The following is a 65080-nucleotide window of genomic DNA, read 5'->3' as shown; positions in this document are numbered from 1 at the left end:
CTACATGTCTCCCGTTAAGACTTCCTTTTGACTTGGGATCCGTCGAATAAGTATTATAATCCTTTTTTATAATAAAGAACATGGCCTTACCCCATTTTATATTTAGTGATTTTCAAAGATTATTATTACTTTAGAAAATTTTACTAATTAAGGATTTTTTCTGTAATTAATTATTGGCTATGACCACACATATGAAGATGGTATTTTCGTCAGTTGGGATTACCTGGTCTGCAAAATTTCCCGCCTGTTGCGAGTTGGTGAGAGAACTCCACGAAAGTCTGAGCCACCTCACCAAACCAAAATCGTTCATATGTGTATGAATTTACTAAATACCCTTAAAGTTAGAAGTAAACCACGATACTGCCATTCGAGAAAGACAACCATGTGAGATGAGTCTATACGTCAATGCCGAATCTGTTGGGGGGTATCCTTGAAGAGGGCCACCATATTCACATCAGCAATGCCATTTCCATCCTGAGGTCATTATGGTAATTCCAGTCCCTGTCGGGGAAATTTATAGGAATGAATTATTATCTCTTTTGTCTAATTTATTACTGCATGCCGAAAGAAGAGAGAGAAAGAGAGAAAAGGAGAGGAACTGAGGAAGAAAATAGAGAGAGAAAGAGAGAGAGCTGTATTCCACATGGCCTCGTTACCGCTGGGGCTTCATCCACCAGAGAGTGAAGGAGTGAAGATTGCGCCTCGTCGGCCGGAGATGGGAGACGATAAGGTATCTTTCCGGCGAGATTCCATGTTTTCCGTCCAGTTTTGCAGAATCGGCACGCTGGAGTTCGGTTCTGCACTTCTGCGACGATTTCTTCCTTTGCTGTTTTGTGTTGTTGTTCTCTAGCATTTGTTGTTGTTGTGTTGTCTTTTTATCATCTCTGCTGAAGTTCTTTGTTGGAGATCAAACGGAGATTTTGCGGAAATGATCTGTGAGGAAAGTTTCCCGGTGAGATTTTAGCAGGGGATGGACATTCTCGATTATTTGTTGGTAAAACTTTCGGTTTTTTTGGATCTTTGATCTTAGGATTTCTTCATGTTTTAGGTATACGAAGCCGTTCCGTTTTCTGCTTTGCTGTTAAATAATTTTGTGGTGGTCGTAGAAAGCTAACGGAAATTTTTAAAATTTGGCGTTATTTTTCGTTCTCCTCGGCTGCATTGGCCTCTCCACAGGCGTCCGTCCCCTCTCTCTAGGTGTTTTTATCAGTTCTCTCCCTTTCTTTTCTTTTTAAAATTTTTATTTTAAGCTTTTATCGCATGCTACTTCTTGTTTGAGAAGAATTTCGTTGTGATGTTGAGGTTGAGCTTTGTTATTATTTGTTTCCTTGTTATTTCTAATGTGCTTTACTTCTTCTAGGGTTGTTGTCCACTCGTCCTTTTGCTTTTCTCTCTCCTTACCCGATCTGCTGTTCTGTTTACCTCTTGTCAATTCTGTCTTGAGATCTTGCGATGGATTGAGATTCTACTTTACTTTTTTTCGGTATTATGTGGAAGTTCTATTAGATCTTCAAATAGTTTTTTTTAAAGGTTTTAGTATGATTTGGGCTTCCCTGGTACTGTACTTGGTATCTTGTGACAAGGTTTAACTTTTTCCTATTTCCAGTTTGATTTCTTATGTCATTACTCTGCCTTTTTCCTTTGTATATTCCTGCAATCTTTTCTGGTTTACTTCATACGGTCGTTGGCGTTGATTCTTCCTCCGATTGTTCTCTGTTTGATCTGCAAGCTTTAAGGCATTTGATACTTTCTTGAAAGGCATAACGCTTCTAATCTGCTTCTCTTTAACGCATCTTTCTGGGTCCTTCGTATTCGGAATTCCTTATATTCCTCTCTCTTTCTCACTCCTCGTTCTCTGGTGCATGATATTTGGTCACTTCAATTGTGCTGCCTGGTTGCGTATGTGATATTTTCCTTTCCGGTGGATTATTACTGTTGTTGATTTTCCTCTGAAACTTGCGCTTGATTTCTAAGTGGCTTTAGTCATTGTTTCACTTCATATGTGTAACAGGAAATGCTCCCTGCCGTTGTTGAGGGGAATGATCCGGTAACTGGTCATATCATTTCAACCACCATTGGAGGCAAAAATGGTGAAGCCAAGCGGGTTAGAATTGCAACTTGCTGACAATCTGTGCTTGTGGCTGTGACTTTCCTTAGATATTTCACATCTCTTGCAATTTCTTGAAGCGTTGTAATAATTCTTGTAGAAAATTTTAAATATGATTAAACTATCTTTTTCTAGAAAATTTATGGTTAGCCAGCATGACATTGCCTTTGTGTTTCTCTGAGATGCAAGACAGCAATAACTTTCAGCTTTGAAAGGTTGAATTTAAGGAGGATTATAAGGAGTACTTTTTCTTGACACTCTCAGTCCATATTTTGAATCCTTATGCATTTTATCTTATAACTTACAGACCATCAGTTACATGGCAGAGCGTGTTGTGGGGAATGGGTCATTTGGAGTAGTCTTTCAGGTATTGGCATGGTGATTCTGCTTCAACTGTGTTCGTCTATCTGTTTAACTTCTGATTTCATGTTCTACTTTTACTCCCAGGCAAAATGCTTGGAGACTGGTGAGACGGTTGCTATAAAGAAGGTCTTGCAGGACAGGCGGTATAAAAATCGTGAACTGCAGCTCATGCGCTCTATGGATCACCCGAATGTGGTTTCTTTGAAGCACTGCTTTTTTTCTACAACCAGTAAAAATGAGCTGTTTCTCAACCTGGTCATGGAATATGTCCCAGAGACTGTGTATCGTGTTTTGAAACACTACAGCAATGCAAACCAAAGGATGCCACTTATCTATGTGAAACTGTACACTTACCAAGTACATATCAAGCTTCTGTTTTGTTAGGTTTGCATAATTTTTTGTCTCTCTTGTTGCTGTTAACTGGTGGTCATATTCAGATTTTTAGGGGGCTGGCTTATATTCACACTGTTCCTGGAGTTTGCCATAGAGACGTGAAGCCTCAAAATCTTCTGGTATGTTCTTTCTAACAGTGCTATCTACCAGTGGTGATTATGGCATGTTTTGCTGAATCCACTGAAATATTTAACAGGTTGATCCCCTTACTCATCAAGTCAAGCTTTGTGATTTTGGAAGTGCAAAAGTTCTGGTATGTGCATCCAATTGTTCTCACTTACCATGTGGTCTGCTTTCATTGAAGTAACTGGAATATCTTGGATGACTGACAAACACATTGCTAGCATCCATGTGTTTACCTGAAATGATAGTGTGTGTATCCCATAACTTGGAAAAAGATTATGCTACTTTATTGAATTCTTGATTTAGACTCGGGTGAAATACCCTTTGTTAGTACCTCACCTCCATTCTTTTATTTTCTTTTGTCTGCATCCACACATTAAGCTCCCAGTCACCTCTGTTTGTGGCAAATCTAACAGGGCTTTTGCTAGCTGATATTTGGTCCTTCCTGTGGTATTTGATTGTGGAGTTGATTGCTTTGTCTCCCATAACATGGACCAAATTGTAATGATAATACAGTTTTGAAATTTAACATAATTTAAAAATAAATACATTTTCAGGGAAAATTTTAATGCTGTGGCCTGTGGGCATATACTGCAAAAGTTTTTTCATATGTATATTTTCCCATTCATTTCTTTTTCCCTGAAAATTAAACTGCCTTCAGATCAAGGGCGAAGCGAATATATCATACATTTGCTCTCGATACTACAGAGCTCCAGAACTCATATTTGGTGCAACAGAATATACGACGTCAATTGATATCTGGTCAGCTGGTTGTGTTCTGGCTGAGCTTCTTCTAGGACAGGTTTGCAACTGTAAACTTTTTAAGCCCTGAACTTTCTGAACAATTTGTCTATGCCATGTTGTTATGATCATTTCTTCTTGACTTGTATCAATTTTGGGATGTCCCAGCCGCTGTTTCCGGGAGACACTGCGGTGGATCAACTTGTAGAGATCATCAAGGTTCAGCTCCGTAATCTATTTCAAGTCAATGGGGGATGTGCAACTCAACCACTGGATTGCTCACTTCTGAAATGCCTTTTTGCAGGTTCTTGGAACTCCAACTCGGGAAGAGATTCGATGTATGAATCCAAATTATACCGAGTTTAGGTTTCCACAGATAAAGGCTCACCCTTGGCACAAGGTATGCATTTCATATGTGCTCTCTATTTTTTTTTTTGGAAGAGAAACTATTAATGGATTTTTAACAATATATTTGTGAACTAGAGAACTGATAATTGGCATTCATTGGATATGAAAGTGCTCTAGAACACTTTTACTATGCATGCAACTGTTTCTGCTTGGAGGTCTAGTGACTGTAGGAGTTGAGTCTGTTATGTCAATTTTAATAAAGATAATTATTTTGCTACCATGCTTATGGAGGATTACTTTACACTTCTATAACAGCTTAAATTGTTTGGCCACATCAAACCCAAGTATTTAAATTTTAACATTGTACGAAATGTAGTCAACCCTTTTGTTTGTTCCTTTGGTCCATTTTTGGGTTTTTGGTATCCCCTACTTCTCACCATGGGTGCCCCTAGTGTTGTATTCTAATATTAGATGCTTCTTTGTGAGATAGGTTCCTAAACCTCAAGTTTAATAGTCAATTGTTTTATTCAGAAATAGCTTGTTTGGGTAATTAATTTCCCATGTGCATGCTAGAGTGCCAAATGGTGTATTACCTTCAAATTCCTTTGGTTCAGGTATTCCACAAGAGGATGCCTCCAGAAGCAATTGATCTTGCGTCAAGGCTTCTACAATATTCACCTAGTCTTCGCTGCACTTCTGTGAGTATGATTTCATTGTATTTTTATTTTGGTTGAAGGGAAGTTCCAAAAGCTATTTTATGGTCCTCATGGCTCTATATTCAGTCAACAACTGCATATTACATTCTTACTGTCTGCTTGGTTCCAAAGTGATCCTTTCCTCATGATTTGAAGGTTGTATCCCTTGGTGGATTGTAGAGGTGCTAAACTGCTACTTTGTTGAAGTTAGTAGTGTTGAGGGAAGGGGATGTCAATATGTTTCATGGTGTAAGAGAATTCTATTAGGAGGATGGTCTTTGGCGGAGCTTCTCAGTTGTATTTCTGAATTTTCTACTTCCATCCACTAAGGTGTATAGGATTTGGAGGTCGGGGCCGAATGACATGACCAAACGTAATCTTTGTTCCAATAATCCAATCTGAACCTCTGGGAGGCTTACTATATAACCATATTCATTGTACCCAATCTGCTTTCTTGTTTTGGACTCTGTTTTGACTAGATTTAATGCATTATAAGTTGATCAGATGGAACAGGACTCTGGTACATTGCTTTGTCCTTTTCCAAGAGGTTGGGATGCTCCCCAATTTCTGTATATGCATGGAACTAACTAGTTGTATTTATGTCAGTATTTTAGGTCACTGTTCATTGATCTTTAATGGTGAAATTGGTCCATTGGAGGTCTTTATCTCACTTTCATGTGTAATTTAAGCATGCTCGTAGTTATTTTTTCCCCATTTAGATACCTTTTATGCTTCAGATTTCTATGGTAATTCAGAGGTTTTCTCTGGAGTCCCTGATTCTGTTATGTTACTATATGGTCAGTTCTTCGTATATGTTCTATTCTATGGCTGTCCTACACGAGGGTTTTGCTCTTTCAATAGTAATGAAATTTTTTTTCCTTAATGAATAAATCTCATATTCTTCCAAGTAAATACACAAAATATTGATCTAACAATCGACATGTAAACCACATCATAGTTGTCACGGCAACTAGGTGACCCAGGGTGTTGGAGAGGGGGCCTGGACGCAAGGTGACACCAAGTCACCAACAAGGCGACCAATGCGACCAAGGCACCTGGATGCCTAGGCGATGCCTTGACAACTATGAACTACATGACAAGGATCTAAACCAACTTCTTTGGAAAGGAAAATCCAACAAGTAACAAAATTTATTTTCTACACTGAGATGGATTGCTTTATTGACATCTCTTTTTTTGTTATTTTTTTGGTCTCTGCAGCTAGAAGCATGTGCTCATCCTTTTTTTGATGAGCTCAGGGAACCCAATGCCCGCCTCCCTAATGGTCGGCCTCTACCCCCTCTATTCAACTTCAAACAAGAAGTATGCCTCTGAACTTTTGAGAGTCTTTACTATGTCCTAACTTCTAAGCATATCCCTGGAAATATGTTATGTGCAAGAGAAGTTGTTAAGACATTAAGATACCGTGTTTTCTGATATAAAGTGAAGGAACTGTATATAATGAATATGAACTGTGTCAGAACTGATATCGACATATATTGCATGTTAGGATGTCCACATAATTGACCAACAGCTGCCTAGTGCAGTTGGTGAGCCGTGGGGCGCTTCATGCCCATGCTCACCAGGAGGTCTGGAGTTCGAGTCTCCTGGCTGGTACCTTCCCCCCTCCCTAATCCCCCACCCCCCAAAAAGTAATTAAAAAAAAAGATGTCCACATAATGGATATGTTAAAAGATTGTTAAGAATCAAAAAGGGAAAAAAGATGTAGAATCTTTTTCTTTTGGGTAGTTATCCATGTAACAATTGAAGGCGATGTTTCCAAAAATCACAAGATAAATCTGAACCATTCATTTTTACATTTTTAAAATCTAAATCATTTGTTCCCACTCAGAGTGCACAGTAATGTATAGAGTATTGGTACACATGCATGGAGATACATAGGATGTCTGCCAATATAAAAGAGGGTATTTGATTGATGAGACTGACACATGGCTAATCTAGACCATGTCCTCTCTATCCAATGGTCGGAATGGGTATATCATCTTTCCACGTGGTGGAATAAATGCTTTGTGACAATTTGGAAAAAAAGACAAGACATTTGCTATAATAATAATTCGCCTTTTTTTTTTTTCCTTTTTAGGCCAAGGCGATGTTAAAAGATTTATTTGGATACATTTTTCAAAACCGATGTACTAACCGATCACCACCTACCCAACTGACCAAATAAATAAACATACCTGAATTCAATATGGTATCTAGTTAATTGAATCCAAATTCGGATCAGGTCCATCTCAGTTGCGCTTAGCATTGGGGTTTTAGATAGCAGGCTTCAGATAGCAAAATCCTAATCCATAATGAGCTTTTGAAGTAAAAGGCATTTGCAATTGAGAACTTGATAGGTTTCTTTAATTTTCAACTTTTTTGTGGATGTCTTTGTTTAATATACGTATGAACTCATGTGTAGTTATCAGATCATTGGAAAAAATGGCGATTATGATATTTTTTTTTTTTACCTTATTATCGATTCCTCAACTACTGCTAAACTGGCACTGACCCTGTTTCTCACTCCCTGGTTACAGTTATCTGGAGCTCCACCAGAGCTCATAAACAGGTTGATACCAGAGCATATGAGGCGACAATCTGGTCTAAATCACTTGCACCCAGCAGGCACATAAGCAAATGAACCTGGAGCCAGACTTTTGGTACTTCATGGATGCAAAGCAAAAGTTGCAAGCTTTGTGGTTAAATCAGCATACATACAGGCCCAAGAAGTGGAATTTCTAGCTCCACAATGCTCTGACATGTGTGGCGGTTGGCTGGGCCTTCTGAAATTTGGTGAATTTATCTACTACATTTTTTGCTTTTCGCTTTTGGCCTAAATGTCTCATGCTTCTGTATATTGTCACATGATAAAGAATCCAAGTTGGGCTGATCAAAGTAGCTGTGAGTAGAAGAAAGATTGTGCAAAGCGCTTCCTTTAGGCAGAGGGGCACAAATAGGTTGGCAAGAGCAAGCAAAGGTAGTGGTGGTGGGTTGTTGGGATAAGTTTAATTACGTGTTGTTGTTTCTACTTATGTTTATGGCCGGCTTGTGGTCGCGGACTCGCAATTGAAAAGGCAAGTGTTCTGTGTACCCTTTTTGTCATGTTTACATCTGCAGTTCATATGATAGTAAAAGTTTTTGAATACTGTTGTTTCTTTTTGTATATTTTGGCTCCTAATCTGATGGGGAAGTTGGGTTATGTTCACTGTCTTCTGTTCACAATCTTCCAAAGTGCACAAAATATGTTAGGCTGAGCCAAGGTTCCATAGTTTAATCATAGCTATTTCCCTTTTCTGACATAAGTGGTAAAAACTGGTTTATGACTTGGCAGGATTGCTATGGGCTGAATGATTTTGATTGTTTTATTTATTGGTGAAAACAAAAGGTAAATTACGAAAATATGAAAATGGACTACTTAAAGCGCCTATTATGACATGGAAACTTGGTTTAGGCTTATAGTTTTGTTGTAGTTCTTTTGAAGGCCCTCCGCATAGGATTCTCAATCTCATTATTATTTCCATTTCCTAATAGGCGCTTTATGTTAAAGCTAAATGTGACTACTTTAACTGAAAATTTTTTTTTTGGTCGAAACTTTAACTGAATGTTAAATTGACTATTATATACCTTTTCAGGGAGTTTTGGTTACTACACAGCCAACGCATGGTAGGAACTTGTGGTACACTACATATACAGTTTTTTATTTTTTTGGGTAGGAGTACATATACAGTTTAAATGCCAATAACTGCCGCTGGGAATTGATCAAATTTTGTGGAGAATGTATGGCAATGGTCATACATTGGATACATACCAATAAATAGGATGGTATTTTGATTGAATTAGATTTTGAAATTTGACTGAGTGACTGTTACAGACTTTGATCTCTTTATCTAACGGTCACAATAGTTACATCGATTACACATGGCAAAAGAATAGTGGATATGTGAGAATGAATATCTTTTTTAGTATACGTTGGGATGGATTCATACTAGGAGTGCAAGTTTAAACTTGACGTCCCTGGCCTGCCTTGAGCCCTAACAGGGTCTAGGTTGAGATACCCTGACCTTGAGGGTAGGTGAGGGTTGAGAATTTTCGGCTGAGTCAGGGCCTGGTTAGGGTTGGGGTTTAGGGTTGAGTTTGGCCTGGTTGACCCTAAGTGCGGGTTAGGGTTGGATTTTTCTGATCCTGAGTCAGGGCCGGACCTGGGCCCAAGTAAAGGGGGGACTCAGGGTTGGGATGGGGTTTTAAAAGGCCCGGTCCAACCCAACCCTGTTGTAGTCTACATATGGGAATCATTTTCACGCTCCTTATTCTCTTAGTCTAAGATTATGTTTTGGAAGTCAATAAAAGGAAAAAAAATAAATCATGAGACAAACTCTGATGATATAGTGATTTATTTGTGTATCTATCTTCTGAACATAGTTCAAGTGAAGTTTAAGACAAAGGATGAAGAACCTGAGGTATGACTCCCAAGCAGGGATTGAGGTTTCAGTATTGGGTCTCTGCCAATATCGATCTGGATTGGCTCTGATCGCTCAGAATTTATCCCTATTTTTCATTAAGAAATGGGTTTTTTTCCCACTTTACCTTGGATCCAAATCATCCAATACTAATATCCGATCTAGGAATCATCCAATACTAATATCCGATCTAGGACTGAGGCCGATCCAGCCGATACAATACGGATACCTCATTCCACGCTCCCAAGACGCAACGACTACGTCCCTGAAGGATTGCTTCTCTGTAAGTCTGTAACCTGTTGAACCAAGGCATGGGGATGAGAAACGAACCAATTTGCGGTGGAGATAAATCGATTGAACTGCTACTCTTCAATTCTTTTAACACCAAACTGCCTATTGTCGTGGAAAATTATCACTTTCTGCTTACCGGCCCAGTTCCTCTAATAGGGGGATGATGGACCCCATCCGGGCAGAGTGTTTGGACATGGATAGAGAGATCATTTCAACTCATCTTTGTTAGAGGAACTGGAAAACTGAACCGGGCAGCCAACTGGAGATGATAAAAAAACTACCTATTGGCCCACTTGTATACAGGGCCCGAGAAAGGAAGATAAATGCATCAGTAATCAAGTCCAAAAAGGGCGAGAGATCTGAGTGCTTGTGCAAGGTCTGGCACCACATTAAATCAGGTGCTGATGAGCATAAATTCCAATCACCAACAAATTGACAAAGGTTTGACCATTGGGAAGCCCTCACAAGAGTGTTAGAACTCTATGAACTATAGTAAGAAACCAAGGATGGACGTCTTGTGAGGAAGAAACTGCCACATGAAAACACCTGCTACTGCGACAATGATGTCCATCTGAAAAGAACTACCGAAAAGGAGAAAAGGCAGGAGATCGCTGTCTAGTCTGTGTAGTCCTTGCACCAACATATGTGCCAAAGAGAGCTCGAGCAAGGGCATCAATATGGATGTGTTTTTTGATTTCATAGGGGGTGAGACGATAAATTTGCATGCTCCTGTGTCTAAGCATAGGAACCACACGGCTGGGTAGGGTTCTTTTTCCCCAAAAAAAAATAAAATTATAAACCACTAAACATAGCTCTTGTCTTGCCAAAGTGATCGAAGTGAAGTTGACGACTGAGACATAGAAAGTAGAAGACTAAGTCTCAAAAAGAACAAAAAGTTCGATTGATGGTCAAAGATCCTGTCAATCCGGGCAGCGTGCAGCAGTGTGCAACACCCAGGATTGACAGGGCGCTTTGACCGCCTTACCCCCTGCCCAACGCCCTGCCGCTGCCCGGATTGACAAGATCCAAGTCCATTGAACATAGCTCATGTCTTGCCGAATGTTGACCAATCCCTCGGCATTTGAGGATAAGGTAATCATGACTCCATGGGTGTTTGATCCAGGCCAGCCACCAATGGCTCTAAAGGTAATTGTTGGGTGGTGGACCTTGTTGAGTCTAGCCCCATGTGGAGTTTGATCGGTGTTGCATCATGTTGGGTCTATAAGTGCAATATGAGTTAGCAAGCATTACCTTGGTTTAATGGTCTTTGTAATCTTACGAAGAACCACTTGGGAAGTGTTTGTAATGGGTTTTTTCTATGGAGAGAGAAAATAACAAGATTAGAGAAGAGGAATAGCTTAGCTTGGTTGAGAAATTAAAGAGGAAACTATTCTTGGAGCTCTTGGAGAAGAAGAAATGAAGAATTTCTGTAGGAGGCTTACTCTCACGGTTGGTCATTCTTGAAGCTATTTGTATGTTATTGTCTAAGCTCTTATTCAGCCGGTTGACCAAAACTACAATTTGTACGTTTGATTAATTTCTTCAAGCCTTGAAGATATATTTTCTGAGGACAATTAAGCGGTAAATGAGTAGCATTTTGTTGATGTGTGAGATAACCTTGTAAAATCTTCAAGCGTTTCTTGTGGTTTTTCAATCTTGTTGTGAATCTCAAGTTTTGGGCATAAACTTGAGAGGTGAAACATTATAATCCGTATTTGATTTTTAGTGGATTGCTCTTGGAATTGCCCAACGGTTTTCCTTTCATATTGAAGGGTTTTCCACGTTAAATTTAGTGTTCTTTTGATTTTGTGTTTGCTTGTTCTATTTGCAAGTTGTGTTGCATATGATTTCGTGAGCAACATACATTTTGGGATTGTCATTTTAGTTTTCATTTCTCGAGTTGGCTCAGGTGGTTAGTTTAGTAGCGAAGAGAATAGGTTCGTCGAGCCGAATAAACCAAGAGCACAAGCAAGCCTGTCTCTATTTTAGATCTTAGGGTAAACAAAAGTAGGTGTTTCCAAAAAAACACTGTTGATTCCAACAAAACTCTCAGTGCAATAGCTTTTGAGCACGGTCTTCTATTAGGTCCTCAACGAACTAGAAAGCATCTTGGCTATACTCTATAGTCTGCCTTAGACGGTTCTTCCCTTTTAGCTCAGTGGAGCTGGTGGTTGGGCTACCAACCTACTCTGACCCAAGTGTGCAACCATTTTTCAGACCTTTTTGTAATATGCCCTATCTTGCAATACCTAAGGCTACCCTTGATATGTGCCACTTTCCTAATCAAAAGATAGGAGAGCACCCCTTCTCTTAAAGTTACAGGGTCGTTTTGTCGAGTTCCTTCGACATGGTTCTCTCATGCACAATTGTAGTTTCGAGCCCTATTAAGCCTACCACCCCTAAAGTACAGTCGAATTCCTTGCCACCCTGCAGATCTCAATGAAGCAACAACACTTGGAACCATACTACTACCGTTGACCTTCTTGCATCCACAAGAAGGCACTGAAGAGTTTAGAAGTGATGAATTTCCTGTATGTTTTAAGTGTAAAGGGGATTCATGGCTATAAAGGAATTCCGTCAAGCTACAACCAATGCCTGCCTAAAAATATGATAATTGGGCAACTTTTGAAAATGGATTTGCCTACCTCCCGTTCCTTCAGAAATGGCAAGATCTTTGGAGCAAGAAGAAGAGATTGATCTGTATCATTTTGACTTGGTTTTGCTTTCTCTCTGTTTTTTTAATAATTCGGAGTCAAGTTCTTCTCCTATCTGTATCAAATAGAACATGCTGAGCCAAATCTTCTTCATATAAAATCTGTTCGATTTAAATAAGAAAAATCGAACAGATTTTATGAAAGCATTGCATTCCAGGCGTCACGTTTTTTTGCTATAGATTTCGTTACATTAGAAGAACCCCTTAGCGAATTAACTTTTGTTTCGGGCTACTACATATAGTCAAGTCACCCTCCACCGGGTTGCTGGTTTTGGAGTGAATTCCCTATTAGTGCGTGCTAATGTAAATTGTGACTGAACACAACAACATTTAGAGAAGGAATTTGTCCATTTTTTGAGGTCTCAAAAGGGGCGTGGAAACACATAAGTAAAGAACTTTTGAAATTGTGTTTTCAAAACATTTGAACCGGTCAAAACCAAACCCCCTTATCGGGCCAATTACGAACTCACCCATTTGCAGTTCAAACCCGGTTCATCCCCGATTGAAACCGGACCCACCAACAGTTTGACAGCTGTAACCGATACCGTGAACTAATAAATCCGACAAGGATACATTATGTGTCATTTCCACTTCCCAGATCTCCAAAAGGCAAGCTTTCCCGCTTTCAGAACTCCCCGAAGTTTCTGTTTCTTCATTGCTCCCGAGGACGTTTTGTTTGTTTGTTTGTGTGGGGGAATAGGGTTTCTGAAGAGCTTCCCTAGGAGGTTTGGTTGACCAGATTTCCAACCCATAGAAATAGAAGCTTAAAGACATCAATGGGCGATCTGATCACACTCCCTACTTCAATTCTAATTCCTTCTCTACTTCCGAGTTGCAGCTGCTTCTCTTTCTCAAACATCCGAAGTTGTCAGGTCAACGCTTTAAGAGTTAAAACGGTCCCCTCAAACCCTAAAGCCCCAATCAATTTGCGGAAATTGCGACTTTTCCGCTTTGCCGTTTTCCGTTTCTTTCTAGTTCCTCCATGGAATGTGTGATGCTTTGGCTGCTGCTGTTCTTCTGCTTCCCTCTGGTTCAAGCCTCCGACAGCTTACTTTCTCCCAAGGGCGTTAACTATGAAGGTGGGCTTATCAAATAAGACGACCCTTACTATTCTCTCTTTGTTTTTCTCTTGCTATATATGGGCTCTACTCTTAAGTCTGAAGTTGTTTTGTTTTGAATACCAGTGACTGCTTTGATGTCTATAAAGAGCAAGTTGAAAGATACTCTTCATGTTCTTGATGGATGGGATATTAACTCGGTCGATCCCTGCACTTGGAACATGGTTGGGTGCTCACCGGTTGGTTTCGTCATTTCACTGTGAGTTCCCATTCCTTTCTAGGGGGATATAAGTTGAACTTTTCTTGTTGGTTGTGTGACTTGTGTCCATGACTCCATGTGAATCATTTGTACTGCGCTTTTTCATTTTATTGCTTTCTCATCACTTATACTAGATTTTTTTAAATGAACTTTACTGATTGAAGTTTCCTTATTGTTATGTTTTGGTATTGGTGCAGTGAAATGCCTAGCATGGGTTTAATGGGTACGCTATCTCCTAGCATTGGGAATTTGAGTCACCTTCAAACAATGTGAGTCATGGTGGAGAGAAATGTATTTACTAGAACAAATATCTCCGACTATTACTAGTAGAGGGCTGGCCATAATTTATCTGTGTCATTAGACGGTATAATGGCTTGGTTTCAAGATCTTCACTTGTGGTCTTGGTCAAGTTTTTTCTTTGAAAGCTAGAATCTAATAAGCTCTTACTCAGGTATGAAAGGCAAATCTTATCATAAAGAAACTTGTAGGATGAATGTGTTGATTGCAGGGGTAATCTAAGCTTTAAAAGGGTTATCCATTGCAATTGTACAATTGGGTTTGAAGCATGACCACATTGCAATTGTACAATTGGGTTTGGAGCATGACCACTTTCACTTTATGTCAAGCCCAAAACAACCTCATGATCCGTGATAAATGAGATTTGACCTCAAACAGACAAATGCTTCATCATGTTATTCACTGTATTATGCTTACATTATGTGGGAATACTTGGATTTGTTCATGTGATTATTGAAATTTGAATAAGTTTACTAGATTCTTTCCTTCTTTGTCACAAAATTCAAGCCTTTTTTGATAATGGGAAATGTCCATCTTTCACTCATAGTTCGAGAACTCGCGAGATTTCGTCGAGTTTCTCGGTTTTTTTAAGACCCGAGAAGAGATTGGAGGCGAGTTTCAAAAGTGCAAAATCTTGCCGATATCTCGCCGAGATATCGGATCTCGGTTTCGGTCCATATTTTTACCCATCTACCACTTAAATACCCCACCTAACTTGACAGAACTCGCCATATCTCGGCGAGTTCTGTCCAAAACCCCCCAAAATTCTCTCTTCTTCCCAAAACCGAGACCTCTTCTTCCCAAAACTACTTTGTTACTTCATTTTTTGGATGGATTTCAAGCCTTGAACTGTGTTTCAGCCGCACATTTGAAGATTCAACTCCACTTTTACTTATTTAAGTTGTTTAGCTATTAATTGAATGTTTTGCTTGCTTTCTATTACTAAATTATGTGCAGAGTAGGGTATTTTAGTACGTCATCGCCTACCAACCTATGGTCCGAATTGAAACTCGTATTTGGATTTTATTTTTATAAAATCTGATAGTGCCATTGTGTTTAAATGGCCTAAAATAGGCTGAATACCAAGTTTCAGATCCAAACTAGGTCTAAAACCCACCGAGTTGAGGCTTCGAGTCGGAAAGAAAAAAAAATGCACCAATTCGGCGAGATCTCGACTCAACTTGGTTTTTCCAAGGACCGAGTTGGTATCGAGACCCGAGTTTTAGTACTATGCTTTCACTTTCTGTTAACTTATCTCATTTTGATTATTTTATTTTTTTAAATTTTGCATGGCAAGAAGCTTACTGAGGAAATGACAGTAAAATCATTATACTTCATGCAGGTTATTGCAGAATAATCTGATATCTGGTTCTCTTCCTGTTGAGATAGGGAAGCTCGTGGAACTTCAGACTCTTGATCTTTCAGGAAACCAGTTTGTTGGTGAAATCCCTAGCTCTTTGGGCCTTCTGACTTATCTAAGTTACTTGTGAGTGTAATGCTACCCTTAATCATGAAACAGTTATTCTATGGCTTTCCATAGTGCTGGCCTTTTAGATTTATTTAAAATTTCCATGCTATTTCCGTGGCAACTTTTCAGGCAGCTTAGTAAGAATAAGCTCTCTGGACACATTCCCAGAACGGTTGCTAATCTTATGGGTCTTCTATTCTTGTACGTGTATTCATCCTGTCTTATTATCATTTTCTCCCCTTAGTTTAAAATTTCAGTCACAATGGGCCTTCTATTCTTGACTGTGTGTCATCCTGTCTTATTATTATTTTCTCCCCATATTTTAAAATATAAGTTACAATTTTCATCCTAATGGAATAAAACAGGGATCTGTCATTCAATAATCTTAGTGGTCCAACTCCAAAAATACTTGCAAAAGGATACAGGTGAGTTCTCTAAGCTTGAAAGAATTTTCTTTCTAAAGAGTGGCTATTGGGAATTCTGTGCTTTCTTAGTTTCTTTAATGGTTATTTGTAAAAAAAATGTCACAGTAGCAACTAAAATTGCTAACTATATCAGATACTCTGATTGATTCATTGCTAATGTCTCCAGTTCTGAAAATCCATGAAGTCCATGTTGCTCTAATGTTTATCATATTTCAATGAATAGCCATTCTTTTAAAAATTTCTATTATATAATTTTGATTCTAGCTAAAAATTTAATGTCAGGAGAATGTTAATGTTTTCATGGTAGTTTTCTGAAGAAAATAAAAATTTTGCTTCAAGATAAAACCTTCAGTGCCTATCTGTGTTGTCAGAACAACATTATTGGATTAATTGCCTGTTACGAAATAGGATCCTACAAATTTTGGAACCAGCTATTTATGCTTGGTAGGATTGCTCTTGTCAAAACCGAACTTAGTGGTGGTGTAGTTCTTGTCAACAACCAAACTTTGTGGTGGTCTGATGGTAAACAACGAGAACATCAACTAGGACATTTGCTTGGATGGAAGGCCCGATAACAACAATTTAGGATGAAAGAAAGCTGGAAAAAGCCCTCATAAACTAAAAAAAACTTCTCCAGGAAGGAGCACTTAGAGTTAACCACGTCAGTTATTGCCAATAAAACTTTAACTACCCATGTCCTAGACTCCGAGATGGCTATAGCAGAAGATAAGCTCCGCTGGCAAGTTAAGCTTCAGAACCAAATTACATTCTGGAACATGAAATGGCGTCATCCCTAATTGTTAATGCGCTGATCTTTCAATTAAACAATATACAAGTGTCTTTCTTACATAATTATGGCAAAGTCACCCATAATTGTTGTTGGTGAGAGGGGCTGAGCCTTTTGTAGACATAAAGAGATTGGCACATGACCGAAGCCCAGGATTATTTAGCTGATAATCTAGCGGTGATTTTTCCCAACAATATCTGTTAATGGCAAGTACCATGTCATTCCCTTTTTGTATCTGCTATTTCCTCACTGTGTATCAAACTCTCTCTTGTCTGCATTAGATTTGGAAAGTTAATCTGAGATGCTTCAATCTGAGTTGACTTGACCACAATGCCTAAGACAATCCAGATCCCTAAATCTATGAGATGCTATGGAAATTTTAAACATGGTATTATGGTTGCATCTTATATCTGGGTTCTGGTAATGCTGAAGTTTGCAAATTTTGTTTGGCATTTCATTAAATCTGTATTCTAAAGCATATTGCTATTTCTATTCCCAATTTAAAATTTCATCTTGGTACTCTTTTTACTAGTTGTTTTGAAGTTATAAGTCTCCTCTTAGTGTTGCAGGAAATAGGTTCCTTTGCACATCATCACTCTTGCACGTTTGTACTGAGGCTTCCAAACCAGTAAATGGTAAATATGACAAGACCTGGTAAGAGCGATTATAGTAAGAATTTGCATCTTCTAGATGCACCACTAACTCATGCATTGTTTACAGCGACAAATCCGTTACCAAAAAGTAGTGGTCATCATCGATGGGTAGTTGCAATGGTTGTGGGTGTCAGCTGCTCCTTTGTGGCTACTTTGATGTTGATTGTTTGTTGGATATGCTGGTGCAGATGGAGATTTCTGTTTTTCTCATATGGTACCTCATAAGTTGGATTGATTTACTTATATACATAGGAATCCGGCATAAAAGAATTGAGCTTTTCTGATTAATTGTCAATTCCTTGCAGAGCGGCAAGATTGTGAATTTCACATGGGTCATCTACAAAGGTTCTCATTTCGTGAACTTCAAATGGCCACTGATTATTTTAGTCCCAAGAATATTTTAGGTCAAGGTGGCTTTGGAGTGGTCTATAAAGGGTGTCTTCGGAATAAGACATATGTGGCAGTGAAAAGGTTAAAGGATCCCAATTTTACTGGAGAAGTGCAGTTTCAAACTGAAGTTGAGATGATTGGCTTGGCTCTACACCGGAACCTTTTACGATTATATGGCTTCTGCATGACGTCAAATGAGAGGCTTCTTGTTTATCCATACATGCCATATGGGAGTGTTGCTGATCGGTTGAGAGGTTATTTCTCTCTTGATTGTCTTTTCTGCATCTGATGTTTAATGGGATTACGGAAATTAAATGATTTTTTTGGGGAGGAGGGTGGGGTTGGGGGGAGTTCATTTTGGTATTGAGGGGCTGTTTGTATGAGCTGCAAACGTCCTTTTTTTTTTTTTAAATTCCTTTTGCACTACAATTTTCTCGCTATTTTTTATTCCTTTTGTTTACTTTTAGCTCAACCGTCGTGTACAGATCCTTGTCATGAAAAACCATCTTTAGATTGGAGCAAACGAATGCATATCGCTCTTGGAGCTGCCCGTGGATTGTTGTACTTACATGAACAGTGTAACCCAAAAATCATTCACAGGGATGTCAAAGCTGCAAATATTTTACTTGATGAAAGTTTTGAAGCTGTGGTGGGGGATTTTGGACTGGTTAAGCTTTTAGATCAAAGGGATTCACATGTCACAACGGCAGTGCGGGGTACTGTGGGACACATTGCCCCTGAATATCTATCTACAGGGCAGTCCTCCGAAAAAACTGATGTATTTGGATTTGGTATATTGCTTTTGGAACTCATAACAGGGCAGAAAACATTGGATGCAGGAAATGGTCAGGTTCAAAAGGGGATGATTCTTGACTGGGTAAGTCGTTTTGACTGTTATTAATACTTTTGGCTTTATGCTTATCTATGAAATTATAATTTTACCTTATTTAATTTGATGAAACATTATATGGGAATGATGATGATCTTCTATGGTCACTGATGCTTTAACAGAAAGTGTTGGATAACTGGTTTGCTTTGTCCCAATTCTCCACTTAAATTACTGTCCTTACTGCGAAGTAATGGGTGATGAGGAATTGTAGTGTTCAGTCCAAAGTCGCATCTTGTTACTCTCCGACTCTAGATGATTGAGTTGGGAGGCTAGGATTGTCCACTGCTTTTGACTTTCTGCACCTAATAATTTATCTTTTCTAAACTCTTAATGTTTCCATTCATCTTTCTATGATTTAAGGAGTACTCGGTCTACAAGGAGTCTGACTAGTTGTATCAGTCCAACTACTATGATATGTTTCCACGAACAGTTTTCTTTCATCTCTCTACCACATTACATCCTTGCTAAGCTGGAAAGTTGTCTTCCTACAAAAACCTTCTTATCCTCCCCTTTGTTACTCCCACATTTATTCTCTGAGCAAGAAGACCATGTTGAAGGTTTTAATTTAGTTCTTCAGTAACATATCTTATATTCTTGTCAGTCTAGTGGTGATGTGGTTTCAGGTCCAACATGATACTTGTCTGACATTGCCCCTGGTGTGGAAACAAGTTTATGTGAAATGCTATCCCAATGGGAGCTGTAATTAACAATGGACTGCAACCGTGCCCTAGGCCCGCCCCTGCATAGGTATGGGAGCCACTGTATGGCTGCAATCTGTGCCGACCTCATTAAGTGCATGTTGGAGAGCATGCCCCACAAGTTTGTATGGGAGAAAGAAGTGTTGGTGCAGTGTCCAATTAGGCAAAAGTTTGGAAATTCAATGGTGGAGTTACTTCAGAGGTTTTGAGTAATGTCAACTGTCAGATGAAGTCTTATTGCTCCCCAGTCTAGTCATATGAAGCCTTATTTCCTTATTCCCTGATCAAACTCTTTGCCTACAAGATCAAGCTCTCGTATAACAACTTTTAACTTTTTTTTTTCCTCTCATTGTATTAGTTATAGACAACAGTGCTTACCAAATTTATGCAGGTTAGGACTTTGTATGAGGAAAAAAGACTGGAACTGCTGGTAGATAAGGATCTCAATGGATGTTTTGATGTGGTTGAGCTGGATAAAGCAGTAGAGGTTGCTCTGCAATGTACTCAATCCCATCCAAGCCTCCGGCCAAAGATGTCCGAAGTACTGAAGGCCTTGGAGAGTGTGGTGAGACAGTCTGAACATATGGAAGAAGAGCAAGTTGATAATCTTTCTGGAGACAGGGAATACAGTTTCTCCAGAAATTACAGTGATGTTCTTCAAGAATCTTCATTCATCATTGAAGCCATGGAGCTGTCTGGGCCTAGGTGACAAATATCAGATGCCGCCTCCCTAGTCAAAACCCTGAGGAGTTTATTTTTGATCATCCTGAAAAGTGAATAAGATTTTGGGATCTACATGTACTTCTGAAGTGGTAGGTTGGCAGGAAAGGTTCAACATTTCACAACTGAAAAGAAAATGAAAAATCTATTCCTCTCCTCTACCCCCCCCCCCCTCCCCAAAAAACAAAATATCCAAAAGGAAAGCCACAAAACATGGAGATATGGTACAGGAATTTGTGCCTCTTATTGTATGGATAAATGATTAAAAGGTGCAGTTTGCTAATACATGCTGAATCAGCAGATAGATTTGTCAAATCATATAACAAGTTTTAATAAATTTGTTGTAATAAAATTTGATTACTTTATGCAGTACTACTTGTTTTAGATATATAATTAAGGGAGAAAGAATGCTAACTAGTGCTGTGTCTCGGCGTGTACTTGTGCCCTAGCACAGTTGCATGCGAAATGACTGGTGCACTCCCTGGAAAAGTAGAAAGGACCAGGGGTGTGGCAGTCATTGCTTGGAAGCAGGCACACACCATGCTGCAGCACCGGTTAGTGTTCCTTATAATTAATTTCTCTTTTATTCTGGGATGGGTAGATTGGATATAAACATGTTACCATGGATTTCTGTCATGCTGTAATGGGTGAATCTTTTAAATGCATGGTTAGCAGAGCATTATTTGATGAGTAATCCCTGGGATTTTAAAATGGGGCTCATAGCTCATACGCTATTAACTACATTGAAAATTACCAACACGGAGCATGCCAACCTAGAAGACAAATCTGGCTTCTTTCTTGAAGGCTCCATTTGGTTGCTAGGGAAATTAAATGGAAGAAAGGGAAAATTTTAATTCTAAATTTTTTTTTATATAAACATTATCTTACATGATAAGATTACTAACTCAAAATCATCTATAAATCGATCCCTTAGTTATGCAAAGTAGAGTAAAAGAATGAAAAGATATGTATGAGGGGGTTCGCTCTTATATGGAAGGGTAAATAATTATAATTTGATTTAGAAATTTGAGACATTTTCAAACGGGATCATTATCTAAATATCGAACTATCAAAATTGTTACAACTTCCACTTGGCACAAATAGGTGTATCGAATAGGAAAGAATCATGGTTGGCCCAACTAGGACTTTTTACTTTTAATTTTACTCCGCTTTTTAGTAGAATTCATTAAATTTCAATTGGAAAATGCAAAAGGACTAAGGTAACGTTTTTAAAAAATTAATACCTATCGTAAAGTTTTCATGCTAAAAGCCCGAACTGTTAGGTGGAGGGACTCCCAGGTGTACAAGGGGTGTTGTTGGCTAATTATAGTACCTACTGTGGACACGTGGAAATACCTATCGTAAAGTTTCATGTTAAAAGCAAGGTTCCAAAACTCGGGTTTCGACCAGTCAGAAAACGAGTTCGTCTCGGTTTCGATCATATCTCGGTGGAAACTTGGGACTTTCTCCAGGCTAACTCGAACCTTGGTTTCGAGGCCCAGAAGTTGTTTTTTTTGCCCTGATTCTTGTCGTGCTTCCTATTTTTGATATTTTAAACTCAATCCATGCATTAGTTTCACATAGAAAACACTAAAAACATTGTATAGACATGGTATCAAATAAGGTTTGACTGGAACATAACTACTTCAATATAAATGAGATTTAAGCAATCTTGGATTTGTTCGAAAGCTTTGTTTTGATAGTTTTGCAATAGGTCCAAAATTATTTAAATCTGATTTATATTAAAGGAGTTATGTACCGGTCAAACTTAATTTGGTGTGCGCGAATGTTGCCAAAATCGCTCTGAATGAAAATATATTTTTGAACATCAAAACAAATGAATATTTTACCGCACTTTTGGTTTTTAGTAATGTTTTGTCATATTAAGATTTATGGAATTTTTAAATTTGAGAAAAACCCCAGCATTAGAAAGTTGAAAATTGCACCTATCGTCGAAAATCTAGTTTTTGTTCTTGAATTGAGGGTTGACTTTTTTTCCTTTTGGAATTTGATTATTTAACTACTTTTATTGGATTCAAATATGGGGTATTTGCTTATTTATAAATAATATCTTAAGTAAGTGAAATACAAAAACATTTACTTAAATGATATTAGACATAACTAAGTGTCTGTCCAAGTTTTGAGTCAAATTCCCCTAGTTTCGTTGGGCATATGTGTTGAAACCATCGAAATATGATCGAAACCATCGAAACCCGGTCGAATCCAGGGATTTTATAAAATCCCCCTTCAACTCGTCTCGGAAACTTGGGAAACCGAGTTGACTCGATGGTTTCAATCGAGTTTTTGTTCCAAGGTTAAAAGTCCAAACTGTTAAGTGGAGGGACTCCCAGGCGTACAAGGGGTGTTGTTGGCTAATTATAGTACATATTGTGGACACGTGGAAATTGTGGAAATACTGTGGAGACATGGAAACCCCTTTGATACCTTTGTAAGCTAATTAATAGCCGATGTGGGACTAAACTCCCAACAATAATATTTGGTAAGATTTATATTATATACACAATAATAATTGCAAAATCTTTCATTTTAAATTTTAAATAAATTTCATTCCTCTTCATTTCCCATTTTACTTGCAACCGTCGAGACATTAGGTGATTTTTCACAGTACATGACTGTCGTATAACTTTGTGTTATTCGTGACTTTCAAGCGAAAGTGGTCGTTGCCCTTGATATCTTTATTGGACAGTCTACAAACCATTAAATTGATCTCCAGGCTCTTGTTTAAGGAATATCAATTTTTGAGGAATTGGGGATTCAGGAACTTTGGATAGAAGGTGATTCTGTAACAGTGACGATAATTGTTTATGGCGGTTCCATTCAATAGTATATAAATGAAGAATGGACTTTCCTTTTCCCTTATCTATCTTCTATTTGGGTGCAACTCAAACATTGCTGTAGAGATGCCAATCCGATAGCAGACTTCTTGGCTAAGAAAGCTCCTAAAAGTCCTTTGTCTTCCCTAATGACGATCCTTCCTCAGTGCGAGATGGTATTTACCATCATTGAATAGGTAGGGAAAAAGAACGTTGAATGGTCGTGTGGCTCTTGCGCCGAGACATAGGAGCGTGTTAAATTACCACCCAACTACTCCTAAAATAATAAAATCTCATCTACGTTGATGCCCCTGCATGCGCTCTCATAAACTCACGTTTTTGCTAACTATGCTCCAGATTTACTGATGCGTCCTAGACTTATCTGTCCATCTCCTTGAGTTTCTTTCATACCAAATATGGTAGATAGAGGCACAAAATGCAAAATTTCCAATAAGGTCACATCATGATTTTCCTTCGAGTGAGGATTTGATGCCAATCGAGCTCAAGCAAGGGAGTACCAAGGGGAAGACCAACATTTCCAAAGGATTCCCTTAAAAAAAGAGTAGGACCAAGGGCATTCAAAAAACAGGTGTTCAATGACCTCAATTTCAGTCGGATTCAGCTCGGATAGTGTTATATCCGCATCCGTATCCGATTAGCTTTTTGACGGATTCGGATAGTGCTAAACGGATATGGATGCGGATATGGATCATATATTTTATCCGTTTACATGTAAATATAGCTTTTCGGATAGCCATAGCCTATCCGTATCCAGATCCGTTTAGCTTTCGGACGGATTCAGATAGTGCTAAATGGATACGAACACGGATACATAAACGGATTTCGGCCATTCATTTACATCCTTAGCTGATGATACAAAAAGGAGGAGGGAAAGTTGTGTAACTAGCACAACTTTTTATTAAAATATAATAAAACAGGGGTTCTGTTTGGTCCAACTAGGAAAAAAAAAACTTTGTTTAGCAAGCTTATCTCTCATCTGGAAATAGGATAGTTGTATGAAGCTAAAATTTAGTGTACATGTAGTCATTACAATTTTCTACTTGCATGTCAAGTTTCAATCTAAACGGGATTAACCACATGCATATTGAAGCATCAAAAATTTTTGGACAACCAAAAGGATGTACAAAGTAATAAAAAATGCATAGACATACATGAGAGGATTTGTTCTTATATGGAAGGGTAAATAAATATAATTTGGGTTTCAAATTTGTGACATTTTTAATCTAGATTATTCTCCTAATACCGAACTATCAAAATTGCAACATCATCCTTCTACATGACACAAATAGGTGTACCGAATAGGAAAGAATCATGGTTGGCCCAACTAGGACTTTGTGCTTTTAATTGTACTCCAATTTTCAGTAAAATTTCTTAAATTTCAATTGGAAAATGCAAAAAGACTAAGGTAACGTTTTAAAAAAATTAATACCTATCGTAAAGTTTCATGCTAAAAGTCCGAACTGTTAGGTGGAGAGACTCCTAGGTGTACAAGGGGTGTTGTTGGCTAATTATAGTACATACTGTAGAGACGTGGAAACCCCTTTGAGACCATGTACAATTTCCATTCGAATAGTTCAAACTATTAGGTCGAGAGAATCTCAGGTTTATAAGGGGGGTTGTAGGCTAATTAATAGCCGATGTGAGACTAAACTCCCAACAACTATCTTTGGTAAGATTTATATTATATACACAATCACAATTGCAAAGTCTGTCATTTTAAATTTTAAATTAATTTCATTCCTCTTCATTTCCGTTTTTACTTGCATCCATTGAGAAGTTAGGTGAGTTTTCACAGTACATGATTGTCGTATAACTCTGTGTTATTCGTGACTTCCAAGCGAGAGTTGTCATTGCCTTTGGTTTCTTTATTGGTCAATGTACAAACTATTATACTGATTTCCAGACTCTTATTTAAGGAATATCAGTTGCTAAGGAATTGGGGATTCAGGAACTTTGTATAGAACGTGATTCTGTAACAGTTACGATAGTTGTTTATGGCGGTTTTATTCAATAGTATATAAATCAAGAATGGACTTTCCTTTTCCCTTATCTATCTTTTATTTGGTGCAAACTCAAACATTGCTATAGAGATGCCAATCCGACGGCGGGACTTCTTGGTTAAGTATCCTTCTAAAAGCTATTTGTCTTCCCTAATGCTGGTCCTTCCTCCCTCAGAGCGAGATGGTATATACCATCATTGAATATGTAGGGAAAAAGAACGCAGAATGGTTGTGTGGCTCTTGTGCCGAGACACATGAACGTGTAAAATTATTGCTTAGCTACTCCTAAAATAAAAAAAATCTCAACTATGTTGATGCCTTTACATGCGCTCTCACAGGCTCACGCTTTTGCTAATTATGCTCCAGATTTGCTGATGCGTCTTAGATTTATCCATCCATCTCCTTAAGTTTCTTTCAAACCAAATATGGTAGATAGAACCACAAAATACAAAATTTCCAACAAGGTCACATCATGATTTTCCTTCAAATAAGGATTGATCCCAAGCCAATTGAGCTCGGATGCAAGGGTGCAAGCAGGGGAAGACCAACATTTCCAAATGATTCCCTTCTAAGAAGAGTAGGACCAGGGGATCCCACAAAAACAAGTGTTCAACATCCACAGTCGCAGACCGACTGAGGATACAGACGGAGGAGGGGAGATGTACACCATTTTCAAAATTATTGGGGGCCATATCACTTCCCTTACTTTATGTTCCAAATAAAAGCCATTCTTATTTTCCTTTTTCTTTCTTTTAGGATTTTATTTTAGTTGTGTCCAGTTAGAAATAAAGTAAAGTAAAGAGAATGACGTTGCAAAAATAAATAAATAAAATAAAAAAGAAAAAGTTTTTCATACACGCTCGTGTAAACCGTGTATGTGAGAGGGTGAGAGTTTCAATGCATTAATTAATGGGTGGAGATTTATGATTTTTCCAACTTTTTGTGAGAGATCTTCTCACATACATGATTTACACAGCCGTGTAGGAAAACTTTTCCCAATAAAAAATTCTAATCATTACCAACAAGGGTTATGTAACTAGTTCAACTTTTTATTAAAATATAATAAAACAGGTTTTCTGGTTGGTAAAACTAAGAAAAAATCTTGGGAAAATTACATGGTTAGCTACTTTTGAGTTTTCATTTACAAAACTGTCCACCCTATGTTTGAGTTAACAAAAATAGACAAAAACAAGTTAAGGTTTACAAAATTGGACAAAATAGTGTTTCTCCCTCCCACACTTACTTTTATAGACATTTTTACCCCTGTCATTGCCTTCTCGCCCAAGCATCTTCCGTTCCCTGCAACCCTACCCTTGTCCTAGCCACCACTATTCTCGACTACCCCAAGTAACAGAGGGGAAAAAAAAGAGATTTTTTCAGAGGAAAACTGTCGAAGAAGGAAGGAGAGTCACTGTTTTGTCTAATTTTGTAAGACTAAACTTGTTTTTGTCTATTTTTGTTAACTCAAACATAGGGTGGACAGTTTTGTAAATGAAAATCCAAAAATAGCTAATCTTATAATTTTCCCAAAAATCTTTGATTACCAAGGTTATCTCTCATGTGGATATAGGATAGTTGTATGAGGCAAAAATTTAGCGTCACATAGTCACCACATTTTTCTACTAGCATGTAATGTTTCAACTCAAACAAAATTAGCCACATCTATATTGAAGCATCAAAAATTTTTGGTCAACCAAAAGGAAGTTGTTTTTTTTTTATGTAAAACAACCAAAAGGATGTTTAAAGTAATAAAAGAATGAATAGACATACATGAGAGCGTTTGTTTTTATATGGAAGGGTAAATAATTATAATTGGGGTTTGAAATTTGAGGCATTTTCAATTTAAATCATTCTCTAAATATCGAACTATCAAAATTATTGCATCATCCTTCCACATGGCACAAATAGGTATACCAACTAAGAAAGAATCATGCTTGGCCCAACTAGGACTTTTTGCTTTTAATTTTACTCCATTTTTCAGTAAAATTTCTTAAATTTCAATTGGAAAATGCAAAAGGACTAAGGTAACGTTTTTAAAAAATTAATACCCATAGTAAAGTTTCATGCTAAAAGTCCAAACTGTTAGGTGGAGGGACTCCCAAGTGTACAAGGGGTGTTGTAGCCTAATTATAGTACCCAGGTGTATAAGGGGTGTTGTAGCCTAATTATAGTATATACTGTGGACACGTGGAAACCCCTTTGATACCATGTATGGTTTCCATCCTAACACTTCGAACTGTTAGGTGGAGGGAATCCCAGGTTTATAAAGGGGATTGTAGGCTAATTTATAATCGATGTGGGACTAAACTCCCAACAACTATATTTGGTAAGATTTATATTATGGGTTGATGTTCTCTGTGCGACAACACAGCTTGTACCCAGACACATGGGTTTGCTATTCAGGGGGCGGGGTGGTCATTTTGCCCACCTCCATGTGACTGCGCCCCTGGCACAAAGAACATTTGGCCTTATATTATACACAATCATAATTGCAAAATCTTTCATTCTAAATTTTAAATTAATTTCATTCCTCTTCATTTCCCTTTTTACTTGCAACCTTTGAGAAGTTAGGTGAGTTTTTACAGTACATGATTGTTATCGTGAGCTCAGATGGAGAACTCAGTGTTATTTGTGACTTTCACGCGAGAGTTGTTGCTGTTTTTGGTTTCTTTATTGGTCAGTGTACAAACTAATAAACTGATTTCCAGGCTTTCTTGAAAGGAATATCAGTTGCTAAGGAATTGGGGATTCAGGAACTTTGGATAGAACGTGATTCTGTAGCAATGACGATAGTTGTTTATGGCGGTTCCATTCAATGGTATATAAATAAAGAATGGACTTTCCGTCATCCTTATCTATGTTCTATTTGGTGGAAACTCACACATTGCTATAGAGAAGTGCGAGATGGTATTCACCATCATTGAATTAAAAGAACGCTGAATGTCACGTGGCTCTTGCGCTGAGATGGTGCCCAGGGAGGCTTCCATCGGTGGTGTGCTCCTAGATGCGCGGGGATGTGTGCCTGCGTGGGCCTGGCCTGCCCAGCAGCCCAGCGCTGTTGGATGCTTCCCTAGGCATTCCCCCTGGGCGCTTGGCTGGTAGGAGAGGAGCCGAAACTCTGCGAGCCAGAGAGTTTGAGAGTTGCCAACAGAGTTCGTCAGCCTGGGACTGAAACGGAAATTGCACTCTTTCAAACAGGGTAGACGTCGGAACCTTCTGAAAGGGCTTTAAGCATGGCCGATCTAAGTGCAAGAGATTCCGCTATCAGAAGAGAAAAGGTTCAGGGGATAGGCTCCGAGGTCACAAAAAAGGATGTCTCTCCCCTTTGCTGATCTAGCAATGTAAACCCAGATCAGCTTTCCTGGCTCTGGAGTTGTCAATTGCGCCAACTCCCCATTGCATGTTAATTAGAGGTTTGAAAACGTTTCTGTTCTAGCTGTTTATGGCCGGCAATGGTAGATCTTTTTGAGCTGTGCGGACACTATTCGTACTGTTGGAAGCAGATGACATGAGAATTATTTCATCTCTCTGTTTCATTCACAAAACCGTGATTCTATCTTTCAAATCGACTTCTTTCACTTATTCATCCATTGCTGTCTCTAGTAAGTCCTCGTCAACTCTCAGCAGTAGAATCTCCTCTATCCCCTGTAAACTGGACCAGAAAATTTTGGAGAAGTTGCTGGACGCTTGTGTTCTTGACAGGAATCTGATATTGGGTAGACTGATCCACTCAAAGATTATAACCGATGGACTCGAGGGAGACTCATTTTTTGCAACCAAGCTCATCACCCTCTACTCCGTATGTAGAGATATCCGAGTTGCTGAGTTGGTCTTTCGACGAGTTTCAAATCATAACGTCTTCCTACTTAATGCCATGATCAGGGGCTATTCTAATAATGAGCTTTATCAGGAAGCCTTGGATCTCTTTTACGATAAGGTGAAAGAACGTTTTGAACCAGATTCTTACACCTTTTCCTGTCTTTTGAAGGTTTGTGCTTCGTTATCGGATCTTCAGCAAGGAAAGCACATCCAAAAGTTGGCTATAGAATACGGGTTTGAATATGATATCTTTGTCTGCAATTCCCTCATCGGCTTATTTGGTAAGTGTGGAGATATATTTCATGGGATTCAATTGTTCGAGAGAATGCCTCAGAGGGATATAGTTTCATGGAATTCGATAATTTCAGCTTACATACAGAATGGATTTTATTGGGAAGCCATGATGAAGGTCCGGGAGTTGGTCCAAAGTGGGTTACGACCAGATGCAGTGACCATAGTAAATACTTTATCAGTGTGTGATACAGATTTAACTGTTAGAGAAATGCATGGTTATGTTTTGAGAAACGGACATGAATCAATTGCCACAATCTGTAATTGCATAATTTCCATGTATGGAAAGTGTGGCAGAACTGAAGAATCTCGTCTGCTTTTTTCTAGAATGCTTAAACCAGATAAAGTTGCCTGGAATGCTGTGATTTCTAGCTACGCTCAGAATGGTTGCTTTGAGGAAAGTATCCGACTTCTACGAGATATGAACCTTTCAGGATTTGATGCAGATGTAATCACTTACAGTGGGATAATTTCTTCTCTTTCTCAAAATGGACAGCCCAGTGAAGCCGTGCAAATTTTTATTGAAATGTTGGATGTGGGATTGAAACCAGATGTTGTAACCATAGCGAGTATCCTCCCTGCGATTTCTGATTTGAAGCGCTTTGATTTCTGTAAAGAGATTCATGGTTACGCTTACAGAAATCAATTAGAATCTGACAAGAGAGTAAGAAATGCCCTGATATATGTTTACTGTAAATGCGGTTTTATCTCGAATGCCTTCCAGGTTTTTGTAAATATCAAGGCAAAGGATGTGATCTCTTGGAGCTCAATGGTTGTGGGTTATGTACAGAATGGTTATTTCAATGAAGCTCTGGACATATTCAGACAGATGATAGGAGATCAAGCTGAACCAAACCCAATTACCATTACAAGTATTCTTTCAGCTTGTGCAGGTATCTCTGGCATAAGACAAGGAAAAGAGGTACACATTTGGGCCTTGAAGAATGGATTCGAGGATCAGACATTTGTGGGCAGTGCTCTTATTGACATGTACGCCAAATGTGGAAGAATTGAAGACTCCCAAAGAGTTTTTGATCTCATTAAAGAGAAGAACTTGGTCACTTGGAACTCGATGATCGGTGGGTATGCTGTCCATGGGCTTGGGCAGAAGGCTGTTGAAATTTTCCAGAGGGTGGAAGAGCCTGATCACATTAGTTTTTTAACAATTTTATCAGCTTGCAACCATGGAGGACTCGTTGATGAAGGCATCAGGATTTTTAATAGCATGAAGGACTTTGGAATAATACCTAGAGAAGGCCATTATGCATGTATGGTGGACATATTGGGGCGATCAGGGCAGTTGGATGAAGCTTTGACTTTAATAAGAACAATGCCTGTAGAAGCTAATCAGGATATTTGGGGTGCTTTGCTTGGTGCATGTAAAATTTACTCAAATCTGGAGATTGGAATTTATACGGGATCCCGGATAATTGAATTGGGCTGTGAGAATCCTGGACACTATGTGCTGTTATCAAATATAATGGCGGATTTCAGGAAGTGGGAAGATGTGGAGACAATGAGGAAGATGATGAAAGAGAAGGGTGTGAGGAAAGTTACTGCTTGCAGCTGGATAGAGGTGAATAAGGGTGTGCACTCCTTTGTTGCCAAGGGAGGACTACATCCAGACCGGGAGAATCTATTCAAAATTTTGGAGAGCTTGAATGAGCAGATGAAGGAGCTGAGCTAATATGATGGCAGGGAATACTAACTGATTTGAGGCATAATAGAATTAGCAAAGAATACCATTGAACCGCACCAATCAATTCCAAACCTATCTCATTCCACATGAATTTGAAAAAGAATGCACTAAATCCATCTAGACCTGGGCCCTTGATCATTAAGAGGAAATACCACCTCTTTGATTTCTTCTACAGAGACATCTGCAACAACTTCCTATTACTTTTCATCAAAGGTTATTCTCATAACACCACCATCCAGACAACACCCCACCCCCAACCCATCTCAGGTATTGTTGTACCATCCTTCCTTTTAATCACCGGAACATGATTTGATTCATGTTGCTTTCCTTTTTAGTGATTTATATCTCATCCATACCTTCCCCAAGGTACTAGTGCAAGAAAGTTTCCTTCGAAACACGGCTGTGAACTGCTAGCTCACCCTCCTTAACATCTCTTGGATGGAGGTCGAGTTCCCCCTTGAATGTTGACGCCTTGCAATGGAAGTATTGGGGGTGAATAAAGTCTGAGATGGAAATGGTCGCCCATTTTCTGTCCAAGAGCACCGCTGCGCCCAGACACATGGGGTGGGATGGGCAAGGTTTGGGTCATTCAAAGGGGGGGGGGGGGGGGGGTGACCGGTCATTTCACCCACCCCATGTGTGGCACCCCCAGTGCAGAGAACTTTATCCCTTGAAAATATTACGAAAAACTTGACTCGTCCTAACCAGGTTTGACTTGCTCAAATCACTGGAAAAATCTGGTTCTCTAACTATGATCCTTATGGGATTTTTGGCTATGTTTAGATGCCAAGAAAAGAGAAAAAAAATTCAAATAAAAATTAAATTTGATAAGAGAAATAGACACATTAAACAATTATTACATCATCATACCTTTTATTTTATTATGTTTTTTGTTTCTTTCTTTTATTACCACCAAATATAGCTGGAAAAAGGTTGTTTGAACTGCTGGGTAGGGTACACTCTCTCTCTTCTTCACATGAAATAATTTCGCTGTCTTCCAATGTATTTCACCAAAAATAAAAAAATTTGTCCTCCAATGTATGATATCATTTCATCGCAGTTCATTGACACACTCCTCCATGCTGCTGCTCAGAGAACACTCTCCCATAATTTGACATTGATTCAACAAATCCTGGGGAATATCTTAGAGCAGAACAGGCGCAGCCTTGATTGAAAAAAAATTCCTTGATTCTTGTCACGATATCACCGTTGTTGCTTTTAGGCACAGGAAGAATGAATTGTTCCACTCCTGTGTTCAGCCCTCTTTTCTTTTAAGATTCTTTAAGGTGAGACCTATCCAATCATACGTCATAATGCTCTGAAGATACCACATGACATGTTATTAAGACCCTGGACCTGTATTCCTTTTCATAATTCTTTGGAGAGAAAATGGTAACCTCTCAATCTCACATTCTCCGAGTCCAATCACACCTTAGGGAAAAAAAATCAAACGAAACCGCCCTTACAGTGTTCAGCAGAGTTGTCAATGCCCTCTCTCTCTCTCTCTCTCTCTCTCTCTCTCTCTCACACACACACACACAGAAAAATATGGATAACAAAACAATGACTTGAATATAAACAATGGCAACACACAAGGGAATATCTGCAACCAAATTATCCCACCTCTGTTATTTGAATATAATTAATAATCTTTCAGTTGCTTTGATACAAAATCCTTCGCCACTTTTTCACTTATTTGGAAGGCAGAAATAAGACCAAAAACCCTGGGGAGGGGGAGGGGGGGGAATCATCCCAACCAAGTGATGAATTAAATAGATGCCCATCCTTCTACAATTCATATGACACAAGTTGAATAACTATAAAACCAAAATTTATTAAGCCTCTTATCAAAAAAATCAGAAGTGCTCAGGAACTAAAACCCCATGTTATTTCCCATCTCAAATGGGGAAAAGAAAAACTCACCACCAAAATATACTCCTCTGGAAGATATCCTACGGTCCTACTTCTAGATACCAGCACTTCAATTGATAAGTTTTAACATATTGGTTTTACTTCGAGCCTGATTTCGTGACCTCATGGATGGCATTTGCCAAGTATCCTACATTGCCTGTAGTAACACCCGCCATACTGTAAAAAGTTGAAAACATGTTAGTAGGATGTAGACCATGGGAGACCAATAGGATTTAGCAGCTTCATGATATAATTTACCTGATACGACCATTACGAGTCATGTAGATGTGGAACTCATTTGTCAAGCGATCCACCTGTTCGGGCGTTAGGCCACTGTAGCAAAACATCCCAATCTGTGCGAGGCCAATAAGAACACAATTATCAAGACACTGAAAATCAAACTATCATTTGAGAAAAAAAAAAGAAAAAAGCAAGGCATTAAGACTAGGAAATGTAGGCAATAAAACAAATTAACTATGGAAACATATATGTACCTGCTTAGTTACATGCTCCCAAGATAGAGGTGAACCCAGCTTCTCAAGGTTTTCCCTTAGTGTAGTTCGCATTCCAATGATGCGATCAGCCATGACCTGGGAGGGTGTCAGTATAAACAGCTCAGCAGTTTAAAACAAATTAGATTGAATTGGGAAGACCGGAGATGATTAGTTACCTTCACTTCTTTCAGCCACAAGTTCTTTAGGTCTGGGTCACCTAATATGGTTGAAACTATGAGAGCCCCATGAACGGGTGGATTGCTGTACATGGGTCTGGCGATTAGTTGCAACTGGCTCTTCACAGCCACTGCTTGCTTTTCATCTTCGCAAACCACACTGTAAGTGAGGAAGGAAATAATAAGTAAAAGAGCATGGGAAAGGCCATTGATCGCACAAGAATCTCTTGATGACAGCAAGTATCAAAGAAAAAGAAGAAATGCAAACAGAAAGGATATGAGGAAACAGGTTTATCCTTCCTTTTATGACTAAAATCATATCCTCTACTATAGAGGATTCAAATCCCCAAGATACCAAAAAAAAATTAAATAAATAAATAAAAGGGAGGTTCTATCTTTAAAAAAGAGAATCCCAGTGCACAAGGCTCCCACTACTGTAGGGTCTGGGAGGGGCAAATAAAATAAAATAAAATCAATGCAACCCCCGGTGTTCCAGTTACTTCATCCAGCTATGCAATGGTTTGAGTACAATGCATACTTTAATACATGACTAGTAACATATAGTTGATTAAAACATGCCTCAAAGCATAACGATCTTTCTTTTATGCCTCCCCCCCCCCCCCTCAGTAAGAAATAACTTGTGTAGGATAACTGGTCGGTACAAAAGACAAAAGCAAGAAAAACAACACTGTGAATAAATCAACATAACCAAAAAACAAGCAAATCTGTGAACCTCCTAAAGGATATGTAGAAACAAAACTTTCTGCATATGGATAAGCAATTATTTATTATTTACCTGAGGCATCCAACCCTCTGGCCATATAGCCCCATATTTTTAGCATATGACTGGGCACATCCAATAGAATGACCGTCCTCAAGGAAAATCCTGATAGCCTTTGCATCCCTCTCAGGATCACCACTCGCAAAACCTTGATATGCCATGTCAAAGAAGGGGAAATGACCTTTTACCTGGAATTTGGAAGCATATTTTAGTTGGAAATTCTATTATAATAACAGACAAGGTTTAAGGAAAAGGTAAATCCAATGAAATGGCCCACCTTGAACTGATAAGAGATCTCTTTCCATTGCTCCTCTGTAGGATCCACTCCAGTAGGATTATGAGCACAAGCATGAAGCAGAAAGAATGAACCATTTGGAGCATTCTACAAAGAGTTTTAAATAACTTTTAGCAATGTAGAACTGATTGATAAAACAAGAGAAGAAAAAACAGCCAGGTTTGGCAATACAGACAAGTCCTTTATACCTTAATATCATCCATAAGAGAGGCAAAGTCTAAGCCCCTTGTTTCTGGATGATAGTAGTGGAAAGTTCTCTGAGGGACTTGGGCATCTCTCCAGATGTTGTGATGGCTGCAGCAGAACTCTATAGCATTAGAATATGAACAAATGAACAAGAGACAACGAAATTTAAACAGTACAGCATCTGGATTTTTTTCAGTTCAAACATTCAGTCTAATCAGCCTGGGTATGATTTTGTCTACTTACTAGGCTGACAACCACCGTATGTTTATTTATGCCTACAGAAAATTCTAAGATGCACTTCTCTATGTGCTGAAATAAAGATCCACATGGTAAACACACTCACTTCGCCCATGTTGGCACAGGTATATAAATTTGGGAATCGGGCTTAAAACGTTTTTGAAAGTCTGCAAAAAGTCGGCAAGCTCCAGTTCCAGAGAGAGCTTGTACTGCAGCAATCCTTTTCTCTTTTAGTAAATCAGTATTCTCTCCATAGGCTAGCTTCAGTGTTTCCTCCACCATTTTCATGCTTCCTCCCATTGGAAGATACTCCCTAGACAAACAGCCAAACATTTAAGAATAACTCAGATCAAGCATATCAGTTTAAGACTTTACCGAAAAGAAAAAAAAAACATATCAGTTTAAGACAATAGACCAAGCATAGCAATTATCCAAGTGAAAATATTGTCCTGTAAACAGAATCGGCAACTGAAACCCCGGTTCCAGCCAAAACATAATTACTGAGGTGAATAGAAAAGAGAGACTCCTCCAAGTTATAGTTTCATTTTCACAAAATGTCACTTTTATAAAACCAATACGCTCTATTTCATTTGGAGTCACCTTTTAATTTCTCAAAGAAATTTATATCACTATTTCCCTTCTTACAGTGTGCAACGAAAATGGGGCATTTTATTGATTAAAGCAAATCGGGTTGAATGGAGGGGTTGTCAACATACAAGATTGAGCATCAAAATTTAGCCTGATTATTGAATCCTTACTCAATTAAACCTTTATATGAAAAGGAAAATCCTGTTGACAAGTAGGCTATACATCATTTTTATTCTCACCAAAACTCATATTAGTTGCAATTTAAAACAGCAAAATAAGAGTAAAAATTTCAAGGTACTGGGAAAGCCATATCATGATATCAACTTGGAGGGTTATGCCAAAAGGAATAAGAAAGGCTCTCCAGAAACATAAATTACAAGCCAAACAATTACCAAGATGCCGAGGAAGAAAAAAACAAAGAAAGGAAAGGTACAAAAAACTAAGAAAACCGAAAAGCTGCATTTTATTGATTAAAGCAAATCGGGTTGAATGGAGGGGTTGTCAACATACAAGATTGAGCATCAAAATTTAGCCTGATTATTGAATCCTTACTCAATTAAACCTTTATATGAAAAGGAAAATCCTGTTGACAAGTAGGCTATACATCATTTTTATTTTCACCAAAACTCATATTAGTTGCAATATAAAACAGCAAAATAAGAGTAAAAATTTCAAGGTACTGGGAAAGCCATATCATGATATCAACTTGGAGGGTTATGCCAAAAGGAATAAGTAAAGGCTCTCCAGAAACATAAATTACAAGCCAAACAATTACCAAGATGCCGAGGAAGAAAAAAACAAAGAAAGGAAAGGTACAAAAAAAAATAAGAAAACCGAAAAGCTTATCCTGATTCCTGACAGATCACCCCCTCCCCCCCAAAAAAAATTAAAAAAAAAAAGTAAAAGAGAAGTGTCATTATCAAGAATACCAAGATGCCTAAAGCGTCTCAAATAATTTGGACAAAGTGGTGGGGGAAAAGGAAGGAATTGATGTCGCAAAGACACTTAACAGCAAAAGTGGTGTAAAAAACATCCATCCATTCATGCATATATCTGTAATTCCACACACATACAAGTTGTTCGAATTAGAAGAAAACAGAGACTGCAAATGGAACAGTAAATATTCTCCAAATCAATACTTAAAAAGACAGTAATCAACTAAAAATATGTACAAACGACTTACATATTTTGATTTCCAGAAATCCTCCGTTCTGCTTCTCTAACGCATTGTAGAACAACAGGTTTTCCATTATCGTCACGATAAGCTCCCTAAAACCGTTAAAGAAAAACACTTAAAACAATACAAACAGATCAAACTTAAAATTTACCAAAAAAAAGATCAAACTTAAAAAGAAAATAAACAAAATCATCCAAAAAGAAAATGAATCTTTCAATGGTAAAACTTACAACTCCAACATTGACTTTATCAGGACTTGGATCAGCAAGAAAAGCTTCGGTAACACCGAGAATCGGATCTTTCATAGCCGGCTCAACGTGTGTCCACCATGAAGACATAGATCGAAGTCCAAAACCCGAATTCCTTGTGAGAATTCCCCTGCAAATCGCGGTCCTCGACGCCATGATAGCTTCGTTTAAGCTCCGCAAACAGTATAGGAAGGAGGAACCAGGCGCTCAAATAGATTAAGCGGAGAGATCGAAGCAAGCCCTACAAAACATTCGAGCCTTCGAGGAGTAGAGAGCAATGTCTGAAACTCTGAATACTTATAACGACCTGGAGCAACATTAGCGCATACTTGTAAGAGATGATCCTATGCTACACATTCACAAGAGATACTGTCCCTGATGATGAAACATTAGATTGGATTGGTGGTGGCTCATGCACAATTATTCCCATCGAACTGTAATCAAATTAGTTCAATACTTTCATAAAAAAATGCTTCACATACAGCTGTCACACTATAACATTTAAGTGGATCATTTTTTTACTTTGATTTTGCTTCTTCGAGCGGAAGCGGAACCTTTTTTATCTCTATTTTATTCTACCTTTTTTCTGCTTTTATCGTCTGAAGACTCCAAGAAGCTCAGCGTGAGATCATGCTTTCTATACATGGCCCACAAGGTTTGGCCATTTGACTCCAATCAGATTTTGAAGCGAGGAATGAAGCAGGAATGAAGCAGGTGTGACGCAGGAAATCGTCGTCTCCAGTTTCAAACTTCAAAAAACGGAATCGGCAACTGGGACCGGCCTCTGCGGCTTTCGATCGTTCGTAATCTCGGGATCGGATCCATGGATTCGTCCGGATTGGATCGGTTGGATCATTTCCCATTCCATTGCTTTCGTTTCGTTTCCTTTCATGTAAATTGTAATTTCAATTAGTCCATTCCTCTAATAAAAAAAAATACAATTAGTCCATAGCAGTTTTTTTTTTTATCATTCCTTCATATAATTCATATTAGTCTTAAAATCTCATCATATGATCATGTATGTATATATCATTTAAATATTCTAATACATATAATAGAATTCATTTCTTTTAAACATAAATCATGATGCAATGAAATATGTTTATTCATAAAGTACGGTAAAACTCAATGATATGACAATACTCCATTCACCTTGTTATATTTCTCTAAGATCTGCGATGCCCGAAATCAAGAGTAGATCATAGACGTCATCCTCGGAGTTACGATGCTTAGAACCAGGAGTAGACATTGTATGTTCTAAGATAACCCTTCTCGGGGTTATGATGCCCAGAATCAGGAGTAGATTATCCCTTAATATACCGATGAGATTAGTCCCTCCCAGTGTTACGATGCCTGGAATCAGGGGTAGACTGTCCATTGTTCATTGATATGACGGTCCACCCCAGGATTATGATACTTGGAATCCAGAGTAGACCCTACGTTCATGGTAGTTATGATGACCTCACTTTCTACGTATGAATGGTAGTTCACAATGATGACCAGACCAAATTAAGTAAATGAATTGCTTTAAGAATTAAAAGGTGTACGCTATTTTCATTGAGCATGTCTTTAGTATTATTTTCAATTGTCCTGCATGATTATATATCTATGATCAAGTGTATATTATGTTCAGATTCTATCATCCATGTTTCTTGCATCATGATATGACTATATTCTTCTCACGAGCTAGTTGAGCTCACCCTTCTACATTTTAAAGTTATAGAGCAGGTTCTTGTGGAGTGTTACTGTACATATTGCATTAAGAAGGTCAGGGGAAAGTACATGATACTTCCCGAGTAGTGGATATTTAATTTAGATGGCGCTTAGTTATTTTCTTCTTTTCATGGTTAGAGACATTTAGTGAATTTTAATGTGATGGTAGATGGTCAGTAACATTGATGTAATTTGAAGGATAGAATGGGATGTAATACTTTATGATGATACAAGTTGTATGATGGCTTAAGAACGAGGTTTTGAGACTATGGTTATGTGAATGAGGTTTTCTTAGATTTCAGTCATTGACAGAATTACTTAGAATAATTAGCTTCCGTTGTGCATTGATGTGATACATGGTTTAGTTTCAGTTGCAATTCTATTATATCTGAATGATTAATTATCCGTTGCGTATGATGTAAATGTAAGTGAGGTAAAAGACCAACCATTATCACATGATGGCCCGCAAGAGCCAACACCCATATCTCACTTAGATTTGGGGGCATCACAATTCGATCTGGTACGCGTGTAAGGGTTGGATTTGGCTTACTATATGTGTCTATTTTAATTTTAGATTAAATGTATAACACTTCTACCTTTTTTTATGTTTTATTATTTTTTGATCTATACTTGTCTGATTCTAGGATCAATCCAGCGAAACCCAATTTTTTATCACTTTTGATCGACTCGGAACGGTATCGACCTTAACCAATCTTGAGATTATGAACTATGTTTCAATCTCGATTCAATCGGAATTAGATCAGAACCAAATTGGAGCTGGAATTAGTTGGTTCTAATTAATTATGATCTCGATTGGAATCGACTAGATTTGATTCTAATTCCTCGAATCATGTCCAATGAGAACTTTCGTTGCTCATTGGCACCCAAACATGCGTGTTGTGCTACTTGCTTAAATGTATGTTATTCCATTTTTTTTTGGACAAAGTATGTTATACCATTCATTTAAAAAGAAAAACATAATTTTTAAAAACTAGTAAACTTGCACATGCAAATGCATTTGTGGTCTTATGAGAGAGGAATCGATGACTATTGATTGTTTAAATAAAAATTGCTACAAGCTAGCAAGGGTAGAAAAACAAGTACCATCTGTGTGAGGATCTGGGGATAGCCAAACCTAGACTCTTATTGACCGACAAGACTGATTGCCCAAACCGGTCCATGCCAGAATTGAATGAAGAATATGGTGTAGGCCGAGATGCTGGAAGCAATAGTTTACAAGCAAATATATTAACTACATAAAGAAAATGCAAATTGTTCCACATTCTCTCTTGCCATAAAGTTTCACCTCTCCATCTTAGCTAGTCTTACTAAGATCGAAATTAACTAAACCAAATTGTTATCACATAGCTTAAGACTAATTGTTCAAAGTTATTACAACTCTTTGAAATTTCATGTAACCAACTAAAGAATCATCTTTTTTTGGAATATTCGCATGAGAAGAACAAATGCCAAACAATCTCTTTTTTCCTTCTTACAAAAAACATAAGAATCATCGTTTTTTTCCCTATTTCATAAGCTTAATTAGATTTTAACGACACACTATTTAACAACACCCTTCTAAAAAAATTAAAAAAATTTGAATTTAGGCCTTTAGCTTCCAAAAGAATTTAAATAATCTAGTCAAAAGATAGCTAATCCCCACTCTTGGTACAATTTAGTCATGACTGAGAAAGGCAACTACTATCGGTTGGCATGGGGCTCCTCTGTAACGTAACACAGCGTGTAGCACACATTCAACAGTCTGCAGTGCATGGGCATGCAGCCCAACAACCCACCTGTGTGTTGGGCTACGTGCCCATGCGCTGTATACCATCGAGTGGTGAGCTACATGCTGTGTCGCGCTATTAAGAACCCGAATCCTATCCTCTGAGAGATTAGGAAAGTGGCACACAAAAACACAGGCCCATTTATCAACATATGGTAGACATAATTTAAAGGAAATAAATTGCGTAAAAGAGGTAGGTGCCAATCATTATTAACTATGATTCGCTGACTTTATTAAATGAATCATTAAAATGGCCCATGGGTGATAAACAAAAACCATCCGAGTAAATGAAATGAATAAACTGACATAAGAATATAAAATAGGAGCTCCCAACATACACGAATAGAAAACTCTTGAAGCAATGCTTGTTTGTCCAACCTACATTTTTGCTGTTTCTGTGCTGAGAAACAATAGAAATATTTTTTCCGTTTCTGTGCTGAGAAACAGTTTTTGGGATGTTTGATAAATCTGTTCTAGACACGGTTGCAACACCTAGAAAGAAGTTGTGTTCATAGTGATTGGAGAAAAGTAGAAAGTTCATCCGATGGAATTCTAGGTGGAAGCATTGGTTAATTTGATGAAAGATGAGTTATCGATGTGGACATCACCGATAGTGTTAGATTGGTGGTGGTATTGCAAAGAAAATTGAGCTCCAAAGTTGCAGGAGATATAGAAACCAACATGAGGAGAAAGAGAAGAAAAGAAACCATTTGTTGTAACAAGATTTGGGGTTTAATTGCCTTCCTCGATCACTGAACCTGATGTCAAAGAACCGGGGAAATAACAATTTGCCCAAGAAATGACTTTTAATTTTCAAATCTTAAGTAGGGTTTTTAGTACCGTCGATCTTTCTCTGAGGCTTATTTGGGTCATTAGGATATAAATGGTGGAAAAAGAGCTTACATCACTCACAGAAAAAGGTCTCTACCCCATGCCTATGCATGTTCTTTCACCTGTAATTTTGTTTGTAGATTTTTGAGTAGCGAAGAGATTAAGGGTTTTAAGAAGTTTACAGTGGAAAGAAGACTGGCGAGTTGCAAGTGATAAGAGAGACGATGGTGCTGGCGATAGGAGACTGACGAGCTGCGGTGAAAAGAAGACCGACGAATTACAGGCCGACGAAGACCAACAAGTTGCAATAGAGCAACCCTAGATTGAAGACTAGCAAGTTGCAAGCGGTAAATGAGTTGATCAAACTGGAACGATTATTCCCTCCCCCCCCCCCCCCCACACCCACCCACCCACCCACCTTATTTTATCAGGCACAATTTCTTTCGAACTTGTTTCAAAAAACAAAAAACAAGTCATACTTTTTTTTGGGTGAATAAAACAAGTCATACTTGTTTCTTCAAATCTGTTACCTAACCCATAAAATTTAATTTTTGTTTCAAGAAACAATAGAAACCCAACACATTTATCAAACACTTTTTGGGGTATTTTTCCTTTTCTTAGAACAGAAAAACACAAAAGCACGTTTCTTGAAGTGTTATTAAACAGACTCTACAAATCTCCACGTTATAACTTTGAAGGGAAAAGTATTTCTCAACTGCCAGCAAAGGCTATGCCAAGAGCTCCTTTGTCCATCTCTCTCTTCTTGACATTCCGTCTCCTCCTATCCTCTATTGAAGAATCTTAACTCGCCTTACTGATTGGTGGGTTCTCCATACCACTAGCTTAGAAACCCTCTCCCTAACTTGAAACAATGGAAGATTGAATTCTTGAATGGCAAATCCATTGGGAAGGCATTGGTATAGTTACTAAACTTCAGGCCACTAGAGACATTTTTTTATAGAGAGAAATATGTACAATCTCCAGCTAGAAGATGGAATGGACTTCGCAAATAGGGGAACTGGCATCTCATCTGGAAGGTGATTCAAAACCAGGGTACTTATTAACATATTATAATTCACTTTAGAAGCTTCCAAGCTCATCAATTTTGCAAAGGCAAATGCAGTAGATCTAACCCTCCTCCAGCCGTGGCGGGAGTTGGAGGGTCCAGCCTAGCACCAGGTGTCAAGAAAATCAATCTTTAAGGCAATTGGTAAGCCTTTGCATCCGTGAAAGATGAGAGCTATCCGAATGGCTCCAATGTGAAGTTGCGTATAGTCAAGAGTGGACTCCAGCAAAAACAAGGGGGGGTATGGTCATTTCATAGGGCCCACTTGGATCCCACCTGTGAAATGATCGACACCCCCTTTTTTGCTGGGCTGGACCCTCTAGCTCCAGCCACAGGTATTAAAATCCTCTACAGTATTGGTGGGGGTAGCGGTGTACATCCAGCGGCACAATAGAGGCCATATGTGTCATATGTGCCACCTAACCTCTGCTGTGCCGTCGAATGTGCACTCCCGCCCCGCCACCCGCCAATACTGCAGAGGATCCGTGGCTGGGCCACGGAGGGAGGAGAGCGAAATTGAAATGCAGTGGCATATCAAATTGGCTAGTGAATTATGGGAGGGTTAAAAAAAAATTCTGGCAATGGACATTGGTGTTTCCGGGAGATGTTTAGCAAATGGTTGTGAAAACAATTGCAGGGAAATAAATCATCTGCAGTGCCTCAATCTTGTCGGTGCCTTGAAGTTTGAGCCTGAGAGCAGGACACCTTCAAGGCACCGCAAGAGGGAATTACAGAGGATTTCATTATCACAAATTGCCAAAGCAAACTGTCCACCATGATGGCGCAGTTTGGCTCGATCCAATCACCGCCTCACTTTGCTCCCAGTTGACACAAAGAGACAAAACAGTAATCTATAAACTGTAATCACAAGTCCCACAATCTCCGCTCACCACCGCAGAGATTCACCGGGAAAATTAGAAACAGTAACCTTTCTTATGGTTCAGAGAAGAGATTTAAGTTCACTGAAACCAAACGCAGAATTACGATCAGATAAATGATAAATGAATGCGAAATTATTATTTCATTCTACCTCATGAGGGTATATTTCAAAGCTTCGAGGGTGCTTTGACCTTATCCATCAACCCTAACACCTCACACAACTCCGGAAACGAAGCCTTCCTTATATCGGCATAAATCTCCCCATCCCACTTCCTACCAATCAACTGCTCTGCCAGGCGCATCGCAGCCTCCACCGTCTCCTCCGCGCTATCATGCGCCGAATCGATCATCCCCATCTTCACCGCCTCGTCCGCCTTCACCTTCGCCGCTTTCAACACCACGTTTCGCCGAGCGATCGGCGAAGAGATCTTCGACCTCATCAACGTCATGAAGTACTCAGGGAAGGGGAGTCCAATATCGAGCTCGCTCATGTAGAGCACTCCTTTATCTCTCCTCATCAACACATAGTCGTGGCTCAGCGCCAGCATGAGCCCTGCGGCGGCGGCGTGGCCGGACACGGCGGCTATGGTTGGCATCGGAAGAGAGATCAGGTCGGCGATAAGAGGTTTAAAGAGATTGACCATGTGTCCGAGGCGTTGGCGGGAGGAGGATTCGCCAACGGCCTGAGCCCAAGCCAGATCGAAGCCGTTGGAGAAGAACCTGCCCTCGCCTTTGGTAACCAGTGCGGTGCCGCGGGTTGATTCGGCGCGGACTTGGCGGAGAGCCGAACGGATCTGATCGATGAGTTTGGGATTTAAGCGGTGCTCATCGTCGCCGGTAAGGGTTAGGAAGAAAATGTTGCCGCGCTTCTCTAACGTGCACATCGTCGTCGTTTTTTTGTGCTCCTGCTCGCACACACTTTCGTTTCTGAAAGTAAAAGTGTATCTAATTCAACTGAAAAAGAATACCGAATTCATGTATATTTTGCCTATTTTATTTAATTTTATTTATATAGGGACAAAGATGCTAAACTGACGGATGAGATCAATGAATGACTTGAAAGATACATCAATTATTTTTCCATTTAACCATGGTGCAATTTGCATTATCGACGTTCTAGAGTGACGTGGTCAGCTCTAAGAATTTAGTAAAGAGCAGTAGACAGGTCACAAGTTCTGAAAAGTTGTTCCAGCGTTAATAAAGTATATTCATGAGTCCACTGGTGTAGACCACACTTTCATACAAAAAACTGCTTCTTAAAAAAAAATACAGGTCACTAGATAATGATAAGATCTTTATCGCCTCTAGTTTCCTGTTCGGCCTATTTCCCTAAAACTGCTTCCTAAAAAAATTAGACAGGTCACTAGATAATGATAAGATCTTTATCCCCTCTAGTTTCCTGTTCAGCCTATTTCCCTTTTGCCCCTTAATTCCGTAAGAAGGGTGGGGCACAATATCACCCTACCCTTGCCCGAACACTGTCTAGGGGGTTCACCCCACTTTATTAGAGGCACTAGGGAACTGGGCCGTGCACGAAACTGGAGAAAATAATTTTTCATGATTTTAAGTGGAGCGAACTTTTCAAAAAATTATCTCCTCTAATTCTCTACCCGACCCAGTTTCCCAATCCCTCTAACAAGGGGATGGACCTCATCGGGCAGGTTGTTCAAGCAGAGGTAGGGTGGCCATTGCACCCCCTTGTTAAGGGAATTGGGGAACTGGGCCGGAAAGGGAACTAGCTTTCTCCATGATTTTAATATTGTAAATGAATTAACAATTATATATGTTTTTTAGGAAAAAGATCTCTACTCGGTGCTATTTCAAATGCCCTCTCACGAGACACCATGAAATGATGCTTTTGCCACCTAGGCGTGCTCTCTCATTGGCCCAGACGCTTGTGTAGAGACCATGCGACCAAGTAGAGATCTCTTGCCCATATTTCTTTTACTATTGTTAGCAGCTCCTCTATAAAGAAGGGACTTTTATAGAGTTTCAAAAGACTTTAGCACCTCAATTGAATAACGAACGTAGGGTACAAGTTGGGCACCGAACCACTCTAAATTCTTTGTATTATTTCCCTTATTTGATCCGTTGCTTTGTGATTTTAGTTACATCTTAGCTTCTAATCAATTGGGTCAACTCTTTAAGAAGAAATTTTATTCCGTAATACCCAATTTACCCCGTCTTGAATTGCCTTCTGATCCTACATTAGTCATGTAGAAAACCTAGCACATTTGGTAAATAAAAAAAAAAACAAAGAATTCTCTACAAAGTATTTGGCATCTCCGAGGTGGAAGAATTCTTTTATTACACCCTCGACAAACTCTAACACCAGACCGAAGTTCTTGATTACAATATAGAGATGAGGCGAGGGGGGTTACGGAAAGCTAAATCCTTTTGTCTTTTTTTTTTTTATTTTTTTTTATTTTTTTATTTTTTTATATATATATATATTTTTTTGGGTGAATCTTATTGTAAGGGAAGTGGTGAAATGAGAAGCTATAACTTGATTTTCTTAAAAGTTTTCTTTTTAACTTAGGAGTAAAAAAGATTCTCAAAATAATATGAAAGTGGCATTCTATTTTTTCATTCTTAAACACTTCATTGTCTTACACATTTTTTGAATCAACATGAAAAATTACTGGATTTTATGCTCATTAAAGACATATGCTACACCGAAAGATTAAAAAAAAAATAAAAAATTACAATTTCTTTATTATGCATTGTCAATTTGTCGTGCACAAAATGTCAGATGAAAAGGTCGAAATGACTAAAATCCCCTTATTGGATGAATGATTCTTTTCTCATGCACAAGAAAATGTTTCTATGAGAAAATGTACCGTGCACGCCTAGACATAGAGGGGTTGAAATAATTACCTGACTGCATCCCCAGCCCCACCCCCATGATACCAGCGTGCACTCTTATTGGCCCTGGCACACACACGAATGCAAGGGCCATGCTCCCCAACTGAGAAAGCCTACCATAAAATTTTCCCATATTTCTTTCTCCCTTCCATTTGTAAAAAGGTCACATGACGAAAGGGTGAACTTCACATGAAGGTCAATTTGTGAGACAAAATTGTTGGCCCAAGCAAGTGTGCAACTTCTAGCTGAGATGTATACGCAAGGAATTCTCGAGCTTTTCTTATGGGTTGGGTAAACACCCTCTCTTCTTGTACTGAGAACACTTAGCCTAATAAGAGAAAAAATTAAGATTTCATCGTGTGCCAAGTTAATTTAGTTGTTTGTATAGAAATGAAAATGATATTCCATAACTCAAAACAATATAATAAGAACAAAGATTAACATTTCTATCAACATAATAATTACTCTCCTTCAATATAACAATAACAACAACAACAATTCAGTCTTATTTGCACTAAATGGGGTCAACTACATTGATCCTTACCCTTCAATCAGTTCTATTCGAGGTCATACTTGATTCAAGGCTTAAACTATGCATGACTTTCCTCATCACTTCTCTCAAAATCATTTTATATATGCCTCTAGCCTTGATTCTTTTAACTCTTTCAATCAAAATCAACTCGCTCTTTCATATTGGAGCATCTAAAGGTCTCAGTTGAAATGTCTATGCTACCGTAAACAACTTTCTCATAATTATCATATATTGGAACTCCCAAATCAACTTTAATGTGATGATTCCTTACTTTATCTTTTTTAGTTTTGTCGCATATCCATCTCATCATCTTCATCTCAGCTACGTTGAGTTTATTTATATAATAATTCTTAACTGTCCAACATTCGGTCACATACATCATATTCAATCGTATGCCTATCAAATAAAATTTTCTTTTAAGATATAAAGGAATATGTCAATCACACAACATTTCGGACGCACCTCTTCACTTTATATGTCCTATTTTAATTCTAACATCATGTTCTATATCACTTTCTTTATTTATGATTAAGCCTAGATACCTAAAAAAAAGACTTTAAAAAAAACACTTTGCACAATTTCCCTCTCTTTCATCACCTCATTATATGTGTTAGTATAATTAAAATTACATACCATATATTCCATTTTTCGTTCTACCCCACCATGAATGAAGTAAAAAATTAAAAAAAAATTTAAGTACATAAATCTTCTCAAGATAAATTTAAAAAAATCTTCTATACTTTATTATAAAAATATTAAGAACCTAAAAATTTCTAAACCTTTTAAGTTAACTAAAAGACAAAATAGAAATGAAAATAAAGAAAAATAGTATATCGTGTCGAACAAGCTGAGCTAAACAATTGAGCGGATCGTTACAGGTTCAACCCTAAATGGAACCTGTCTAAGTGTTCTATTCCCTTGGTTCCAACCTTACAAATTATAATTGTCACTTTGCAAGTAATGTTAACGCCTAACCACCCTCACTAGTCACTACCCCCACACCCCACCCCCTCCCCCGGGCAAAAAAAAAAAAAACAAAACGAAAAAGTCAGGCATACTCTCCACTCCCCTCTTTTAGGAAAATAAAAAGTCGATTATAGAAGAGCCCCCAGGCTGGCTCAGGATCTTAAATATTACATTCCATAATATTTTTTTTCTTTGGCATCATGTCGTAATAGGACGGAAAGGGCCTCTGGGTTCTCGTATGAGAATTATTCTTGCACGGGCTTGAGCTGGAGGATGGAATCCAAGAGTGAGACCCACCTCTTTTGAATACCATCTGTGGCCATACGAGAAACTGGGCTGCACTCCATTACCCTACATTGAAGAAGCCGGCCAAGAAAAACCCAAAAAAGAATGCTCTTTGGTTGTGTAAGTTACACGGCTCTTGCATCTAGACACAAAGCTGCACAAAATGTCCGCTGCACTCCTATGGAAAGACGAAAATTCCTTGGAAGACGCAATAGTTATTTGACATAGCCTTGTGTCTTCGTGCAAAAGCTGCGCGCACAACCCTTAGATTGAAGGATATTTCATCAGACGGCTTTGATTTTGGACAATTAATTTATGCATTCCAGGATCGTATCCAGGGAGCCCAGTGCCTAGGGTGCTGTCAGGGGGTATCCAACGGCTGAATTGTACCGCATACATCTCGACAAGCACTTAGGGATGTATACCGTGTACGACACAACCCAACGGCTGGCAGCACTTGGAGACGAGCTAAATGCGGGAGTGTACACATTCGTGTACACATTCTGTACACATTCGGTAGTGGGCATGAACAGTACAAAAAGTGTAGAATTCTCTTTTACATTGGTAGAGACAAAAGAGTAGGACCCACAGCTCTTCCTCGACCAGGGACGTGGCATCTGGGAGCTTATCCTAAACAATTGAAGGAATTTTGTAAAGGACATTTTAACCCCTTATCCTACAAATCATCGTAGAGTTGATTTCGTAGAATATGAATAAATACAGGGGTATTTGACAGCCAAAAAAATAATATCCAGAATAAACTACCAAAATGTAATAGAGAATTCATTAGAAAAACTTTCTTTTTTTGTCTGTGTGCCATGGCGGTTATCCGATTGATACGCCAGGCGATATCTTTCTTCCTTAGATGATCATGAAAAGAACTCAAAGCCAACTGACGACGATTCCTCGTAATTCTTTTCTTCATTCTTCAAATCGAAACGATCCCAATCTTGTCTCTTTTAATCATTAATCTATTATTCGAACTCTTCTTTTAATTTAATATTTTAGGTTCAGTTCTTCTTCTTCTTCACCTAATCTGATAATGGCGGAGAAGACACTAGGGGCAAGGTACAAGCTTCGAGGTCAACAGAACTGACCTTTCTGTAGCAGTCGAGCCTGGATAGAAGAAACCTTTACAAATCTCTATTGATAATGTAGTATATACGAAAAGTCCGAAGAAGAAGTAGAATCTTTATTGTGATTTAAGCAGACCTTTCGTTCGTGGAAACTGGAATCGAAGAAATCAAATGGCGTAATGATCTTTGGTTTGGCTAATTCCTTAAAAGGCAAAGATTGGATTTTCGTTCTTGTTTGTTTTTCTTCTATTGGGGACTAGACTAGACTTCGAAGACTTGATTTTTGATACACAATTGAAATAAGAAATTGTATAGGAGTGGGTTATTGGGGTGATATCAATTCCTCTGATCGTAGTATTGTTAGTTATTGATGTTAATGGGAACGACTTTGCGACTAGAATTCTAGTGCTAGAGCAGAGTATATGAGAAAAAGAAAAACTAATTTCCTCATTCTGAGTATAAAGACTCGTGTTTGGGAGTTGGTGCTGTGAGGAAGTAATGGATGAAGTATCGAATCATCCAATTCACGATGAGCAAGCAACCAGTGAGAATTCATCGAATCCGGGTGGTACGGCTGCATCTGAGACTGTAGTTGTGGTAAGATCTGAAGAAGCTGCTCGTGTTAGTGCAGAAGATGGAGATTCAAAATCCGAGGTCAATGTATTGGAAACTAGTAAGGTGTTTGCGGAAGAACAGAAGGCGAGCGTTTCTGAACCAGATAGACATTCTTGTGCCATTGATATTAAATGCAGTGGTGGAACATTGAGCAGTGAAAATTGGGATAGCGAGAAGATTTGTAGGATCTGTCATTTAAGTTCCGATCAGTCATCTGATATGTCAGATCTTATTCAACTTGGTTGTGGCTGTAAAGACGAACTCGGCTTTTCACACCGTCACTGTGCTGAGACCTGGTTTAGGTTAAAAGGCAACAGGTATTATTTTCTTTTCTAATTTCTAATACCGACTCTCTGGCCACCTTGTTTTAAGATCTGGTGGATTTCGTGGATTCCTGACTTTTTTACACCTACTTCATGTTGATTTACTCTGGCATGATTTTTTGAGAGGACAATTTGTGCTTTTTATCCCGACTTGATGTTATGGTTCATCATAAATTGCCTCTTACCATTTGATTGTGAAAATTTGCTATTGGTTACATACTGCAGGATTCATTTAATATCTGCTCTGGACAATTACAGGAGACGAACTCATTATCTACCACTTTCATGGTTAAATGAAACAAAATACTGTCATCTCAAACTAAAATGTTTATCATCAATTCATCATACCCAAAAAAATAAAAGTTGATCATCAAGTCCTGATTACTGAATTATTTCTTTTTTCATGTTGAAGTTTCTCATCTGTATCGGAATAGGTGAAGAGCTGTTTAATATACTCGTCACAGTTCACCACTATTAGTTGGTGTGAGGCTTAGTTGAGTTGTGTACTTTTGCAAATTTTTTTTTAAAAAAAATCAGCTGAAGAACTACTTAGCCTCTATGCACAAACACACTAGAGGCACAAGACATAGTGAAGACAATTTGTAATTAGAATTTGATCTATGCTAATGCTTACAATGTTACTGTGTTGAGACAAAGAATGTTTCAACATGCACCATTTTGTGAAACATTGGCCATTTTCAAATAGTGATGTAAAATAAAATAAAATAGAATAAAAAAGAACTGAATGTCATTTGATGAGGGATTCTGGATCAAGTTTTTAAACAGTTTTTAGTGTTATTTCATTGTTTGGAGCTCTAACTTATTTCCACTTGTCAACGTCCTCTTTCCTTAGTAGGAAGCATGTATTGACATTTCATACAAGTGTTAAACATTGCATGTCAAATAATATTACTGCTTTCAGTGAGAAAATCCATAGCATATAAATGTATTCCTAAATTAAATGAGAAATTAGGTAACATGCAGTTAAACGAACAAAAACCTTTGCCAATGCTTGTTTCTACTGTGCATAAGTATAATATAGGATGGGATGTAAATTTCTTCAATTACATGATCCCAAGAAATCCCCTAGGTGGAAATGGGTCAGCCTACACCTATCACTCTAACCTTGGTGTTTGAAATCTCTCTCTCTCTCACACACCCACACCCACACCCACACACACATGCACACGTAGAATGTGTCTTGTAGTTATTCAATTTGAATGATTAACAATTTTTAAATTAAGAATTGTCCTTCACAAAATCAACTGCTGAGTGCAATTAATGTAACCAATCCCAGTAGTTGAGTATGAGTCCAGAAGGTGAAACCAAAAAAATACACTCTACAAGCCTGTACAAAGATGTTACTACTGCAGGCTATCACGTAAGAGAAGTACTGTCTGTTGGTCCTGCTTCTGATCAGAAACTATAAAAGATAATTGGATTTTACTATTTTTAATTGCCTAAAGAGAAGCTGTTTCTTTAAATGATGGGACACTCAAGTATTTGGGGCATCTAATGGAGGAATTTTTTTTGAAAAAAAGGCTGATGCAATATTTTTTTTGACTTGTTGATGACTATCAGCTAAAAATTTTACAGCAACAGTCATGGGTTTAAGGGGGTGTCATGCAGAGGTTGAAACAGAACTCCAATGCCTGGCATGAATGGTGTGGTATAGGTACATTCAATGATTTAATTATGCATCAGTATGAAATGAAAAAGGTACACTTGATTTGTAGGATTTAGATGATGAAGTGTGAATCCTTTTCAATGTATTATCATTATGATAGCTAGCCTTAAAGATTAGATGGAATGATGGGCAAAATTTGTCTTTATCAAACTTTGGTTACTTGTTAAAAATGGTTTCAGTGTAGAACATTAGAAATATGGTTGCCCAATAAAATGTATATTATGGAGTACAAACTGTGGTGTGATAAAAATTCCAGTCATGCAACTTTATGTTTTTTCTACCTAGGCTACATATGCTGCAATGTAACTATCAGTTTTAGAGGAAGGTGTCTATCTGGACCTAAAATCGATTTATGATATAGAGAGCTTACGGTGTAGGTAATTGATTTGGACCTCCAATTGCATATGAATATCATCTATGCAAGTTCATTTTTCTTTGCCTAGGCATTGTTAACTTAAATAAACTGGCATCTGGGGAACAGAAACTTTATGTGGAATGGTGCTTCTTGTAAATATTTAAGACATATTCATCATATCTGACGCCAGTCCTAGAAACTGGAATGTTGACCAGGCCAATTTGTTTCTGGTTAAATAGACAGAAAAGGAGTTTAGCCATGTGGAGTGGTGTTGAGAATTTAAAGACTTGACATTTGAATGTTGACCAGGCCAATTTGTTGGAATGCTGATCTGGCCAATTTGTTTCTGGAATGTTGACCAGGCGCATTTGTTTTTTTCTCAAAACTGGAATGTTGACCAGACCAATTTGTTTCTGGGTAAACATTTGTAAGGTTGACTGGTTGATAATCACTTTGAAAGTTGATTTTTATGTGTTTGGTAAATAAAGCTAGTTTTCTAGATCTCAAAACCTGGTCCAAGTTGTGCATGTGATCAGTGTGTCAATCTCTCTGGTATTTGACCTTGGTTGGTGCAAAATTGTCATTGTGTGTCCTGACTTGGAAGAAATTGCTTTCATTTTTCATATCTCAGTTACTAAAATGATACGTTTCTTGGCCCTCTGGCTGTCTTGGGAGGAACGAATGGAACATCATATTTTCATGGTGTGTGTAGAAAATATAAACGTTTTAGCCTTTTTATTGCTAAAACACAGGCTTTAGCATTTCTATTGCTAAGACTTTACACTCTCTTTACATATTTAGCCAACTTTTTTTTTTTTGGGGCCGCCGGGGGGGGGGGGGGAGAGGTGGGTGTGAATTTTGTGTCAATTAGTTGTTTGACTTGCTTCTAGTGCAATCAAAGTAGTGTGGTTGTAAAATTGTGGAGCCAAGATGCTATGGTCTTAGAGATAGATGTCGCAGTTAAACTTGTGTCGCCAAGGCATTGGGTTGAAGGTGAATATTTGACCACAAATCTCCTTCCATTTTATTGTATGAGTCCAGTGTTTTGCACTTCCTATTTCCCTAATAAACTTTTCAGCTGCAGACAGTGTATTTACACTTGGTCCTTTTTTCTTTTTTTTTTTGTTGGGGGGGGGGGGGGGGGGTTTGGATCATGGAGGTGCTGAAGGAGTTATTTTGAGGATTTTATAGTGTTACTCAAAAAATGTTTCAATTCCCCAATCCCCCTTATATGTGTAGGATGCTTATGTTGAATAATACAATGAAAGCAAAATGTACCATTGGGGGAGAAATGTCTTTTTTTTTGGATGGTATAATGTAATTATTGTTGATCTGGTTGTATTTAATCTCTTGAATAGGTTCTTAATTAAAGGCAAAAACTAAAAACTTTCAGAGTGTTGACAGAGAAAGGTGTTCCTCTATTTTCTTGTATGTATTATGAACTTAATATTCAAATTTCATGGCTGAATATTTGCACTTCATCAACAATTGTACTTAGGTTCACAGAGCTAAAGAAGTATTTGGATGATTTCCAAAGTAATGAATATAAAATAAATTCTTTGAAGAGAATTAATGTGATTATTGACAACTTTAAGCCCCCTCCCTGTCTGCTGCTGACAAATCTGCCTGTGTTTTCTCCAGCTGAGGCCCTCTAATGATATTTTTAGTATTGTCCTTCTCTCTCAACACTTATTAGAGACAGTATGAACATACATACCCAGTTAAATGTCTTACAATATAGTAGACTTATTGCCAATACCAACTTATTCCACCTCAGGAGGTAGTATCGGCCTTGTCTTCACTTTATTGATTGCAGTACGAAATTATTGCCACTCTGGTACACTTTGATCAGGTATTTAGTTACAAAGTGTCAAAAATTCAGTAAAATCAAACACCACTACACTGAACTGCCTTAAACTTGAAGTACGTTCTTTGTCTGCAGTCATACTTCGATATCAGGTTTCATTTTCTATGGACGTGTTTTACTGACTGCATCTCTGGGCCACAGTTTTGAGCTTATAGAGATCTTCAGTTTAACCATGCTATTTTGTGTGGAAGCTAGTGGAGTAGGGTTTGTGTTACCAACTCCAAGTATAGTAGAGTAGGTAATGCTGATGATGATTTTGTTATAGATATAAGCATTCCTATGCAAGAGTGTACTGTTATCAGTAAACATGGACAAAACATATAATTGCTTGAATTGGTTAGTATGATCTCTTAATAAGAAGCTGACCAAGTGTTGAAGCTATGTTGTAGCAGAGGATAAATTGATAATGTCAATTTCCATTCATAGAAGTTTGACTTTTCCAAGAGATATAATTTGCCCCTTCTGCTGTAGCCATCACAACTAGTTCTTTGGTGAATATTTAAGTACTTAACGTAGGCTGACTGCAAGAGAAGAAAAACCGTCCATGTACCATCCCCTCATTAAGTTCAAGTATCTTTGTCTGACTGCAAGGAGTAGAACAACTGTCCATATATTGGCCCTTAAATAAGTTCAATGTATATTTGTCTCTTTATTAAAATGTCAAATTAGTGGAACCGTTTATCATTTAACTTAGTAAATCTGTTATTATTACATAACAACGGCATTAGGTTTTAACTTTTTAGGAGCATGCTTACAAGCTTCATGCTTATTGAGTAAGTTTTACAAACAAAAGTGGTTTCTCAGTGTTGCCCGACCAATCAATTAATTTTTCTGCATTTAATTTCTGTGGTAACAAAAATGTAAATATAGAGCACCTATGAATATGTCCTTGTTTCTGATTTATGCAGATGTTGCGAAATTTGTGGTGAGACTGCCAAAAATATCACAGGCGTTGGCAACAACAGAGCCATGGAAGAATGGACCGGAAGGAGATCTGTTGCAAGCACTACCAGCCAATCAAGAAGGGGTGGAGGATGCTGGCAAGGACAGCCATTTTGCAACTTCCTGATGGCATGCTTGGTAATAGCTTTTATGCTTCCATGGTTTTTCCGTGTAAATTTGTTTTGACAGGGATATGATCCGGAGATGTAAGTTGTTCATCAAACATAATTCTGCATTCTCCTATGTGGCTATCAGTACTGTGTTTTACGGCTGGATGTTATGGTGTGAATTTATCCAGTCAATACATCTTAGTGCTTTGATTTTTATGACTTGGCATGAAAATTGAGCCTTTGAGTACATCCATCCATATTCCCAAGCCTTAAGAGTTGGAAGGTATGGATTCTTAGATTCAGTACCAACAGAAGATGAGGCATTTAGTCAATCAACCATTCAAACAGGAAGTACTGCAGTGTGATTATTGCAAGGTTGCAACGAGGTTCCTCGGCCATGTTGTCAAATAATTGTTAGAGCAGACATGCAAATTGGTTAGACAACGATAACCCTTCTTTTTTTAATTCTTTTGGGACAACTTTTCTGTCGGTCAGTATTTGTTATAAGATCTCTCCTTGTAAATGTGAAATTGTTGGATGTTTCATAAAAACTCTTTAAAAAAGTATGCATTATGTTTTGTCTTTTAGTGCATTTCTTTTGTACCCCACATGTGCTTTCTCTTGTTTTGGGAGTATAGTCCCACATTGCTTAACACTCTCATGAATGTATCTCTTTCCTCTCCATATGAAAACACATCTCTACCCTCTTATTTTGAGGAAGAGAGAGATTGACACATGGTAGTGCTGGCGTAGGCCACACTTCAGACAGAAAACTACTATCCTTTCGAAAATTAGCTGCTGTAGCAACTTAGTTCGCTGAAGTCTCACTTGATTCAGTCAGGGGGAAAAAACGGCTTGGAAAATCAACTTCTGTACGGAAAACTTGTTTTGTATTTTTTGTTTACTTCCCCCACCCTCCAAGAAATTGTATTTTGGCATAATTGAATGAGGAAAAGAATGCAACCTAGTTACTCTATTCAAAATTGTGGAGATTAAGGGTGTGTTTGGTATGCATTCTCAGAATAGATTCTGGTCTAGGATGCATTCTCAAGCAAGAAAATAGGGAAGAATCAAATTTCAGAATGCATTTTAGACCCAGAATCTATTCAAAGCGCATACCGAACACAGCCTAAATTAGTTGGGCCTAGAAGGACGATCACAAAGCCAATCAGAGCTGGTTGTGATATGGCTCAAAGCTTCAGTCAAAGGCCTGGGATTCTTAGGAACTGGAATGGCAGTGATTCTCTCTTTCCTCTCAGCTGGACTGATAGAATCAATGGCCTTAAGTTTCCATTGACAATAACCTCCGCCACAGCTATGGAAATGGAAAGTTTCAATTAAGGTCGTGCCGCAGGGGGGCGGGGGAGCATTGCAAGGAGTCCGCACAAGGCACACATGAACCCTTTCTACATTAAGGGCATTACTCCGGTTCATGTTGCTAGAAGACATGCCAGCAAGTCAACAATTTCACCTGCACTCTCCAGAAAAACTTGATCCCTACTTCCCAACACTGTTGCCACCATCAGCTATTTGAAACTTCACTTGTAGGGGGAGAAATTATGCTTGCCATAGAACATGTCATAAATAAAAAAATAAAAAAATAAAAATCTATATGATTAAATATAATGAAAATAAGATAAAATCCCCAATAACAGAAAAATGGTCATATAAATAACCACTAATAGTGACAACTATTTTCCAAATTTAATTGTTTTAACTTGTCTGTGATATTGCTTTAACTCCTTTTAGTAAGAAAGGAATCACAAGTTAAAGAAGACTTTTTCTTCATTCCAACTGTCCGAAATGGAGGAAATTTTTTTTTTTTTTTTTTCCTTTTGATAAATAGATGTAGAAAGTGGGGGAGTTAAATGATCATCAGATTAGGTAGAAATTTGACTTGCTCCAATCAACTCAAATCTAGGTCATTCACATAACATAGATACGTCATTTCTTTACTCCTAGCTCATAATTTACATCTCCAAGACATCATCATATTATCGACGTTAATGTGCAGCCAAGAGGTTAGCTCATAAAAACAACTCAGATGATCTTTTAATGAACCCAAGGAGCTACAAGTTTTAACCTGACCCAAAAAGCTCCAACAAGGAGCATCTCTCTGCATTTACAGACCACTTCCACTGATCTCCGTGGTTCATTGCCCCCATCTATGTGAGATAAATACCTACAGTCTGGAACACGCTAATCTGTATAGTCTGAAACATGATATTAGTTGCAAGACCCAGGATATACAGAAAACAACATATATTCCAGGAAATATATTAGTCGAAGACATAATGCAGTAACATCTGTTGTAGGAAGCTTACATAGACCACAGACACTCAAAAAACTTGAATATAGTATCATATATTAGAATACATGTGTCAATTGACAATTTTCCAAAGCTGATGGAAACAGATTACATGAAAGTGGTCAAGCAGCAAATAGCAGTAGTCAATTGCATGCTTCTTTTTTTCTTTTTTTTTTGCCGGGGGGGGGGGGGGTGTTAGAGATGCCTGACTAAAATCTAGAATTTATCCTTTTCAAGTTTAGCAAGGTGCAACTAAAAGCACCAACATCTTAACCAACCCCCCAAACACCCCGCCCCAAAAAAAAAAAAAAGAACCACCAACAAGCCGTTACTTTCAAGACATGCTCACAACTGATCAACTGAAGCAGCTACACCACTGAGTAATTAACGAGATGACTTCAAAAGCAAAGAGAAGAGGAAGGTTTTTCTATTGACTTTTCACTCCATCATGCAATATCAGCTCAAGAATGCTCAACTGGGTTTTGATCTACTCGGACAATTCCTTCATAATATAAGGAAATTTGGAATTGTTGCTCAAAACCTGCCAATTAACATTTTCCTGTCCTTATCAGATAAAATGAATCTATATGTGTAACTTCTAAAGAACATATTACTCCAGAACCATTGACCGTGCACTGAAGCATTGGAGGCCACAGTTACCCATGAATCAAATAGAATGGAATTCCGCCAACAGAGAAGGGGACAGGGGTTAAGGGATTGAATCTTACAATTTATATTTTAATATTTTACATATATAATTTTACATAGTTGACTAAATAATTCAAATGCAGTCAAACCGGCCACTACGACACCAGGAACAGTACAGCCTGTGCCAACTCCAAGATCCTCCAATAAAATTATCTGCATAAAATATTTATTGTAAAGCATTAGTGGCATGACAGACTTTTTTAGTGAAGGAATTAAAAGTGTGGCATACATAATCCAGGATAGACAGCAGGAAAATTGAATAACTGAACCAACATATTCCAATTCATACAAGATCTCTGCAGTGTACCCAGTCAACCAATATATAATAACTCAAATCGAATAAAGAGAAAATCAACAGAAGAAAACAAATGGCTTGGAGAAAAATATTCTATTAAAATGCAGAGATAGACTTCTACGCTTGGCATTTTTCTTCATCATTTTAGTGATTGGTATATGAACTGATTCTAATTAGGTTAGTAAGCAATCATAACTGTCTCTCGTCCAAATCGAATATTATGACTTATACATGCTTTTTTCCGCAGGAAATGTGAGCCATTTTCCACAAATTTAGTAGTACAAAATTTGTTGGATTTTAACATTTATTATGTCATAAAACTGAAAATTACTTTTTTTTTAGCAAAACAACGAAAGCCAAAAATCTCAAGCAATCCACCCCTCCCTTTGGGTAGCAGCAGAAATTTATTGGAGTTAAAAAAAAAGCAAAATACAGTGGAAGCACTCTGCCATGATAAGAAACACAGACTATAGAAAGGAACAGGAATGAAAATGAAAAAACCCACCTACCATCAATGAGGGAGATGAAATGGCAAAACCTCACTTCACACAAAAAATATCAACAACAAATCTCATGTAATGTTGCTGAATTATGTTAAATTTCTACAAAATATGGTAGGAAAATGGAACCAGGGTCAGGGGGTAAATCAACTACCTCGAACATTTTAGTTTTTTTTTTTTTGGGTAGGCAATGCCCTCAAACAATGAAAACTAGAAATGAAAAACTCTTTAGGAGCCACAAACATATCCAATGTAAATGACAAGAATTTTGGAAACCGGACCAGCTAGATGAACCAAAATTGTCATAGAAAACAGGATCTAGGAGACTAGGAATTAACCAAACTGAATTGAAAGAATATTATAACGCCCCATCAGTTAGTGTGACAGTATACATGGATCTTACTATTAGCTGCACTTTCTCTGGGTCAGTACCTGGCTTGTTTTCCAAGACTATGGAAATGAAATACTAGATAAGTAAAAGAAGATGAGAAACCAAAAAGAAAAACTCTTGTCATTTTCTCTTCATCATAGTGATTGGTAAATGAACTAATTCTGATTAGGTTAGCAAGCAATCATAAGATAACTCCCTCGTCCCCTTCATTTATCTAAAGTTATGTATTTAGTTGAATATTAGGACTTTACATGTTTTTTTTCCTAAAATTTTGTTGGATTCTATCTAACATTTGTCATATCATAAATTATATAACTGAAAATTACATTTTTATATCAAAACAAAGGAAGCCAAAAATCTCAACCAATCCCCCCCCCTCCCTTTGGATAGCCAACAACAGCGGAAATTTATTAAAGAAAGAAAAGAGCAAAATACGGTGGAAGCACCCTGCCATGATAAGAAACACAGGCTAAAGAAAGGAACAGAAATGAAAAAGCCTCCTACCACCAACAAGGGAGATGAAATGGCAAAACCTCCCTTCGCACCAAAAATGGCAACAACAAATCTCATGCCCTCAATTTTTTATTTTTTTGGACATTGTCCTCAAACATTGAAAACTAGAAAGAGCAAACTCTTTAGGAGCCACAAACATGTCCAATGTAAATGGCAAGAGTTTTGGAAACTGGAACAGCTAGACGAACAAAATTGTGATAGAAAAAGGATCTAGGAATGAACCAGACTGAATTGCATGAATATTATAAGGCCCCATTAGTTAGGGTGGCAGGCTACATGGATCTTACTATTAACTGCACTTTCTCTGGGTCATTTTCTAACTTGTTTTCCAAGACTATGGAAATGAAATACTAGATAAGTAACTAAAAAGAAGAAGATTAGAAACCAAAAAGAAAAAACTCTAATACTCATGGTAATTCATTACAATGGTGGACATTGATCCTTCCAAAACCAAATAATACCATTTGGGGGGGGGGGGGGGGGAGCGATTAGGTAGTGGAATTCTTATTTTCATCAACATTGTAACAGGTGCACGCAATCACAGTTTAAAGATCATTCAAACATCAAAATGTGTAGAACAGAATTGGAGACTTAGATGGCACAGGTAAAACAAAGAGCACAGGATTCTAGTCAAAGTGAAAACCATGCCAATACATGTCAACAATGACAATCAAAGTACAATTGTAAGTACTAAAAGGGTGGAGAAAAAGGGGGAAGGTGCCAAATTTTATACATTTCCTTTTTTGTTATATTTTGTTGGTTCGATCAACTTGTATTCATTAAGAAGCTCCTACACTCCTCTCCCTTCTTGCATACCAGCTGGCAGGGGAAACTCCTCTCTTCTCATGTGCTCAATGTTATTCTTTTTTTACCATCAAGCTTTAGTATGTACTTTTCAGCTGAAACATTTCAATTCTGTAAAATTCTGATGGATTTAAATAACATTTCAATTTTGATGTACCATCCTTTGATTTTGTTTCTTCCCTCCCCCGTTGTTTTGATGTATCCTCCTTTTTTGTTAGTTGTTTCTCCCCCCCCCACCCCCCACCCCCATGTCTTTTTTGTATCCTCCCTTTGATGGTTATTTTTCGTTTGCCCTTGGATAGCCTGTTTGCCTTTTGTGTGTGTGTGTGTTTTTCCTTTTTAATATATTATCCATTCACCCAAAAAAGAAAGTAACATGTTTTTCATAGAAACTACTAAGCCCATGATGATCATTTTGTGATATAGTCTTCTGGCAATTGCTATTTATCCTGACTTTTTCTTCACATTATTTTCACCTGACACAAGGTTCTTTATCTGTAAAGTTTATTACACAACATCTTTGGAACTGCAGCCTCATTTAAGCTCCTTATTTTACACACAAAAATCTCTGAACCTTATCTATCAAAACATTGGGAGAGGGGAAGCAAAAAACATCTTTAGTTGTTAGAACAAGATATTGAATCTATAAAAATAACATTTATGAATTTATAAAAGATTTCACAATTTCACCCCTTTTTTTGCAGGCTATGATCCTAGAGCTTCTGATAACTTCATGGTGGAAACTCTAGACTATATATCTTCGGCCACTCTCTCTATTGGATAGTTCAAGTGATAAAATAATTTAAAAGTACATATATTGTTGCTTCTGTTCACTGCCGCCTGGAATATCAATGGACATCAACAATATTACCGTGATATCTTAAAAGAAATTGACATGAAACATCTGAATTTACCAAATATGCCTGTATTTCAGGTTACTGACTTCTAGACCTAGATGAAAGCTTCACTATATCCTCCATCAGTCCTCTCAATCATCAAAGTTAAGATTCTTTAATATTTGGCACTCACCCAAAAAATAAACAAATCAAAAGAAGCCAGCCAAAAATCGTTTTCTCTTACACTTATGGTCTTCGTCCTGTATTTGTTCTACCTTTTGTCTGTTAGTTTCCAAGGCCTTTTGTCTGTTAGAAAGGATATCTTGCCCCATGATTATTGAACAAAAATAAATGTGCAAGAAAACATTAAAATAATATTTACAACAAAATATATAAAATAAAACTTACATTTCTCATACATTGGCGTCAGGTCAAAGCAAATATCAACCAAAGGCTTAGATTGATATTCACACAAATTTGGCATGATACGAAGCAAGATCTTGTAGGCAAGTCCAGGGTGGTCTCAGACAACACCAAACAACCACCAGAAACCTGTAAAAAATAAGAATAGAGGGTCTAAGTATAAATATTGCCATACAACTGGAGACATCAATGTCAAAGGATCAGAATATTACATTTCATCTCGGTGAAGTTTTTGAAGAGCATTATGTGTCCTCTCTGGTTCCATGTCAATTAAGCTCACTCGTCCATATATCAATCAGATATCACAAATCAACTGTTGTTAATGCAGAAGATGAGTATAAGCCTTTTTCAGATGAGATCAATTTTATGAGAAACTGCAGCATAGCTTTCATGTAGCAAGGGCAGAGTCCTTCGGTCGAATATATCATTCTGTCCCCAATCTCCCTGAACCAATGACTATTCATCTCAGCATGCTAGAGCCCTAGCCATCCAGAATTTTGAACGGAGCTTCCTTGCTTCTTGTTTAAGTCCTGAAGAACGAAGCCCGCAAAGAACAGCCCGTCGGTCTGCAGGAAGTACTTTCATTCCTTCTCTTAGGCAGGACAGGATGAGCTTGGATGCTTCATGAAACCTTCTTACTTTGCAAAGACCATGTACCATGGAAGAGTATGCAAAAGAATCTTTCAGCTCCATCTTTTCAAAGACCTTCATTGCATAATCCACCTGACCTGCCTCACATAACCCATGAATCAAGCAGTTGTAAGCCACTGAGTCTGATTGGAAACCCCTCATCTTCATATGCTTCAAGTGCTGCCGAGCCTTATCAATGTCACCTGCCTTGCATAATCCATTAACCAAGATTGTGTGGGTATACTCATCACTTTCCATCCCACCTTTCTCTATCTCATTCAACAACTGAAATGCAGTTTCTAAATTACCTTCTTTGCAATGCAGATTAATCAGAGTGTTGTAGGAAACTATATCAAACCCGGAGCCATTCCTCACCATCTCCCACATGCAATCATTAGCCTCTTTCATCATGCCTCTCTTAGTCAATGCACTGATTACAGTGCAATATGCGAAGGCATCAAAGGTATACCCTCTACTCCTCATCTCTGAATATATCTCAAACCCCTGTTCAAATTTTCCAGATCTAAAGCAACATTTCATGACAGTAGTATAAGTTATGGCATTAGGGATGTGACCTGATTCTCCAAGCTCCTTGAGAATTCTTCTCGCTTGCCCCAACCGACCTGATTTGCAAAGTCCATCAATGAGTATATTAAATGTTACTAGATGAGGGAGAAACCCATGGTGCTGTAAGTTCCTGAACAACCTGAGGGCATTAGTGGTATATCCTGCCTTGCAGAGGCCGTTAATCATGGTGTTAAATGTAGTTGAAGAAGGGGATAGATTAGCCAAAATAATATCCCGGAAAATTTTGTTAGCTTCCTCTGGCCGTCCAGATTTAAAGAAGCAATGCATCAAAGTATTGTAACTCCACACGTCAGGAGCGATACCTCTATGGAGCATTTCTTCGAACAGATCAAGAGCTCGTGATAGTTGTCGATGTCTACTGGCACCAGCGATCAAGGAATTGTAAGTAACAACATCTGGGCTTATGCCGGCTTCTCTCATTTTATGGATAACCCTGTATCCTGCATCAACCCCATCAAATCGGCAATAGGCCGCAATCAATGTGTTGTAAGTTACAACATCTGGGAGATAACCCAGTCGTAACCCATCAACCATAACTGTTTCAGCTTTCTCTAATTGCTGGGCTTTGCAAAGCGAAGCCACGCATATATTCAATAAACGAATCGACAATCTAGAGATCATTCTTTGTAGAATAGCACAATAGAATGCCAAGTATGAATCATAATCTAGAATTACATGACATAGATTGGAACATTCAATGTCAAACGCATTGAACAAACAAATATTCTTTCTCCGGATATACACAGACCACCAATAGAGCTATGCAAATCCAATCATCCAGGGTGATTATATGCCATAACCAAGTTTGCCCACCAAACGCACAAGGTTTAAACAAATCCAACCCAAAAGTTACGGTAAATCTTATCAAAGACATGGCTGGGCAGCATGGAGGAAGTGAGAAACGAAGTCACCGAACCTGCAAGCTGAGACACTGACGCAGTACCTGATTACAGATCAGAAGATTCTGAGTTACTAACGACCTAAATTCATCTCAATCTCTCCGCCCAACTGTACAAGTCAGGATGAAGACTTTGTTACAACCTTCCCGATACTACAACGGGTCCAATCGGGATGAAGAGCAGCGCTTACGAGACAATAACGAAACTCCTGCAATCGTCAGATGCGCACGGGCGAGGATCGGATTCGGCTCTCTCCAACGCAGAGGTACGTTGGAAATCTTCTAGCGCCGCAAAGGATGTCGACACGTGGATGGGTTGCCGATCGAACGGCACCCCGAGCTGGGAATGATGCACATCGCATGTGCATCGCATGGTCCATCATATGTGCATGTCCATGCAATATAAACCTATGGGAAAAAAGTCGCAGCACGACCGATAATGCTTCGAATTCCATCATTAAATTCTTCAATACAGGTACATTTCCCCTCTCCATCAATCTGACCTATATTGCAGTTATACCTAAGGTATACCACCTTTCCTCGGTCTCGGAATTCAGACTCATTAGTCTCTGTAACTTTATTTATAAGATTATATCGCAGATTCTAGTGCGGCGTCTGCGTCCTCTTCTCAATAAGATCATATCATTTAGTCAGAATGAGTTTATTAAAGGCAGACACATCCAAGACAATGTTTTGATTTGTCATGAACTCTTGCATAAAATCAAGAACACACGGCGAGGCAATAGGGGCTATTATTCTCTCAAGATTGTTATGAATAAGGCCTACGACAGAGTTGAATGGCAGTTTCTGGGGAGCACGCTCTCGAATCATGGTTTTGATCGATCATGGATTCAAAGAGTGATGTTTTGTGTGGAGAATACCCAATTGGGCATTCTACTCAATGGATCCCCCCTGCCGTACATCAAACCTTCCAGAGGGTTGAGACAAGGGGACCCTTTATCTTCTTACCTTTTTGTTCTATGTGCGGAGGTTCTATCAACAAAGTTGGCCATAGAGATGCAAGGAAGAAGAATTCAGGGTTTGCAAATCAAACGAGGTGGGGAAAGAATTTCTCATATGGCCTTCGCGGACGATCTCATTTTCTTCGGGGAAGCATCCATGACTGAAGCAAGAGTATTGAATAGTGTATTAGATACATATTGCAAGACTTCAAGACAACAGATCAACCTTAGTAAGTCTACAGCCCAGTTCAGTCCTAATGTTCCATCAACCACGAAGCGCCAACTTAGGGAGTACTTTCAGATCATTCCGACTGCCTCACTTGATAAATACCTGGGCATACCATACACCAATGGCAAGTTAACTAAGCAACAATGTGAGAATTTGCTATCCAGGGTAACTACCAAACTGCAGCATTGGAAGACACAATTCCTCAGTCCTGCAGGCAAGACCATCTTGATCCAAGCATCTCTTTCTGCAATGCCCCAATATGTCATGTCTTGCTTTAAAACTTTCGGTTGCAGTACAGAAGTCTTTGGATACGGTTAGTCGTAGCTTCTACTGGTCTAATGGGAGCTCTACTTCTGTTCCTACCATCTCTTGGACCACAATTTATCAACCCAAAAGAAGAGGGGGATTAAATATTAAGCTTTCTGCCCCGATGAACCTGGCTCTCCTAGCTAAGAAGGGTTGGGA

At 38.3% G+C, this 65080-nt stretch overlaps 7 protein-coding genes across 9 annotated transcripts; 4 read left to right on the top strand and 3 right to left on the bottom strand.

Annotated features, from left to right (window-relative positions):
- Positions 1-553: 553 nt before the first annotated feature.
- Positions 554-7913, top strand: LOC122651381 (shaggy-related protein kinase eta-like). 2 transcript variants are annotated; one of them, XM_043844754.1, is made up of 12 exons: positions 554-730; positions 2012-2104; positions 2415-2474; positions 2555-2827; positions 2908-2982; positions 3060-3122; positions 3654-3788; positions 3896-3946; positions 4032-4127; positions 4690-4773; positions 5989-6090; positions 7308-7913. In XM_043844754.1, the coding sequence occupies exons 1-12, from the start codon at positions 644-646 to the stop codon at positions 7401-7403; spliced, it is 1215 nt and encodes a 404-aa protein (XP_043700689.1). In that variant the 5' UTR covers positions 554-643; the 3' UTR covers positions 7404-7913. The 2 variants fall into 2 exon arrangements, with proteins under 2 accessions (XP_043700689.1, XP_043700688.1); XM_043844753.1 differs by having other exon boundaries at positions 557-730; positions 3060-3116; positions 3648-3788.
- Positions 7914-13165: 5252 nt separating this feature from the next.
- LOC122650037 (probable LRR receptor-like serine/threonine-protein kinase At5g45780) lies at positions 13166-19908 on the top strand. The gene is made up of 11 exons (XM_043843334.1): positions 13166-13310; positions 13416-13548; positions 13746-13817; positions 15188-15331; positions 15443-15514; positions 15679-15738; positions 17087-17160; positions 17246-17392; positions 17484-17822; positions 18054-18445; positions 19547-19908. Exons 1-11 carry the CDS (start codon positions 13214-13216, stop codon positions 19862-19864), a joined length of 1848 nt encoding a protein of 615 aa, XP_043699269.1. The 5' UTR covers positions 13166-13213; the 3' UTR covers positions 19865-19908.
- An 8330-nt stretch (positions 19909-28238) lies between these two features.
- On the top strand, positions 28239-30527 carry LOC122651012 (pentatricopeptide repeat-containing protein At5g16860-like). Its single transcript, XM_043844356.1, has one exon. The coding sequence runs from the start codon at positions 28239-28241 to the stop codon at positions 30525-30527; it is 2289 nt and encodes a 762-aa protein (XP_043700291.1).
- A 1616-nt stretch (positions 30528-32143) lies between these two features.
- On the bottom strand, positions 32144-36870 carry LOC122649478 (aspartate aminotransferase, mitochondrial-like). The gene is made up of 10 exons (XM_043842654.1): positions 36615-36870; positions 36391-36476; positions 34726-34932; positions 34385-34490; positions 34179-34283; positions 33917-34089; positions 33121-33280; positions 32945-33040; positions 32709-32803; positions 32144-32627 (listed from the first exon to the last, which is right to left on the bottom strand). The coding sequence occupies exons 1-10, from the start codon at positions 36786-36788 to the stop codon at positions 32549-32551; spliced, it is 1281 nt and encodes a 426-aa protein (XP_043698589.1). The 5' UTR covers positions 36789-36870; the 3' UTR covers positions 32144-32548.
- Positions 36871-42991: 6121 nt separating this feature from the next.
- On the bottom strand, positions 42992-43839 carry LOC122652042 (enoyl-CoA delta isomerase 2, peroxisomal-like). 2 transcript variants are annotated; one of them, XM_043845681.1, is made up of 2 exons: positions 43306-43839; positions 42992-43272 (listed from the first exon to the last, which is right to left on the bottom strand). In XM_043845681.1, exons 1-2 carry the CDS (start codon positions 43789-43791, stop codon positions 43075-43077), a joined length of 684 nt encoding a protein of 227 aa, XP_043701616.1. In that variant the 5' UTR covers positions 43792-43839; the 3' UTR covers positions 42992-43074. The 2 variants fall into 2 exon arrangements, with proteins under 2 accessions (XP_043701616.1, XP_043701615.1); XM_043845680.1 differs by having other exon boundaries at positions 42992-43839.
- Positions 43840-48941: 5102 nt separating this feature from the next.
- On the top strand, positions 48942-54948 carry LOC122652043. The gene is made up of 2 exons (XM_043845682.1): positions 48942-49563; positions 54387-54948. Exons 1-2 carry the CDS (start codon positions 49130-49132, stop codon positions 54604-54606), a joined length of 654 nt encoding a protein of 217 aa, XP_043701617.1. The 5' UTR covers positions 48942-49129; the 3' UTR covers positions 54607-54948.
- A 6615-nt stretch (positions 54949-61563) lies between these two features.
- LOC122649604 (putative pentatricopeptide repeat-containing protein At4g17915) lies at positions 61564-63570 on the bottom strand. Its single transcript, XM_043842817.1, has one exon. It carries the CDS (start codon positions 63145-63147, stop codon positions 61774-61776), a length of 1374 nt encoding a protein of 457 aa, XP_043698752.1. The 5' UTR covers positions 63148-63570; the 3' UTR covers positions 61564-61773.
- Between the last annotated feature and the right edge of the window lie 1510 nt (positions 63571-65080).

Source organism: Telopea speciosissima, chromosome 2, assembly GCF_018873765.1.
Source record: "Telopea speciosissima isolate NSW1024214 ecotype Mountain lineage chromosome 2, Tspe_v1, whole genome shotgun sequence".
Classification (NCBI taxonomy): domain Eukaryota; kingdom Viridiplantae; phylum Streptophyta; class Magnoliopsida; order Proteales; family Proteaceae; genus Telopea; species Telopea speciosissima.
Note: the sequence above shows the minus strand (reverse complement) of the source record. Positions and strands in the feature narration are given on the sequence as shown.

Bases quoted from the DNA above. Each gene is read 5' to 3' on its own strand.
- LOC122650037 (XM_043843334.1), top strand. From the start codon at position 13,214: ATGGAATGTGTGATGCTTTGGCTGCTGCTGTTCTTCTGCTTCCCTCTG. The intron at 13,311-13,415 runs GTGGGCTTATCA...TTTGAATACCAG, and splicing joins CAAGGGCGTTAACTATGAAG to TGACTGCTTTGATGTCTATA. The intron at 15,515-15,678 runs GTACGTGTATTC...GGAATAAAACAG, and splicing joins CTTATGGGTCTTCTATTCTT to GGATCTGTCATTCAATAATC.
- LOC122652043 (XM_043845682.1), top strand. From the start codon at position 49,130: ATGGATGAAGTATCGAATCATCCAATTCACGATGAGCAAGCAACCAGT. The intron at 49,564-54,386 runs GTATTATTTTCT...TGATTTATGCAG, and splicing joins TTTAGGTTAAAAGGCAACAG to ATGTTGCGAAATTTGTGGTG.
- LOC122649604 (XM_043842817.1), bottom strand. From the start codon at position 63,147: ATGATCTCTAGATTGTCGATTCGTTTATTGAATATATGCGTGGCTTCG.
- LOC122652042 (XM_043845680.1), bottom strand. From the start codon at position 43,791: ATGTGCACGTTAGAGAAGCGCGGCAACATTTTCTTCCTAACCCTTACC.
- LOC122651381 (XM_043844754.1), top strand. From the start codon at position 644: ATGGCCTCGTTACCGCTGGGGCTTCATCCACCAGAGAGTGAAGGAGTG. The intron at 2,475-2,554 runs GTATTGGCATGG...TTTTACTCCCAG, and splicing joins CATTTGGAGTAGTCTTTCAG to GCAAAATGCTTGGAGACTGG. The intron at 2,983-3,059 runs GTATGTTCTTTC...AATATTTAACAG, and splicing joins TGAAGCCTCAAAATCTTCTG to GTTGATCCCCTTACTCATCA.
- LOC122649478 (XM_043842654.1), bottom strand. From the start codon at position 36,788: ATGGCGTCGAGGACCGCGATTTGCAGGGGAATTCTCACAAGGAATTCG. The intron at 36,477-36,614 runs GTAAGTTTTACC...TAACGGTTTTAG, and splicing joins ATAAAGTCAATGTTGGAGTT to GGAGCTTATCGTGACGATAA. The intron at 34,090-34,178 runs GTGGGCCATTTC...TCCAAATTCCAG, and splicing joins AGATCTCTTATCAGTTCAAG to GTAAAAGGTCATTTCCCCTT.
- LOC122651012 (XM_043844356.1), top strand. From the start codon at position 28,239: ATGAGAATTATTTCATCTCTCTGTTTCATTCACAAAACCGTGATTCTA.